Genomic DNA, 69,335 nt, shown 5'->3' with positions numbered 1-69,335 from the left:
CGTACCGGGAAGCCCGGGCCTCACCTAGGCGGCGGGAGGCCAGAGGCCGAGCCCTCGGCGCCCCTCATCCTGCGGAGGCCGCGCCCGCTAGCTTCCCTCGAGGAGCCAGATTGGAATGGCTGCTTTTGATCCCATTTGTTACTAACCCCGGCATTTGTTTTCCATTTTATAAACGCTTCCCTTTAAGTAATTGTCCCTGTTAACAGCGTATACCTTTCAGCAGCCCTCACTGCGCTATAAATAATCTCGATGAAGATGCAAGGATATGACTTTCACAAGATTGGACAATTGATTCAATCTGTGACCCGCGATCGCGAATAATATTGGAAGGCTATTTAAACAGATGAAGGCCTAAATTGTCTTGCTTGTATCTGAATTAATTTCTCATTCATCATCATTATGAAGTGATTGGTCTATTCAAGCTCTTCAGCCTGCTGGAACGGAGAGGGATTTAAATGAGATTGTAACACAATTTAAATGCTTGCCGACTTTAACGAGGCCAATTGAGCAGCTGCAATAAATACAAATATTTTTCTAAACAGCCTTGTTTTAAATAATTACTTAATGCTTTCATGTTATTTTTAAGTGGCAATCTCTCTCCTGCTCCTGCTCAGAATATCACACACTTATTTGCTGAGAAAGCGATTTTGGAAAGGACTTTGTGTTTCTATTTGCTTTGTAGCCGGTGGCTTTTTCCCTCCTCAGGCTTAACATTTCGGGGTCCACAAACCAGCACAAATGGTGAGTTGGGGCTTGGTTTCACCCTAATACACTGATGTGTCTGCCCCCACAGAGCCAGGGAGGAGCTGAGCGATGGGAGAATTTTTCCGTTTGGATTAAGTCACTTATCCAGTTTTAGCTGGGTCTTGCAAACGAATCCATGCGACTGCACTGACAAATGACACCCCAAAGGGTGGCATCGTTTCTGACTTATCCTGATAACCATCATCATCTTGAACAAATCAGAATTCCAGCATACCTGAAAGGTGTCCCTTAGGAAGTTCAGTCTGCCAACAGTTTGGCTCCCGTGCAAGTCGACTGGAGTGAGTGGAGGCCGGCTGAGGATTTCTTTGTTAGGGAGCAGGCCCAGAAAGAGAACCTAGCCACAAGGACTGGGGTGGGGGGCAGAGTAACTAGAAGGAAATCGCCATTGTGGGGCTCAAACTCCTTTTCCTGCCCCCACTCACCGACACTACTCCCTCTCTCACTCCGGGTGAGGGTGCTTAGAGAGGACTCTAGGAAGGAAAAGCTCTTTCCACTAGGAGAATGCCATCCGCTGGCCATCCCCAACAACTGTCCGCCCGTGACACCCACGCCCTTCGGCCGACATATGGCTGCGAGTGTTTTCTCGATTGGGGAATAATGGAAGCAACCGAGCGGGAAAAGCCTGGGGAACAAAAGAATCTTTTAAACTTTCAGGAACGTGCTAGGCTGGGGGTGGGGAGACACGCGACTTGGGCGGGGACCTAAGCTCCCGCTAGCCACGACCGTCTAGGGCCATATCCCCCTGGGAGGCCTAGGCTGAGAGGGCGCATCCTGAATCACCTCTCACTATGCCCGGAATGGGGGCAGAAGGACTCGATGTGTGGAATGTGCAGCTGCGGGTTTCCCGGTTGGGAAAGCAGGGCCGACATAGTCACTAGAAAAATCATTGGTAGGGCAGACAACACTGGGGGGATACAATCAAACTGCAGGCCAAGGGGGGAAACATGCGGACAAGGGTGGAGAAACCAAGTGATTTGCTATGTAACCGGGCAATTTAATGCCAGAGTTAGGGAGCTGCTGGCCGGAATCATTTCCTCTTCGGAGGCTCTGCCGAGCTCATCCTCTTTATCCTGTTGTTTAAAATGAGCATTATCCCAAACATATGCAATGCAATCAGTTTGGTCACACTTACAAGAACACGCTTTAATAAGGCAATCAATCACTCGCTAACTAGACGGCGACGGCCTGCGCTGAGCGCGCACTCGGGCTGCGGGGTGGCTATTCTTCCCGGGCCAAAAGGACCGCGGCTGAGCGCACGTCTGCGCTCCCAGGCCCCGCTGGGTCCCCGACTATGCTGAGGAGCCTAGGAAAAGTGTGAGTCGAATGTGAGGTGTCAGACTAAACGACGGTAACCGTGGACTCTGGGGCCCAAAGAGGCCTAAGGCATGGGAGGGGAAGCCACCGGAGCTGGGAGCCTCTAGCTACATAAGTCACTAACATCTGTGTGAGGCCAGAGCCTCCGTTTTCCCACCTGCAAAATGGGACTGAGACGGAGGGAAACTAAGAGACGGTCGGAAAATTGAAAAATGAAAACAATAATACCATGTCAGCCCTCTTGCTTGGACTAGCCTTCTCATTTTACAGATGAAGAGACAGAGGCTGCGGAGGACGCAGTGCCTTTAAGATCATCTCCGCCCCAGCCCCCACTACAACGATCACCACCTAATTGGGCCAGATGCTGCTTACGGTGCAGGTGGGAAAAGTCTATTTTTAGGTGCGGGGGTCTGCAAGGGAGTGTGAGTAGTGCGTGCCTAGCGCCAAACCGCAAACCTTGGCAAAAGGGAAATTTCATTATGAAGTAATGAGTAATTCCTCCTGGCAAGATGTATTGTTATATCTTCCACTTCAATTTGGAGGAAGAGAGGCTCAATTACCCAGAAAATACAGTCAATTAAAGGCTGCTGATTGGACACGAGGCCGGATCATCGATCTTGTACTTTCCAATATCGCTGCAGACACCTCATTTTCCCTCCCTATTAACTGAAAATACGCCTGGCATTACGGCAGCCCGCAGCCCATTTACCTGTCGCAAGCAATCTTGGCCCGACACGAAGTAACCCAGAAATTTGCCAGGTTTGGCACCGGGAGCTTCCCAACTGCAGAGGGAGCTGCGCAGGGCTAGGGGGATGGGATGAGTGGCAGATAGGATGCTGGAAACCTCAGCACAACGATTTGCTTGGGAGGGTAGGGAGTACTGTGTTGGAGAGGGTTTGTTTTAAAGCCCCAGGAGGGATGAAGGCTGATTAAGGAGACCCATGGGTACACGGGCAGAGGACCCTTGAACCCATACAGTCCTGAGCTCCCAGCCTGCTGACACCCATCTCGCTCCTGCTTGAGCACGACTTGACTTCAGAGGCAGCCACAGTGGCTCTCCTAAAGGGACAGAGAACGACAATGAGGTGGCCATTCAGGATTGTCTGTCCTTTTGCCCTGACCAGCCCAGAATTCCATCCTTGGAGATAACTTCCAGTGTGAAAAGGATTCAAACCCTCTCTTCCCAACTCAGGAGTCCTCCCTCCTTTCCCTTCACCATAAGATGCAGACTCAGCTTGACCAACAAACTCCGCTCTCTGCAGTGCTCCACCTCCACTCCCACCACCCCATTTGTCTCCACCTTGGGTTGGGGTAGAGATAGGATTACAGAGACCGGAGTCCAGAATCCCCTTTCCTCAAAGCATTGGAGCAGATGGAGAGGACTCATGAGGGTGAGTTCCTGATGGGCTCAGCGCTCTGCTGGACCAGTTGAGCCAAGTCTCCTAGTTTGCACAAAATTAAGGAAATATGCACCTCACAGCAGCTCCTCCTTCTCCACCTCTGTGAAATGTCCATTTGGAGACTGCCAATGCCAAATGGAGGCTTGGGAGACTGTGTGTCCCTCTTTTGACTCCTCCCCTACCCAAGGCTATAGTTAACTAATAATTCAAAAGGAGTTAACAAACTGCCTGCTACCAAAAAATTTAAAATGCTAAAGTGAGAATCATATCCAGCTTTATTGCAATATGGTCAACAAATTGTAACAGCAAATTCTTTGGGCTTCAAAGGAAAACCAAATCAAACTCAGTCCCTACAGGAAGAACCACTCCCTCCCAGTCAGGGTGAAACTTGCCTTTGTGGGGGTATAAGTTCTCCTATCCCTCAAAAACTGGCTGCAAGAATGACTACAGATGTGAGAGTTTGGGAGTGGTTCCCAAACAAGCCTTGGAGGAGGGGAGAGACAAAGTCCCCAGAAGCAGCAGAAGGCTCCTGCTAGTATTCTGAAAGTCAAGCCCCATGGCAGCTTGGGAGGCAGATGGGTGTGAAATGCCAAATGCAAAGAGAAGGGCCAGAAAGCTCCTAGTGAATGAAAGAAAAAGGCTGGAAATAGCCTCTAATTTGCCACCAGATATGGAGGGAGGGAGATGAGGTTCCTGCTCCCTAAGCTCTTCCCTGGGCGCCTTGTTAACAGCTCCGCTCTGGGCTCCATGGCCAGCCAGAGGCATGGTAATCATTATTATACATTCAACATTCAAAAACCCTCCTCACACACATCACTTGCTAATCTGGGTGTGTGCTGGGCCCAAGGAGAAGAGGCTTGGGAGAAGTTGCCAGGGGACCCAAGGGTATCTGCAGCTTCCCTGCCCACAGTACACAAAAAGTGAGGGTGGAGATGAAGTTACAGTGGAGAAGAAGCCAGGAGAGAGGAAAGAGATCAGGTGCTGGTAGATGCCAAAATCAGAAAATATCCTGTAACTGAGGCTCCAGGGGGGCCAGAGAGCCCCCTGCTTCTTTGGGAGGGTAGTAAATCATCTCCCTCTCTCCCCTAGATGGCTGGTGCATTGTCATCCACAAGCCCCTTGCCATGCCTTGGAAAAGCTGGCAAAGATTAATCTCTACCTGCTCTGCATACACAGCATTTTGTTCAGAGAGACAGCAATTTCCCTTTTCATCGCATGGGCTTGGCCTTTGCAAGGGGGAGGGGTCCGGGTGAGAAAAGGGTTGGGGGTTGGGGGCTAAGGGGCTTGATATTGGTTGCTGTTACTGCTAAGTTTGTTAAGCTTTGGAGCCACGGCCTCAAGCCCAGGTCAGGGCAGTGGGTCGGGTGAAGAATGGCAAAGAGGGGCCGACCCAGAGGAAGGTTTTTCAGGCTCGGCCTCCCCAACCCCACTCCTGCTCCCCAGACGCGCCAACCAGGACCCCTTCCCAGGCATTTCGATGCTCGATGCTCGAAACCAAGTCCCGCTGGTCCTCGGCGGCCCTCTTCTTTCCCCTCGGTGCCCCTGGGGCGGGGAGGGATGCTGTCTGAGTCCCCGAGGGGTCCCCACAGGCGTCCTGGAGCCGGCTGCCCGCGGGTGGCCCCTTATCTGGTGAGGGGCACCTCCTCCCTCTGGTCCAGCGCCACCGAGGAGGCCTTGCTGAGCACCGACGGCGCGAAGGAGAGGAAGGAGTCCGAGCGGGAGGTGGAGGCACAGGTGAAGTCCGAGGCGGCGGCGGCGCGGGGCGCCAGCCCGTTGGCTGGGCCGCCGTGGCAGGCGAGGCAGGAGCAGGGGCCGCCGGCCGCGGTGCCCAGTCCATGCGCCGGGCCCGGGTAGAGCGGCGGGTGGCGGAAGGCGCACAGCAGTTCGGGCCGCGGGTAGGGCTGCGAGAGCACACGGAAGGTGTCGAGCGGGCGCAGCGGGCCGCTGAAAGGCGAGGCGGCGGCGGATGCGGCGGACGCGGCGCCCAGACCCACAGGCGAGTAGTAGGGCAAGGGCAGGTGCGACGGGAAGGGGTAGGGCAGGCCGCCCGCGGCCGCGGCGTGGCTCATCATGTACGTGTAGAAGGCGGGGTCGGCCGGGTGCGGCCACGTCATGGCTAACCGCTGCCGCTTGTCCTTCATGCGCCTGTTCTGGAACCACACCTGGCGGGCAGGGAGGAGAGGAGCGGGTTCGGCGGCGCCCGGCCCGGTGCGCAGAACCCACAAGTCCCGTCCCACCGCGGGCGACGGTGAGGGTAGCATAGGGAAGAGCCGAAGAGGAGCTCCTCTGGGCGCGGGCAGATCCCCCCACCACCCCCTTGGATCTGGAATCCCTCCCAGACAGGCTCTCTCCCTCCTCCCCTCAGCCCTCGCTGCCAGGACGCCCAAACGCAGTGTGGGTGGGAAAGTAGTGGGGCAACTAAGACCTCCACCGGTCTGAGGCAGCAGGCAGCGATCCCCTCAAAATACGTCCCATTCCTGAGGCTCTCCCTGGAAGCACTTCCTTGTCACCTGCCCAAGCACTTCATCCCCGCTGTTTATTTGGCCACGAAAGAGTGTCTCCCCTAGGGGCAAATCTGCATGCACCTGGCTCCTGCACCAGGCTTAGGCATTCCCGGCCTAGCTGCCCTGTAAAGAGACTCCAGGCCCTACTTCCTGGTTCATGATTTAAGAAGGTGGTATTTACTTCCTCCTGACGGAGTGCATCCTCCCTCCTCCCTGTGGCTCATACCTTGATTGTGGTTTCCGGCAGGTTTAGGGCAGCCGCCAGCTCACATCTCCGAGGCCTGGATACATAGTTCTCCCTGTAGAATTCCTTCTCCAGTCGTGCAATCTGCTCCCGGGTGAAGGCAGTCCGGTACCGTCGCATCTGGTCACTAGCACTGCAGGCCAGGGTGCCCTGGGAGCCACCGCTGCCATTGCTTTTGGAGGTCTCGCTGCTGCCGTTGGGACTGCTGGCCAGTGCCTCAGAGCCAGGCCCTGTTCAGGGAGCCCAGAGTATAGGCACACACAGAACACACAACAGATACAGACACTGTTGATGTGGGGCTGTAGGCCTTGGTTGATGGGTGTGGAGGAGGTGATGGAAAGGGACATCCCCCCTCTTCCCAGTGGCCCCAGACTCTACCTCTGCTAGGGTGGCAAGGACTTTGAGAACCCAGGAATGGAGGACAGAGGCTCACCATTCAGATGAGCACATAGCAGCCATTAGGCCTGGCCGGGCTGCTGTGTTAGGCCTGCTGGGTACGAAAGCCCCAGGCGCCCTGGCCACCTGCCTTGGGGCACAGGACAGATGCAGCCACTCTGAACTTTCTGCCCACGGTTGACAGGAGTGGGCAAGGATACGCATATCTGACAGTCAAGTGAGTTGAGATGCCCCCTTTGTGCTGGAGTGTTGTAAACTTGGGTCCTGGTGCATTGTTGGATGTTGGGCAGGGACTGAGTTTCCTTGCTTTGTGTGCCAGATGGCTGGTGCAGGTGTGAGAATGTACACTAGGCTGCGTGTGCTGTGGGAATGGCCCAGGAGTGTGTGTATGAGTGTCCTATTGCCTGACTATATATGAATGGAGTATGGGTTACTCTGAGGGTATGCTGTGGTTAGTCTGGATTGAGTGGATTAGATGGCAATGGGTGGATGCGGGTTCTCAGCAAGGTGTTGGCTGCCAAGGCCAGGGGGTGGGTTTTCTTCCACACCAGGGTCTTCTCACCCACCAGCACAGCTTTGTGGAGGAGTGTCCGCTGGTGGGCTCTTCCTCCTAGCTTTCCACCCCTCTCAGGGAGACTCCCTTCCTGATCATTCACCTAGCCCCAGGTCAGGGAGGGGTTCTCCAGTTATAGCAGTGACACACAACTCACCCCCCCCACCCCCCCACCCCCAATTTGAGCTGAAACCCAGGGAAGGGTGGGGCTCCTGCCCCCTGCCGCTCTTTTCCTTTGGGTGGAGGAGTGGGACTAGGAAGGAAAGGTGAATGGGGGGAGGGCCAGAGCACTGCCTTTTCAAATGCAACCGGAGACCAAAGGCAATTAGACCATTGGGACCATTTCCGACCTGGCGCCACCGAGCCCGGGAAGTGACAAGGTAATTTGGACCTCTGACCGACGTGCAAACTGGTCGGAGGGCCGCAGCAGCCTGTCGGCCCTAGTCGCTCGCGATTTTACGGTCCTTTATGGACTCCCGCTTCCGCGCCTGGATGCGCCGTACACCCTGCTAGCCACAAACTGCCTGGACCCTCGTTTGATTTCGCCCACGCCGGGAGATAGTGTCTTCCCCGCGCAGCTGAAGCAGTGCCACAAAGCTCTGGGGGGTTGGGGTGCACTCTGAATCCCCCTCAAGCCCAGGGCTTGCGTCTCCCTCCTTCCCCCAAAGCACAGCTGTCACCCTCAGTCCCGCCAATGCCAGAGCAGAGAAAGAGACCCCCGCCAGGGCGCAGATAGCGGGGGATGAGTTGTTCAGGTGGGTTCCCCCAGCCACCCCGCCCTGGGGTAAAGGAGTGTCTTCCTCTCCTCTAGAGCTGAAGTGGAAGGTGGGCGCGGTGGGAGGCCGGGGGAGAGAAGGGGCGCGGTGGCTACCTTTGCTGTGCTGGTATTCGGCGTTCCCCGTGGCGCAGTCCGGGGTGCAGCTCACCTCGATTTCTTCATAGAAATCCGACTCGGTGTCTGAGCTGCTGGGTTGTCCCTGGCCAGAGAGACTGTCGGCGGAGGCAGCCGGAGGTCCGGGGCCGAGCACCGCGGCCCCGGCTGCCCGCGACTCGGCGCCCGGCCCCGCAGCGCTGCCTGCTAGTCCGTCCACCGGCTCCTCCTCCAGGCCTCCCCCGCCGCGCTCCCGGGCGGCCGGAGGACCGGCCCGCGGGCTCAGGCAACCACGGGGCACCATCTTCTCGGGCGGCTCGGGCAGCGGGCTGCCCACGGCTTCGGACAAATTGGAGACCCTCTTGCCAACCAGAGTGCCAAGCTGACCCCCATCCAGAAACATAACCATGTCCTTTCGGCTCTCCATCCTGGACTTTCGGAGGGGGGAGGGGGAAAGCCCCAAGTGAGCTCCTAGCCCCCCGGCTCCCTGGGTCCCCAGCGGTCCGACAGATCTTGGCTGAGGGAGGGAGAAAAAGGCCAGGCGGGCGCGGAGCGGCCGGAACGCGGTGTCGACGGTGACGGCGGCGGTGGCAGTGGGGAGCTGGGGTCACCTTGTGATGCGAGCGCTCCTCTGTGCCGCACCGCCTCTGGGAGGAAGCCCCATTGCCCTCTTCTTTCTAAGCTGTCATCCTCCTGCTGCAGTCGTCATTACAGTACCGCTGGTGACGCCACTCGGTGAGCGCAAGTGGATAAATAGAAACGTCTGCCACAGCGAAGATGAAAGGAGACCCGCAGCTAATGGCTCGGCAGTGATGCGCCAGGTGTGGGCCTCGCTCGAATGGGGAGGAGAGTGTGAAAACAGAGAGACACACACACTGAGAGAGGGAGACACCCAGGCACAGGGGATGCAAATGGAATTCCGCAGGAAGAAAAGGGAGCTTAACGCGGCGAGTTCCGCAGGGGTTGCGGGACTCGGTAATTTAATACGCTTTTGATATATATAAATTTTTTTTATTGTTTGGGCTTTTGTTTTCTTAACTTGGTGCCTTGTTCTAACACTGATGAGAGAATCCATAACTGCATTTTAAAAGTGTGAAGGCCGATTGACAAGCCTCGCTTCTCTTATTATTACAACTGTCTGTCCCTGGTGAGCTAACCGAGCCGCGGCTCCTAAGTCTTTTTTTTTTTTTTTTTTTCATTACAAGCTACCGAAAAGCGTATTCCCTCCCCCGCAAGTTGTCTGGACAGCTTGAGCCTGAGATCTCCTTTCCTCCCACCTCCTCCCAGCCCCTACCCCCAGCTGTTTCCTTCCTCCTAGGAACCAAAAGAGAACTTTGCCATTTTTCTTCCCCAAGGGGCAAGAGATAAATGTCTTAATATTTTTCTTTAAAGACGGCTTTGGCTGCTGACTCCAAATGTTCGTGTTTTTTTTTTTTCTCCCATTGCCCCTCTCCCCATCTAGGTGACCTTAAGCTTTCCACAGCCTGGCTTGACCTCCAGATGGCTATTCAAGGAAGAAATCTCCCATTTGCTGGGGCCTCGCCTGCACTTCAGGTATGTAGAGTGGGGAAGAGGTTCTAAGGGTGGCCTTGTTTCTTTTCTTGCCCGTATTTTAATGTATTCGTTCAGAGTCAACGAATTACCCGGAAACAGGTTTTTGGGAGTTAAGAAGCTCTGGCAAATGCGCCCCGCACAGCGGCAGCGGCAAAGGCTCCTAGCTGGGAGAAGGTGCTGTTCTTACCCAGAGATTTGGGGCAGGGGTCGAGAAAGACCAGCACGTGGCATTGGGGTTCATAGAGGGTTGTCTAATGGGGCTCTCTGTCCCTAGTGCCCTGCCCCAGGGTTTTGGTCCCCTGCTCCAAAAGTGGGTGGCATTGGGATTGAAGAGAGAGAAGGCATCGAAAATGCCATGAAAGTACAAGTGACTGGAGTTCTCATCAGTTGTCGAAGACAGAGGGGGACCTCCAGGGCAGGGCTGGGGGTGTGTGAGTAGTGCCGAATGTCTTTGGGAATAGCCACAGGCTCCCTCTCAGGTCTGCTTCCAGGGGAGGTGGAACCCATTAGGAAACTGACCCCTTGCCAGTTTTGAGTGTGTTGGGGCTAGGTAGGCAGGCTGGGTCTCTCATTTTGCTGAGGCTAGAAGGCAGGCCCCTTCTTTGCGCTGCAACCGCTCCCACTAGACTTTCTCTGCCCCTTTCTAGGAGCTTCTAGCGCTAAGCTGATGGCTGCAAAAGGCTGCTTTGCCCCTCCTCCTTCTGTACGTTCCAAGACAAAGCCCCAACTTCTGAAATTCGAAAGAAAAGTCCCTCTATCACTCAGTATTTTTAACTTTATCTTTTTTCTCTTCTCCTCCTTTTTCTTTTTCTCAACTCTTCCCCCCTGTCTCAATCTTCCTATCTGTGGGCTTCCAGAGGTGATGAAGGAAACGAGGAAAGACAGAAGTTCCCTTCTCAAGTTCTGCCTTCCACATGTCCCCCCCGCCCCCACTTGATAAGAACTGTTCACTGACCTCCCCTTGGGGTCGGGTGTGCAGAGGGAACTGGAAGGGAAGGTTCTCATAAACATTTCCAATCCCCGGGACTCCCAGAGTCACCAGGTGCTGAGCACTGCCGGCCCCAAAGTCCTGGAGAATATTTCAGAGGTGAGAGGAGTGATCCGGATCAGAGTCCAGAGCCTTTTGCCCTGGCGGAGAGTTATCCTAGGATTCCATGGTGCCCTGTCCTCTCTAGCTGGTAGGCAGAGCCTGAGAGAACACCTGGCTTGCTCCTTCCTTCCTGTCAAAGTAGAGCCACCAGCGTCTGCGTTTAGATCTGCCACTATCCTTCACCTTCTTCTGGGCCCTTCCAGCCCTGGGCCTGGGGCGCTCCCCCCTTTCCCTTCCTCTATGCTCCGCAGCCTTCGGCCAACTCACAGCAGCCCCCCCGCCCCCGCTGCGCTCACCTCGGCGAGGCCGGGTCCTCAGAGGGACCCCTGGCTGCCCGCCCCGCCCCCAGCTTTGCATTCAATGGGAGTGCTCTGTGTTTGATCCTCTTTTCCTCCGGGTTTTCCGTGTGAGATGAAAGAGGAGTAGGATTGAGAGATCAAGAGGTGCCACTTGCGTCTCTTTCCTGGGCCCGGCCCATCCGAGCCGGACTTCCCCTGGTGTCCCGGGAGGAAGGAGGCTCGAGCCCCGGGCTCAGCCTCTCCCAGAGGGGGCTGCCTCTTCTGGGCTTCGGATCTGAAGCTTCAGGGACGCCTTCATCCCTCTCCTGACTCCTGACTCCACTCTTTGAAAATGTCTCAATTCCCCCTTCTTTAGACGCCTAACGTACCTCGATGGCAGGAGAAAATTTTTTTTTTCCTTTTTAAACCAAATATCACTTCTTCCAAAAGCATCTTTCATTAATATCAGATGAAGAGGGGTCTAATTTTTAACAGGAAGAAGAAGAAAACAGGAGGCTCGATAAAAGCACTGTTTCTAGTTGGGGTTTTCTGGGGGGGTGTTGGGAGGGAGTGTTTGTTTTTGGTTTACGGGGAGGCACTGTAATAGCGTGGTTATCACTGTATCATGGAGGTTAGTCCCTATGCGGCAGAAGAAAGGTAAATTCACAGAGGGAGTAAAACCCGCGCGTCGCCGAGGCCTGGGCGACCCCATAAAAGAGAGGGGGTGATAGCAGCCTAGTGGGGTCCGGCCGGGGCCCCCACCGCTTCTCACCTCCCGCGGCGGGAGGGACAACCCTCCTGTCTGCGGGCCTGCTGTCCCCTCCCCCGCTGGGGCGGGGGTTTAGGTCCAGCCGGCTCCTCTGGGATTGAAATTCTCCGGACTTCAAAAGCTCGCGGCCCCGCTTCCGCCTGGCTGGGCTGGGCTGGGCTGGGCTGGGCTGGGCAGGGGGTGGGTGGGAACCCCGGGGAGGCGACGCGGAGATAAGATGCGCGGGTTGTGTTAAATGGAATCGGAAGCTGGGCCAGGGCCACCAGACGCGCCGATCCTCAGGAGCCTCTTCGCTTCCCGAGAAAACCCCGGCTCCGGAGAGCTGAGGCAGGGGGTAGGGAACGCCTCAGTGGCCAGCGGACCCGCTCGGAGCGATAGTCTGAGGCCCTGAGTACCTTCTCCAGCTGGATGCTGGGTCTCCCGGCAGCAGGCACGCGTTCCGGGCGAAAGGAAGGGACGCGGAGACGTGGGAAGAGGAGTAGGGTTCGGGAGGTGATTTGGCTACCTCAGTGTGGGCAGAATTTTAATCAAGAAAATGTTTTTGCTTCTCACTTTGGTGAAATGTCAGAGCAAAGGGAGCTTCCCTTTAAACAGTAAGCGTCGCCGGGCTGCCGCGGCAGTGATCTGGGGCCCTCAGTCACCTTCCAAGCCGAGGCGCGGGCTGTGGCCATCGAAGTTTCCCCGCGCGGTGGTCTCCACCGCGGTAATAGTGGGAGGTGAGGAGACTTCTGGTGGTTGGTTCCCATCTCCTCCCTGGCAGCTGCCGAACCCAGAGCACAGAGGCACTGCAAGATGTGCTCCTCAGGGAGCAAGGTCAACTGGATCTCAGAAGCCCAGCGGTCGGCCTTTCTGGGGAATGAGGAGACAGATCATGCCCTGCCCACTTCTCCCCACCATTGCCCGCCCTGCAGAGGGCGCCACAAAACAGTTTTTCCTTCAGGCAGGCAGAACCTGTGGCTTCCGGAACTCTGAGCAAGCACCCCCTTCTCTCTGTACTCTTGGAGCCAATGGCCAGGCACCCAGTACAGGAAACTGGATGTTTTCAGATGTTTTCGCCGGCCCATGACACCTGCTCCTCATGTTCTCGGAGCCAGGCAGTCGCACAGTCACTCTTGCTTCCACACCTGTCAACCTTTGGCTCCTATAGGCTTGAGCCCAGTGGCAGCAAGCCCTGGACAGCCTACAACCTATACCCACCACCTAACCATCGAGGAGCCGGAGGATCTCCCCAAGCCCAAGGCTTGCTTCTTCCTGAAGCTACCAGCTGGAAGGGCCCATGTTTTGGTCACAGTTCTCCAACACCCAAGCACCCAAAGGCCCCCTCCCCTATCCTAGCAGAGATGGTATGTGGGGCGGGGGAGTTCACCATTACTGTCCTGAAATTTGCTTTCATTACAAAGTGCTTTGATGCCCATTCCTCCTTGACTCTTAAACCTTTAAAAGCAAGCAGCAGTGCCTTTTCTCCCACACAGATAGGGTGACCAGTGGTCTTGACTCATGGCCAGGGCCTGGCTGAACACTGGGCCCTGGACTAGTGCTCCTTCCAAGTCCTTGTCCCTCCCTGGCAAGCAGGGATAACTTAACATCTGACAGTGCCTTAACACTCCATAAGGCAGCCTCCACAACCTCCCACCCTTTTCTGGGGTCAAGCTGTGTTCAGAGGCCTCACAGAGAGGTTATCCACCTGCCCTCAGAATCAGGAGGCTCAAAGACCCACATATCTAAACTGTCCTCACCCTGCTTCTCCATAATTTCCCAGGAGGGCAAAGAGAAACTGCATCTGGAAGTCTAGGAACCCCACATGATAAAAGCAGTCACTGTTGTAGCATTTCACTTGTATTAGCTCTTTTCATTGTCACAACAAAGCTAAGGAAGATCTTGTGAATCACTCCTACTTTCTGAAGCACAGAGAGGAGGCTCATATATAAATGACTCATCTCCCATCCCTCTAACTTCAGGACCACACTCACAACAATTTGAGCTATTAGAAAGTGCTAGGGACTATCATATTCTGAGCCTTTCCTTCCAAAACCTCCACTTGTGGACTTTTGCCAAGATGAATTCACAGGGGCTAGGAAAAACGTGTGTTGGGGTAGGGTAGGTGTGGGAGCAGGGAGAGGTGTAGGCGACTAACCTCTAACCACTCATCTTAGGCATGAAGAAGAAAAGTAAGGAATAAAATGGCCCAAAGTCATTTGGAAACTTGTTCTAGAGAAGGCCACTTCTTCTTTTAAGAAAAGAAGAAAAAAGAAGAAATTCCTTTCTTCTTTTAAGAAAGGAATCAGAGGCTGAGTGGGGATTATGCATGACCTACAGAGAGGCTGGAGCCACCCTTCATGGTATGGGGTAAGAGAGACTAAACTGCAGGTGGAAAGAGTCTTCAGGGCCTGAATTCCAAGTAAGAATGTCATTGCAGCAGGTGATTCTGGAGACCCTGAGAGACAAAGTCTGGTTTCTCTAACCATCACAATCCACTGAGGCCCTGAGCAACTATCTGAAAAGCAGCAAAACTCATCAGGCTTACCTAGCCAGTTTTAACATCTAGGGCATTATGGCCTCCACGTATCTGGCAAACCTCTCTCCAGAAAAATGCGCAGAGACACTGAAGTTAGCCTTCAGTTTCCCATGCCCTCTACAACCCAAATAGAGCCACCAAACTTCAGACACAACTGCCTAATCCCTCTGATAAGGAGGTATGGCTTTACCAGATGTTTTCCCTTAAATGGCAGCTACCTCTGTCAAACTGTCTTCCAGCATTGACTGGCCCAAGGGCCAAAACCTTAGGGACTGGCTCAGCCTGCCCACGCGTCCTCCAGGCTCTGCATAGGCCTCCATTCAAAACCAGACCTGGGAGGTGACATCTGGGTGGAGAGAATGGTGGATCTAATGCTTCTGTTGTTAAAGGCAGGACTTCATTTGGGCTGACCTTCCCTTGGGATAAGGGTGACCCACAGGGAAAGGAACTGGACGGTTATTATGGAGTCCATTATGGGTTGTTTTCCCTTCTAGGGAGGAGGAGGGAGGGGATAGTAGTCCTTCAGTTTTGTTTTTAATAAATTTTGACTGGGCACAAACCATTTCCAAACTTTCTGGACGGTCCAAAGGCCAGAAGAGCCTGATAGCTCCCCTCCTCCCCGCAGTGGAACATACCCACCCCTCACCCTGGTGCTGGTAGAGGGAGCCTGCCTACTGAGGCACCCATCTGGGTGGTCCAGCCGGAGGACCCCTATCTTGGTGGCGTCACTACCCAGTGGGATCTGTCTTCTACGATTTAACTAGCCTTAAATGCCCTAAACGCTCTCTCCCGTTGTGGGTCTCCCTGTGAGTCTCTGTTTCTGTATGCTCACTGACTGCCTGTCTCTGCCCGTTCCCGGGACAAGGAGGAGGCCGCAGCCCCTTCCTCTCCGCTTTCTCGGGTTCGCCAGGCCAGGAGACGCGGTGGCGCCGGAATGCGAACAGAGGAGCCGGTCTCCCGGGTGAGGGGTGGGGAACCGCCGGCACGCGAGGAAGTCCAACCAGTTGGGTCGGCTAAGCCGCTCCCTCCGAAATGGAAAAACCTTTGTGTGAGAAGTTAAGGGGACTGAGTTTTATAGAGCCCCTCCCGACCCAAGCTAGCCCCTTCCTCCAACTGAGCTTTAGGGAGTCCCGATGGGGTACAGTTCCTCCGGATGTGCAGAGGGAAAACTGAATCTCAGAGAGGTTGAGGAACTCGCCCAGGGTTACTCAGCTGGGAAGTGGCCGGAGCTGGGATTTTAACCCAAGTCGTCCAGCCAAACGTAAGATTCTGTTTGTGAGGTTAACACTGAACCCCCAGGGCCGAGGACTACGTCCCCTGACACCGCAGATAAACCAACTGCAGTGCCTCGGCTAAGACTGAAAGACCCGGCAGTGGCCACCCTCCTCAGGCTGGATGGATGGATGCTGCTTCCGCCACTGCAGAGGGTGAGCAAGGAGCTTGAGCCAGCTTCAGCTGTTACCGTAAGTCTCAGAGGAGCGGCGCATAGTGAAAAGGTTGGCTAAGAACCCGGAGGGCCGGAGGGCGCCGCGACGTGGAGGGACTGTGCGTTCCCGGCTCAGAAACCTTTCAGCGAGCCAGTGAGGGTGCCCACTTCCTGCAGCGCTGAGTTTCGTGGGTGGGGTACAGGCTATCAAGGGTTTGTTGTAGTGGAGGAAGAGCAGGAGGAATGTCGCCGCGGAGAACAGGGTGTCAAAGGCCCAGCATAGGAGTGCCCGCGCAGTCTGGGCCTAGGCCTGGAATCTCAGTCCTTTCCTTTCCCCCGCAGGGCCGTGCGAAGTGTGGCCCGCAGTCCTTTGAACGTCCCAGTCTGGCCGGAGAGCCGGTCAACCGCCCCGTCCTGTCCTCTTGACCCTTTTCTGAGCCCTCCTCCGCTCCCTCCCCTGGCCGCCGCGGTGACAAAGCGCAGCTCCTGAACTGCTGTCTTGGTGCGCCCCCCACTGCCGACCGCCAGAGGAGGAAGTCGCGACTCGTTTCAGCATCTCCGCTGGCTCCGATCCCACGACTCTGCGGTGGGCGGCAGCCCAAATCCCATCCCTGAAGCCCACCTTCACTCGGTAGGGAGTCTCCCCTCTCCCTAAGCGCCCACCTTCCGAGCTGGACCCCAGGAGGAATGGGTGGCAGGTCGCGGCCCCTTAGTCTTGTCTTCTAGGGACCGGTTATTACCGTGAGAGGCTGGAAAGAGCAAACAGCTCTGAGATGCTACCCTCCCCACTCCTTTGAGAGCCGGCAGAGAACATTTACCTTCAACCAGTCGAAGCTTGCCTAAAGGAGGGTCACATAGGTGAGAGTGTCTTATCGATTCCCCTGGTCAGCCAGTATGAGCAAATCACACCCCAAAAGCAAGAATCCACCCAATTTGTTGTGGTGCAGAAAGCCCAGGGGGTCCCCTTGGACACCCCTGTCTCCGCAGACCTCAAGGGGTTCTTTGAACCTCACTTGATTCTGAGCAGTAACTCTCCCGGCAGCAAGTCTTTTCAGATTTCCTTCGAGGTGCTTCTCAAAGTGTGCTCTCTGCATCACCTGGGAACTTGTTAGAAATGTAAATTATCCGTCCCACTCCAGACTTAATGAACCAGAAACTCTGGTGGGGGTGGGTGGGCAGCAATCTGCATTTTGACAAGCCCTCCAAGTGATTTTGGTACGCACTCCAGTTTAAGAACTGCTGCCCTATGGATTCCATTACCCTGGTTTCTAAGTTCCCATGATTCTTCACTCTGCCTGGAACAGCTTTTTGTAAGTTGACTTGTTTTTCAGCCTCTGGTGCAGAGCTTTATGCCTCATTTACTCATGTTTATTCACCCTTGTTCTTTACACGTTATCACCTCCATGTGTCTCTTTGTGCACTAACTTACTACCTAACGATATCATTATTTAATTTAGCTCCTCACTCATCTCATTCATCTATTGCCTAAGGACATTCCTTACTCACTGGTGTATTAGAAACTACCCTGCAAGTACAACAGTTGGAGCAGAGTGAAAATCTTGCCCTACCCAGACATTTCCTTCACAGAAAGGAATCAAAGGCCTTGAGATGTGATTGGTTTGCTGGCTTTAGAGTGGAGAAGAGTAGATCTTCCATGCCCCCAAGGACTATGGACAGGGACTCAGTGATTTAGGCAGCTGTGGTAGCTGGTTAAAAGCAAGCAGCTTTAGTAGGAATCAAAAGGCCTAGCCATTTAACTATAGATACAAACACTTGTTCATTCAGGTTTTTCTAATATCAGACATACTCTGGGATATTATTTGATAAATTAAATATACAACTAATGTTATAAATTAGGCATCATGAGGCCAGAGTGCCACCAAGAATAAAGATAGCCATAAATATCTTTGTTTACTGGGTACTACTATAAATGCTTTACATGTATTATATTGTTTAGTCCTCGTAACTCCATGAGGTAAGATAGAGAAACCAAGTTTCTCTTGTGGTTAAGAAGGGTTAAATGCTTACTCAAAATCACACATCCTGTTAGTGACAGAGGTGAGATCTAAATCCAACAGTGTGATGCTAGAGGCCAGTCTCCTACTCATGGGATTCAACCCCTGCCTGTGGAAGCCAACAGATCATGCCCTAGGATCTAAACGGATAGATTTCATTTCCAAAGAAGACTAAACTAGTTGGATGACTGTGAAGAATACTGCAACTTCACCAGGCATTACTACTTCTAATATTAATAACAATTAACAGGTGGTCGGCCTTTTCTTATCTAGATAACATTTTTACACCCACAGTCCCATTTGACAATAATTCTGTATAATAGGAAGAACAGCTCTTGCTATAATTCCTATCTTATAGATGAGGAAACTGAGACCCATGGAAGTTAAGTGCCTCCCCTCAAATCACTCAGTTAGTGAATGTCAAAGCAAGAGATACGGTTGCTCCTTTTGACTTCTTCGGTTTTGCTTCTGATTTTTTTCTTTCATTCTCACTTTAGACACACATACATGTATCATCATATTAATCCTTGACACTAATCTATTCGTTTAGGTTGCTTTGAAAGACTTCTGTGTCCAGCATTTTGTTTGCACCTCCCCAGCTCTCTAATGACATCAAAGAGGCCAGAGTTGTTCTTTTCAGTTTCCATTTGAAGAAGCAAAGATCCAGAGAGTTCAGAGGACTTGACCAAGGGCACAGAGCCTCAATAAGCATGTGAAGTCTCAGGCACTTCACAGACAAGCACATCAATTTTGCAGAGAATTCTACAGAATGAATGAATTATTCTTAGTCCCTGCCCATCCTTAAAGCCTGGCAATACAGACAGACACTCAAAAGAAAGCCAGACAATTGTAAAGTACTACTGACAATTTATAAGTATTCAAAATATAATGTGCTGTTAGTGCATGGTTTTGTTATAATGGACTTAAAGTTCTTTCATAACTTCCATTATTGGCATTATGTCAACTTTGGAATGTTTTCCTAATTATTCTGGAGTCAGCCTTACTGTTCTTGGAAAGAATTAGGAGAGGAAAGAAAGGTCAGTTTTAAAAATAGGCATGGAAAGGGCCAAAGAAACCCATACTCAGGATGTAACTCTGCCCTGATCTTAGGCCTGAGGCAGGGGTTTATGCTTTCCCAAGTGCCAACACTCAGACTATACTTTTAATCCTGAATATGGCCCATCCGCAACTGAAGAGCCAGACTACCTCCAAAAATTGACCAGTTTTCCTTTTATTAGAATCTTACTTTCATCACAATCCTAATCTTTTCCCAATACAATGAAAAGAACAAAAGCCTGTGTACTTAGCCTCTAAGCTAAGGACATGATGCATGCTCTCATCCAAGCCTCACAACAAGTCTCAGAGGAACATATAGGTCTCCCCATTTTACAGAAGAGGAAACTGAGGCATAAAGAGGTTAAGCAACTGGCCTGAGGTCACACAGATAGCAAAGGGAGAGCCAGGGAGGAAACCCAGATTTGCAGATACCAAATTTTATTTCCAATAGCTATAAATTCACTCTCACTATGGATGTAGATTTTGAAGTCTGATCCAGCAGGAGAGGAGCAAGAAGGAGTGTAGTGAGGCCTGAAGTTTGAGTCTAGGAGGAAGAGAGATCCCAGAGACCTTTGGGAAGATAGAAGATGACCTGTAACTTCTATGAGAACAGAATCAGTAGTCGAGGAGTGCTCTCAAACTCACCCAGCCAAGACTTCTGGTGCTGCAAAGACACTTGGTTTCAAGGTAAGAGCATGCACTTGGAGCCAGATGAACCTGAGCTTGAACCTCAGTTCTGGCACTTACTCCAATGACCCTGTGCAGACCAAAGTTGCAGGACATTAGATCTAAGGGATGACATGAGGTCTGCCTCATGGAGCTGTCCTGAAGATTTAATGAGATGCCAAGTGGAAAGGGCCTAGCACAGTGTCTGGCCTATGGTGGATACTCACTTCAGTGTCCCTGCGATGTAATGCTTAGTCATTCAGTCATATCAGACTCTTTATGACTCCATGGACTGTAGCCTGCCAGGCTCCTCTGTCCATGGGGATTCTCAAGGCAAGAATACTGGAGTGAGATGCTATGCCCTCTTCCAGGGGATCTTCCCAACCCGGGGATCGAACCCAGGTCTCCCGAATTGTGGGTGGATTCCTTACCAGCTGAGCTACCAGGGAAGTGCCCTTATTTCACCCTATGTTTCTGATTCTCCTTACTCAACATTATACTCCTGGTGAATGAGAACCAGCAGTGAATGTGAAGTAAAGGGGAATGGTGCCCAGAGAACCACTGTATGATACGCCCTTCTCCTCGCATGATGGCTAACACTTCCCAGAAAAAATTACACAGCAAAACTAAGGTGCATTCATGCACTTGTTGGAGTTCAAACAAATATGGAGATGGTAAATGTGTAACTGAAGTAAAGAAACTGTTTGGTTGGTACCATCTTTGCAGTAACATGGCATCCAGGTTCCTGAGTCCTTTCTATAACTCCATTCACTGGGAACTTGGATAGGGAGAAGAAAAATCAAGACATGCCTAGTGTGATGATGGAATTTCCCCTTTATGGTAGTTTAAAGGTATAGGCAGATAATACATAAATAAAAACAGGGAACCACTATTGCCCTCTTAACTATAGTGGTAATTTAGCCTAAAACTTAAGTGCCCAAACTCAGGTTAGACAGCTTGGGTTCTGATTCCAGTTCTGACATTCACTATAGCATTGAGTAATGTTGGGCAAGTTACTTAACTTCTTAGAGCCTCGGTTTCTTCATATATAAAATGGAGTCATATGAAGATAAAATGAGTTATTTTTATTTATATAGAACTTAGAAGAGTATTTAGCTTGTAGTAAGTTTCAATTTAGCTGTTACTACTGTGATGTGTTACTTCCCTGACTATAAGCCCAAGGGAGTTTTGTAAGTTTGTGCAATGAAAGAAAGATGAGTGAAGCAAGTGCTCCACGCCTGGGGCAGATATACCAGTGGGCAGCCACTTACAATCAGAGCTAGAGAGACATAGGGTTCAGTTCTGGCTCCACCACTAGTGGGCTAGGACAAATTGCTTAACCTTCAGGAGCTTCCCTATAAAATGGGGATAAACAGTAGCTGCCTGGTCATCTTCCTGCAGTTACTAGCCCAGATAGAGTCCTATTGCCTGCCATTTTAGCTCTTAATCTTTGGACTCATAAAGATTTTCTTCTGCTTATTAAGGAGCACACCCTCTGGGAGGAGTCCCATTTTAAGCCGTCACCTCTCAGTCCTTAGAGACCCAACAACACTTTACCAGTGTTCTGAGAGTAGGTGAGAGGAAGGCTGGGGCAGGGGAGGGGCAGGCTTAGAAGCAGGATTGAGGAAATGAGAGCAGGACATAAGTGGATTTCCAAGACCTTTCACTTCCTTCACATTGTCTCCTTGAGAAGTTCTGCACCCAGTGCCTTACAGTAATGTCACTAGCTTAATGCTGCAAATATAATAAATTGCTAAATGAGGGGCTCCCCTAGTAGTCCAGTGGCTAAAACTCTGATCTCTCAATGCTGGGGCCTGGGTTTGATCCCTGGTTGGGGTAGATCCCACATGCCACAACTAAGACCCTGTGCGGCCAAATAAATAAATAAAAATACATATTAAAAAAATAAATTGCTAAATGAGAACTACTCCTGACAGTCTCTCTTCTATTTTGAGGGAAGAGATAGAGTTTTGGTGGCATGGGACTTTCTTTGATATCTGTGGGAGGTGGATAGTATAAGAAATGCAAGGAGGCTGCCATGTTGGGCAATGTTTTCAGTGGATGTTGGAAGGTGGGGGAAGTACATTACAAAGATTTCTCCTTTCTCCAGCTGGCTGGCTTAAGGGCGGCCAATTTGTTAAGCAAAACTATTTAAGTCCCCTTCATCAGCTTCCACTCCCAATTTTTTGTCCCTATGCCCAGCAGAAGGTTCCAGTGTTATTAGTCTTCCTGGTGAATGTCTCCGAAATCCTCAAAAGATAAACTCAATCTAAAAAATATTTGCTGGGGTCCTACTGTGCACCCTGGGGGTTCCCAGGTGGTACTAGTGGTAAAGTACCTGCCTGCCAAAGCAGGAGACATGAAAGACGCAGGTTTGACCCCTGGGTCTGGAGGATTCCTTGGAAGAGGGAATGGCAACCCACTCCAGTACTCTTAACTGGAGAATCCCATGGACAGAGGAGCCTGGTGGGCTATAGTTCATAGGGTCGCAGAGTCGGAGACAACTGAAGTGACTTAGCACACATGGACGTGCTGTGTGCCATATCCTCTTACAGAGGATAACACTCAGTTACAGAGTGACTGTGACAGAGACTGCTAACTTTCTCCCCTTCTTTCATCATGAAAGAGTTCCATAATTCAGCAATGCACATAGCTTTCACATCTACAGACCACATTGCCCTGCCTCCATTGCAAGTAGGGATATCACTGGAAGTAAATTCTGACCCAGTGATGTCAGCAGAATGTTATGTGGCAACTTCCAGGCACTATCGCTAAAAGACAGAAGTGTATAAACCCTTACACAGTCATGTTTACTGTTTCTTTGTCCTGCCTGGAGCTTGTCTACGGAGATCCCAGACCTTCACATGGCAGAGCAACGAGGTGGAAGAAGCCTGGATCTCTGACATCATGGAGCACCACACCAGGAGAATGGGAAATGAAGGAATTCTGTTTTCCAAATTAAAAAGAGAGAGTAAGAAAGGGGAGGGAGGGAGGTGGAGAGAGAGAAAGAAAGGAGAGACCTATAAGAAAATGTAAATTTCCCAAGGTTTCAGAGTTGTGATAAAGGGTGTGGATGTATGCATGTGTGTGAGAGATTTTCCACTGAAAAATTATAAAACATCTTCAGAGAGCTTCAGGCTACCCTAAACCTTTTTCCAGGCAAGCAGCTGAACCAAAGAAAAAATTGCTAGAGTATTACAGAGGCCTAATTATTTTTACATGTACAATATGCCACTTAAAAAAAAATAATTTTACCCACACCGTGATAACTAAGTGAGATATTATAGAGGGATTGTGAAGATGGCAAATGAGAAGTTTCTCTGGAGACAGAATGAAAATGAACAAGCCATTCTCAGGAGACCAATTGAGAAAAATAGCCAATCCTTCTATTTCTATTTCTGTTCTCAATTTGCTGTGAAACCTTAAGTGAGCTATTAAACATCTTGGACCTTATTAAAATGGGGTGGTAATTTCATATAGAGTGAGTGATTTCAAATCCAAACTGAGACTCTCACATGCAAAAATGTAGGTTTTGTAAAAAGCTGTTCACTTTCTGCTAAGGAGGTAAGAGGATATGTTTGAAGAGCTAACATAGTTACCGATAGATACTCCATATGCTAACTTAACATAAATGCCTCAAATTTTTATATCCTTGATGGAGGGACATCAGGGTCTCTGGCTTATTTTATGTGCTTTAGTCTTGGGTGGGAAGTGCTTTTAAGTAAAATAAGAAACCATTTCAGAAGTCTTTCTCCTTTTCCACATCAGTTATTTATTAACTGTAACAATTCCCTTTTCACCCACCATGTTTCCCTATGTTCGTTTTATGATAGGGAGCCTCACCACTGTGAGACCAATTCTTCCTGGCTCCCTGGTGAAAAATGGGGGACAGAACGCAGAATCGTGACAGGGCTGGCCATATAACGTGGCTCTTGCTTTTGCTGTTTTCATCCACTCTGTAGGTGGCGAGTTTAAAGGTCTGGGAAAATCCCCCTGATGGCTAGACAGTGGATTTCTAGTGGGATCAGATTAGCACATTCAAGTAGAATCGCTGTAGTACCGGCCAGGTCTGTTTTCAGACCTGTGCACCAGGATGAGGAAAAGCTGCCCATGGGTCTGTGATGTTTCTTAGACAAGAATCCAGCCCCTGAAAGGTGGAAATAAGACACATGCCAGCCATTAGGGATTGTCTCCATTCTATAGGCGTAGATGGTAGCAAGGGAAACTTTGTTTCCATCTATGCCTATAGGATAGAATCTAACCAATGACAAGGTCAAAAGCCAAGAGCCCAGGTCAGGGTCATGTGCAGCGTCTTTGATCAATGACTATGTGGTACTGACGTCAAGAGAATGGGCCAGTGGTCAGGGAAATGGACTCTAGTACTGCCCCTGCCATAGCCTGGCTGGGTGACCTTGGACAGGTCACTTCACTCTTCTGGACCTTTGTCAGTAAATAGAGCACAGTCCCAACTCTGCCACACACTGGTGACCTTGACAAATTCACAGCACTGTGTATCAGAGGAAGCTGAAGGGATTTGTATTTAGAGTGTCCCAACCACAACATTCTGTAACCCCAGCAGGAGTCACACACCATGCCTGGTAGTAGCAGTGAGAGAGCTGGCTTGGTCATATTAAGAAATTGAGGATGTCAGAGACTGGGATGCCAGATTAGCATCAGCTAATAGTGTTGCCAAATATTTCATTTGCAAATGTTTTTACATGTTGGCAGCTAATTCGAATTGTTATAAAAGTCTGTACTAGCTGATGACTCTAGGGCAGAAGTTCCCTACTAGTCCAGTTGGGGGGACTTCTGCATTCCACTGACTGGAGAAAGAAACTGATTAGGTGGGGACCTGGCTGGTAGCCCAGTTGATGGAGGGTCCCCCATGTGGAGAACGTGGCCGTGTTGGCCAAGACTGAGCCGGCTAGTCTGGCCTGAGCTCCTACCTTAGCCTGGTTCCCTGGTGCACCTGCAGTGATCTGGGTCAGCCTGGGCCTGTTTGCTTCCAACCCCGGTGGTCTGCCAGTAGTGGTTGGAAAGAGGATGTAGGGGGCAAGAAATGACCCTTGGCCTGCAGGTACCAGGCCTCCAGGGTCCGGTCACCGCGGAGACGCACGGCTTGGTGCCAGCAATGCCTGGGGCAGGTGCTGGGCTCGCGCAGCCCACCACTCAGCGACTCGCGGCTAGGGGCAGGTTGGCACGGGGTGGGCACCGCAGCTCCCACCGAGAACCCCCGGGAAGCAGCATCCTGGCGCCGGCGGGCTGCAGATGGTGGGGAAGGGGCCAAGCGGCCAAGGAACCCCCAAATCGACGCCACGTATTTGTCGGAAGGAAATTCGACCCTGGAGCAACAGTGGGCTGGGCAAGCACATTCCTGCCGGTTTCAACAGGGATTCTCCATCTGCCAGAAAGCCTCGGCTCCAAGCAGCCGGGTCCCACCCCTCTAGTTGTGGGGAGCAGAACTCCCCAGAACACGGTTCCCCAGGCAGAACCATGACTCCCGGGGCCCCTCCTCTGGATACACCCCAGTGCACCCAGAGGTGATGTTCTTTCCAGGCTCCTCACCTACTCCAGCCTGCCCTTTACAGAGGCGGAGCTCTGTCAAGTTCAAACACAAAAACCTATTTTTCTACTGATTCAGTTTGTGCAAAAGAACTTTGAAGACTGACAACAGCGTACAAGGACACTCACCCTCACACTACTGGCGAAACATAAAAATAAATATACAAACATTTAAAACCTCTTTCGAGGTAATTTTGATAGCTGTGAGTGTAGTTATTACTCCTTTTGTCTCCACAGTCTCACTTCCTGAAAATTTTCCTACACAATGCACTCAAAAATATTTATTGCATCACTTTAGTGATAATGAAAAAGTGGAAACAACCTAACCATCCAACTACATATAAACTGATTCAACAAGTAATGGAAAAACTCTATATATAAAAGTGTGAGTTCACAGGCAAATGGGTCTAAATTTACATTAAATGAAAAAATAATAAGTTGTTAAAAAATGACATGGTATGATTACTCCTTTGTTAAGGTGCAGAAAGAAATTTTAAGTAAATTCTGCAACTCAATCAGATGTGATTATTGGTTTCTTATAGATGATTATATAGGAAGCATATGTATATTTTATATGCACATACATCTAGACATTGTTTAGCTTTGAGGTATGATGAGTGGAGGCATTAACTTACCACATTACATATTTCTTCAAATTTTGATTTCTTTTTACATAAGCATGCATTAGTTTTGCATTTCCCATGCTCAAAAAATAACAAAGGTATTTTTAAAAATCATAGACTTTCCTCATTTCCAGACCGCCAGATTGTTATCACTTTTCATTACTGATTGTTTCATTAGTGTTATTTTTCCCTTCAGCCTCTTCTCTTCCCTGTAGAGTATCCAAGAAAATTGCATTCCTTTCATTATAACTTATAAACTGCTTGTTTCATATGTGCAAATAATTTTTAACCCCTTTCAACTGCAAGAATAAAAGAAATGAGAATATTATTTCCACTTAATCTATTCAAATGAAAATATTAGGTATAGTATTTTTTGACCCTTGAAAGCAATGAAGTTTTTAATCCTCCTTACTTCTCAAGTTCTGTGTAATTTTGTCTTCTAGCAGCACATATTCTCTCTCAATACAGTAAACCATAAAAGTAGATCTTTAAGTGGTTTAAAAAAAATTTTTTTTTAATCCATAAAGCCTTCATAATTTCTAGAGGAAATAATCTTAGAAAGTTGAATAGGATTTCCAGGGACAAGATTTGGAGCAGGCAGGGCACTCTTGGCTGAAGGAAGGATACTGTGAAAGAGCTGGGAGAGGGGTATTTGACTCTGGGATTGTTTAAATCAATCTGAACATTGTCCCAGAAACATGAGCTCCATTCATATTATGGGAAATAAGCATGGCCACACTTAAAACATGCAGAAATGCAGGGATTGTCTGGCCTTTTAAAAGATTCATATAGAAAAATGGCACTCAGCAACAACAAGCCAAGAGCATCCACCCCTATCAAGATGTCTGTTGTGATTCGTAGTTACACACAAAACAACATCATATTTCCTGAGGCAAAAATCTCAGAATATACCAAAATCATACACTCACACACATAAGTCAAGATTTTTGCTCAGACCCCTGTTATCTTTCTCCTCCTTTTCATATGCATTAATAGCATCAGTATAAAAGGCAGGTGTTCTGGAACAAACTACCCCGGTTCTAATCCTGACTCTGCCATATATTAACTTATGACTTTGGTCAAGTTATTTAACTTCTCTGGGTTTCAAGTTCATCACCTCAAAAATGGACATAATAACATTACCCATTTTACGGTGTTATGCAGCTTAAACAAGGTTATATATATATGTGTGTGTGTGTGTGTGTGTGTGTGTGTGTATACATATATATAAAGATTTTAGAACACTAAGCTCTTTAGAATACTGAGAATATAGCTTTAGAATATAATGCTTGCTAGAATACTGAGTTTAATAAAAGTTACCCACAACTGTTGCCTATTCTTATATCCCCTAGGAAAGCTTATGCTTCATTCTCCCCTCCTTAAGACACTGCCATCTCCACATTCTTTTAATTGTCTTGGTTAGCTCCATCCCTGATTTCATGGAGATTCTAACAATAGCTTCTCCTTCTCTTTTCCTTCTCTCTCCTACTCAATGGGAGGCAAATACCAAATCTGCCTGCAATGCAGGAAACCCTGGTTTGATTCCTGGTTTAGGAAGATCCACTAGAGAAGGGAATAGCTACCCACTCCAGTATTCTGGCCTGGAGAATTCCATGGATTGTATAGTTTGTGGGGTCACAAAGAGTTGGACATGACTAAGCTTCTTTCACTTTCACAGAACACCTAATTGGAAACCTGTATTCTGTTCTTCCTCTCTGTGATAGTCTCTGAGTTTTTAAGAAAACTTTTCTGACGTGTATTTTATATGTTATTAAACTCATCCATTTCAGGTGTATGATTCCATGATTTTTAGTAACTCTACTGTGTGGTGCGACCATCACAATAAATCATTTTTCGAACATTTTCATCCCCCTGGCCCTGCCAGGATCCCTCATGACCTACAGTTAATCTTACTTCCCTCCAGCTTGAGGCACCCACTAATCCACCTTCTGTCACTAAAAATTTACCTTTTCAAGGTTCATCCATGATGTAGCATATGTTAGTGGCTCAATATTTCCTATTTTATTGCTTATAAAATTAGAATGATTTCTACCATGTCTATGAGAATTACATTATATAGCAATATTGATATTATATAACTAAAATTACTATTACACCTATATTATTCTAGGCACTGAGCTAACTGCTTTATCTGCATCACAAAACTTAAACCTTACAACAGCCTTATGGGTTATCTGGGTAACATCATATTCATTTTTGAGTTGATGAAACTATTTTAGAATTGTGAGCAGGTTAATCTAAGGTCACAAATCAAGTAGGCAGTAGGGTGGGGACTTAAACCTAAATCTATCTGACACCAGAATGAAAGCCAGAGTCACCTTCAAAATTAACAATTTTGAAATTGCATACCTTTCTATCATCACAAAAACAAAATTCAAGGAAATATTCATATAAACCCCACCAAAGAGAGAAATGGCCAGGGCTTCCTCAGTTGTAAATCTCCATTCATATATAAGGAGTTTGTTCTCCATCATATTCTCCATCCCTGATGTGGCCCTGTTTGGAGAATGTTTAGCTCCCTTGGGAAAAAGCTGGTAGCATAAAGGACTCAGTTTGGCTGGATCAAGATTTCTGATATCTAAAGACGTTGCTCCTGGCACTGTCCTAGTGCATCCTCAGGCAGCCTGGAGAGGGAAACTAAACCTTTACCCATCACCCTGTCTAACAGGAAAGGAACATGGTGGGGCGGGCTTAGAGACCCCGTGACTCCTACTGTTAACAATATTTAGACTGGAACTCATAGCAGCATACTCTAACACTCAAGACGGACTATTTCAATACTGGTCCATCCACTACCCAGTGGTACTGGAGAAAACTCTTTAATAGGAAATTTCTGCTGCCACACTTGTCTAAACACCCTTGTCTAAAGATTTCTAAAGACATCTCCAGTTGTTTAAGGCAGTAAAACCTAGTTGACATTCTGTGATGAGCCTCAGGCTGGTGACATTCACCTTCAAAAATGTGTTGTTATTATGAATACACTAATAATATTTGCTGTGTTAATAAATACTACAACAAGCCATGCTCCAAATCTGTCCTATCGTTTCTGAGATAAACCCACGCCACCCTCATTAGCTGCAGAAGGAAGGGCCGTCAGAATGGAAACCAAGCCCCTTATTGCATGAAAGAATCCCAGAGACCACAAGAGGGTGCCTAGGTGTTCTGGGGATGAGAAAACAAGTCTTCCAGCCCATTGGAAAGATCCAGGAGAGACAGGTGCTCAGAAAAATGCCACTTCAGCTCAATAGCACCTAACTTTGGCGATGATAGCATTTTACTGCCTGTGTGCAGTGTCCTTTAACAGTATCATTTATTCGTCAAATGAAAATAACTATTTGTTAGTGTTAGATGTCAGGATAGTGACGGGGCGGGGAGGGTAGTAAGGTACTACATCTGTTTCTTGATCTCTTGCAGGTTACACAGGTACTTTGTGATACTATGCACTTTTTTGTACGTAGTATTTCAATATAACTTATCCGAAAAGGTACAGACGAAAAATAGTTTAGAATGAAAGGAGCCCAGCATAGTGCCTGTTACATAGTAGGTGGACATCGCGTTTGTGTTCATTGAATAAAGGATCGCGTTCGATCCCATCACGTGGGGTAAGCAGACTCGTAGGATACTGTTGATACTGTCGTCATTATTAACCTTTCTTCACAGGTTGGAAGACGTTCCATGATCTTGGCCAGGTCACACGGTTAAGTCGCGGGGCCGGGAGCCTCGGTTCCTGACGCCGAGCCGGAAGAGGGTGGATCACCGCCCCATTTCGATTTCGCCGCCGCACGGGCGGGGTCCCGCCACAGTCCCGAGCGAGGCTGGCCGGAAGAAGCCGGGCGGCCGGAGGCGGCTCTCCAGCCCGCAGCAGCGAGCGAGCTCCCAGGACGCGACCGGAGCGGACGGAAGGAGGCATCGCTGCGCTCGGCCCGGCCCGCGGGGGCTCCCCCGGCTCCGCGTTCCCGCGGTCGCTCGCCGGGCCCGCGGTCCTGCAGGCCGCGCCGGTCCGTCCGCCCACACCTTCGCGCTCTCCGCACCCTGGTCCCCTTCTCTGAACTACTGTGACCAGCCTCGGGAAAAAAAGCCCCAGCTTCCCAGAACTATTGGATATCATCCATTGGATGTGATGGCAGCAGTAGGAAAATACAGAAATGTAAGAACAACACAGCTTTTTCTTAGACCTCAAACAAAAACCTCCCACTTGGGCTCCCCTTGACCACGACTTAACTACACAAGCCTATGGACCTGGCTCAGGGTGGCTGAGACAGGGTCTCCTGGGTCACACAGATCCTGGCCTTGGCCATCCAGCCCTGGGACCTAGCACGAGTCATGGACCTTCTGCCTCACTTTTCTCATCTGTAAGATTGGACCCCCTGTCCAATTCATGGGGGTTGGGCATGCGAGTGAAATGAGATACCCCTGCAAATCACGGCATTTAGCAGGTAGTGGGTACTGGACAATACTTCCTTAGCCTCCCCAACCTGAGCCAAACTGCCCTTTGTGCTTGTTCCCAAAAACCTCTCTCTCTGCCTGTCCTGGATCAGAGACACTCTCTAGGCCTGGCACAAGTATTCAGCCTCCTTGCTGCCTGCCCCAGCCTTCACTCCCCCATACCTCTCAGCACACTAGGCATGCTGTCCCTGGGTCTTTATCTCAACCTTCAGTGTGAACATTTATGTAGCTGTGTCACCCCACCTTTCTCTCACAAACTCACACATGCACACACTTACAGATTATTAAGGCTGTTGGAGGATGAGTATCAAAATGCCAAGTTGGTGCCTAGCACGGAGACTTGCCAGCCCAATAAATGTCTGTTGTGGGGCAGGGCAGTAGGTAGAGAAGGCCTGCACCACCTCTAGCCTCTTCCTCCCAACCCCCACCTCACAGCGCCCTCCCCGCTTTCTCTGCAGCTGGTGGTGCTAAAGACTAAGCCTCCACCCCCTCCCCTCAACTCAGAAGCCATATTCACCCTAGCCGTGGTGACAGGTTGATGACTCCTATAACAGGCCCCTTTCCTCCTCTGGGGGGTTCCTGCCTCTATGGAGCCTGGTGGAGGGGCCACCAGCAGGGCCGGAAACCTGGGGAGAACGTCTCTGGCTGCCACTGATTTCTGTTCCTAGAATTGATGTTTTTCTACAATTACAACCTTCCCTCCTTCATTATGTCTCCTGTGTTCCTGAAGCAGTAAATACCAGGGTTATGCATTATATTTCCCATAACTTACTTTCAATGATCAGAAAAGCTTCTATTAATAGACATGTTATTGACAGGGAACCTGGTTTTGAAGCTGAGAGTAAGATTTCTAGAGCAGTGGTTACCTGCTTAGCACAGAGATGCCCACCTCTCCAGCTTCTGTCCCCTGGGCCCCTGTCTGCACACAGTACAGTAACAAGAGACAGCAGATTAGCAGTTGAAAACACGGCCCCCAGATCCAGTGCTTGAGTTCAGTCCTGGCATTGCCCCTTAACCTGGCTGTGTTTCTGTCTCTCCATCTGTGATATGAGGATGATGACAATAATAATTCCTAGAGTTGTTAGGCAGATTAATGAGTTCATATCTGTACAGTGATTAGCACTCTGTAAGCCCTCAGTAATTTTTGTCACATACCTAAAGCTTAATACAGCTGGAGACCTTGACTCCTAAAGGTGTCTAGCTAGCCCTAAATGCTTGTAAACTGTTCTGAAAAAGAGACCTAGGATACCTGTGGTAAAAATATGCACAAGGATCACCTAGTTTAACCCTGGTCTTATTGATATTTAAGCTTGATAGAACTGTACTTGGGAATAAACTAATCTCTCTCAACCTTTACTTTCCTTCATTTGTGTTATGTGTGCATGGCCACATTCTGAAAGGAAAACAAGAAAGGAAAGAAGGGGAGAGGTAGAGAGAAGGAGGGAGGGAAAGAGGAAGGGGGAAGAAGAGAGGAAGGATCAGATTGAGAAGGCCGAATTGTGATAAAAATTCTTATTTTTAAAATTATTTTCCATCAGAATTAGAATAATAATGCCAAATGTTCAATAAATAATGCCAAACTCATAATTTCCTGGATCTTACAGTTTCTAGAAAATCTAGGTCAGAAGACATTGCTGGGCCAGGTCAGCTAGGTCTCAGACCTGGAGGGAAGCAATGGCTGCAGCCACCGGATAAGCATCTGCCCACCAGCATCACAGAGACCGACTCCCACTTCCACACTTGAAATAGGCCCTCCACTCCCTGATAGCATCAACGGCACAGGTTGCACAAAACTCAGCCATTTCCCACTTCAAGACCAGGTATGACAAGGAAAGGAGCTTTCTTTCACTTGGTGCTCAGTCGTGTCCGACTTTTTCAACCCCACAGACTGTAGCCTGCCAAGCTCCTCTGTCCATGGAATTTTCCAGGCAAGAATACTGGAGTGGGTTGCCATTTCTTCCTCTAGGGATCTTCCCCACCCAGAACCCAAGTCTCCTGCACTGCAGGTGGTTTCTTTACCACTAGCGCCACCTAGGAAGCCCTTCTTTCACTCAAGCCTGCCTGAAAAGGTGTGGCCTGGATCCCCTTCCTCCAGCATCTAAACACACACACATCTGTCCTGGATTCAGCATGTCTAATGGTTTGGATTATATGCTGTAGAAACTATAGGCTTCCAAAAGGCTTCATGAAGGTATTCCAAGTGGAGGTTCAAGGCAGCCCTGAGAAGGTGCTCATGACCCAGCTGGCCAGAAGGCCAAAAAAGAAGAGACTGGCTCCCATCCTGCTTCCCCAGCTCTCTGGAACCCTACAAAGATCATTTCAAGCCGAGCACTCCGGTTTTGTTTTGTTTTGTTTTTTGAGAAAGAAAGTGTGATTTTCTTTGCTACTCAAAAGGGGAATACAGTAGGTTCCTAACCTACTGTGTTAGCACTTTAAGAACTGAGCCCCTCCTCTGAGCACTCCACTTTTCCCCCCAGAAATGCCTGCTTCACCTAGGCCTAAATCAGTAATTCTCCACAGGGGGATGATTATGGCCCTCAGGGAACATTTGGCAAAGTCTGCAGACATTTTAGATTGTCACAACTGGGGTAGGGTCTACTGGCATCTAGTGGGTAGGAGCCGGAGATGATGCTAAACACTCTGCAGTGCACAAGACACCCTCCACAGCAAAAACCATTCCAGGCCAAAATGTCAATAGTGCCTAGACTGAGAGATCCTGACCTAAACCAAAAGCCAACTGCCTTGGAGGAAGTAATCCCTCAGAATTCTCCAGCAACCTAGGCAGAGAGCAAACTGGAGCATGGGGCTGGTGGGGAGGAGCCCAAGAGAAGGCTTTCTCGGGCCCCAGGCTAAGAATGGGGAGGTCCCAACATACTCCTTCCTCCTGCTTTGCCTGCAGAACACAAAATCCTGGCATCTGAAAAGATTAAACAAAACCCATGATTCCCAGCCCCTCAGGCTGCATAAGCCTGCCCCTCATCTCCTATTTCCCTCCTGCACCCCCTACTCTTGGAGCACAGTTGGAAATTCAAATTGCAATCTTTTACTGTCCAGCCCTCAAAGGCTCAGCCTGCTTCCTCTCCCAGGGACAAAGTCTCCTCAACGTCCTGCCTCCCTTTGAGATGAACCCCCCAACCCTGCCTCTCTCACCAACTGTAAGTTTGTCTTCCCCACCTCCCTCTACCCCGCCTTCTCTCTCTAATTAAACCACATCCAGGGTGTTGGGAGGAAAGGGGAAAGGATTCTGAAGACTTCCGTGCTGCAGGTTCTGGGGGCCTACAGCCTCATGTTTTTTTTGTGAGGTGCCAGCCACGCTGTGATCATTAAACCCCACCATGGTCGGGGGATTTTCTTGCTGCTGTTAACCTGGGAGCCAGCTCCATTCTTGTTTATCAGACTTGATTTAATTCAGCTTGGTCAGGTTCCAAGTGTTGAGGTGGAGATTAAAGGCAACTGAAGAATCCAATTAGCTGCCCAGTCTTCTTTAAGCCAAAAAATCAGGTCACAAACTAGATCAAAGTGAAATTATTTCTCGACAGCTCTGTTCATTAAGGGGAGGGTGGGAGCTCATACTGGTAAGCTGGGCTCATTATGGGGATTGGCATTTTAAATACAGTATCTCCCCCAAATTATATGTTTCAGAGGTCACAGGGAGAAACCGAGATTATCTCATGTGAACTCTCTATTTGCTTAATAGAAAACAGCCGAAGAACGAGCAAATATATAACTTCTAGGAAAAGACTTAAACAAGGCCCCAATTTTCCTGGGCCGGAAAACCAAATCTGGAAACTGGAATTGGCAACAATCACTCCCAGCCAGAGAATTCCTCCTCTGGGTGATCTAGAGAGCTGAGAAAGCTAATTTTTCCAGGTGGCCCTATATTCACCCATTTTCATGAGAGCCCACCCCTTTTCCTGGCTGGGTGCAGTGGCAAGGGAGGCCCCCTGGCTGCCCAGCCCAACCTCCCCCCAGTCCCAGGACCTAGGCAGCTTTGAAGAGAAACCACTCACCATCTCTGGACTCTGAGTCCCACGCAGTGTCATTTCCAGCAGCAAGAGATTCCCCTTGGGCCTTCCCGTGTTTCTATGGGCTCTTCTGAGGAGGCTGAAGAACATAGGAGGAGAGCAAGGAAGGCCATGATCAGATTCATTTCCCATAGGAAGGATCAAATATCAAATTGCTGTGAAGGCATTTAAAAACCCTCAGTTTCAAAAAAAAAAAAAAAGAAAGAAAGAAACCCTCAGTTTCATGTGAGAGAAAGAAAAATTACATTCAAGAGAGCAGAACAGGACATGTGCCCTCCTTCTTCTGTAAGCACTGATTTTGGACTAAGGAAATCAGCAGAAACCATGGCTTTTCCCCTCCCTGTTCCCTTCTGCTTGCAAAATTCCTGCTTAGCTTCTCAGGCAACCAGGAACCTCTGGGTTAGAAGATGGCATTTTTAGGCTCTCCAGGTCACAACCTTGTGGGACACTGAACGTGGTTAAGTTTGTAGGGTTTTTTTTTCGAGGGTGGGGGAATAGGTTGTGACCACTTCTGGAGTCTCTGAGGTCTGAACCACCAGTGAGAGACCCCTCCTCAAACTTCCCAGTCTCTCCATCTCATCCAAGTAGGGTCTGGGAGCAAAGTCACTTGTACCTGGAGGTCTGACCCTCTTGAGTGGAGTAAAGATAGGAGAGAGCAAGGGAGACACAGGAAGAACAAGGAGAGTCTGAAAGCTTCTGTGAAAGCGTCTATCTGCACCTCCTGCCAGGTTCTTGCTGTCCCCAAATTTCTAGCTGTTGCATCACTAACCAAGTCTGGGAGTCTTGACGACTTTATTATGTGGAGGCATCCAAGTCATGGAGTTTATTTTAGGGTTGCAGCCACTCAGGACCCCCACTAGGCTTTTCTTCTCCCTTCCATCTCCCTTAGCAAGAGCCTGTACCCTCAAGGGAGAGGTGGGAAGCTCACACCCTGCCCAATATTGGGAGATCTAAGGACCCAGACCCCTGAGCTCAAGTAAGTGCAGCCCAAAGGGATTCCTCTTGGATGATGCATTTGAAGCAAAAGGAAATCATGTATGTCTCCTGGGTTTTGTTTTTCTTCTCTGTGTATTTCCCCCCATGGGATTACATCATTCTTCCAGATCCTTCCACACCCGCCTATTCTCCATGCCCCGGGGCTGCGGGGCAGCAGCGCTGCCAGGTCTTAGAAAATACACGCTGGATCCTACACGGATTTTCTAACGTGTCCCATAAGATGGACTGAACGCCCAATATTTTCGTTTTGTTTTAAATCAGCGGCCAAAAATGAGTTTCAAAATCTGGTTTCCGAAGGAGAAATGAGAGGACACAAGCCCGAGGTTGAATGTTGCACTAACCGAGCCGGGACCCAGTGATTCCCATAGGGTGTCTGCCGGCCTCCAGCAAAAGAGGAGCCTCCTGCAGCCGCCCCCGCCCGCCTCCCAAAAGGCCGCGCTTCAGGGGTTTCCGGGGATCGCGCTGCCAGAGGTGCACCCAAGCCCTGGCACTCTGGCCAGAGCCGCTCCTGTTGCTCCACACGGCGGCCTTGTTTTTGTCCTAAAAGCCTGAGCTGAAATAGAAAGCTGGGGAGTCGAGGCTGTGGTTGCCTTGCACATGTGCGCCTTGGTCCCTCAGGGGGCCGGTCCCCGTCCTGGACTGCAGTCCCTTGTGCTGGTCACTCACACTCGGCTGGCGGAGCCGCCTACTGGATATGGGGACCGAGATGTACGTGTCGCGCGGTGGGAGGTGCCAGCACAAGCCCTGTACCAATTTCCCGGAGAGCCCTGGCGCCACCGGGCCGGGTGGGGATGGGGGCGCGGACGTGCCGGCCCGGGAGGGGGGTCCCCCATCCCAGCTGTTCTCTTGGCCCCGCAGCACCCGGGACCCAAAATAGCCAGTTCACGCCGGGTCAGCCCGATGAGAGCCGAACCCGCACCGCTCCCCAGCAAGGGATCACGGGCCCAGGGCCTCTGCCCAGCGGTCACATTTCCACACGGAGCAGTCTCGCAGGGGTGTTGCGGGTGCGCGGATCGCGGCCTGATGGGAAGATGCGGAGAGTGCGGATGAGACCCGAACGGCCGGGAAGAGAGGCAGCGCTCGCTCCTGCCCAAGCTGGGGGCTGTCCGCGGCCGCCAGGGTTCCAGGCCACCAGCCCAGCCCCCTCCGGCTGCTAGGCCCGCGCGCCAGGCCCGGCCTCCAAGGGCCCCGGGCTCCGTACACCCGCGCTGGCCGCTCCGGGCGCTCCTCGGCCGGCGCCTTCTCTCTGGCGCGCCCCTGAACTTGGCACAGAAGCCGCCGCCCAATAGACACTTCGAACAATACGGGAGAAAAAGAAAGAACGAAAGAAAGAAACCACTTTGCCGGCATAAACGCTACGAGGCACTCTCCAAGTTTTCCTGGCTTCTCGTAAAGGTGGCTGAGGCCGTTTACAGTAAGAGCAGAATAATGTTTGCGACTGTACGACATAATTATCTCCAGACTTGCCTCTCCCCCGCTCCCAGCTAGGGTTTTCACCAGCGAAAGCGGCTAATGCATTTGCACACATTAAACATCTTGAACGCATAATTACAGGCTGCAGACAGCCTGAACAATAAAATATCTCGGCTCGATATTTTTGGAAGCCTTTTGCGACTATGCCTGGAATAAATAACGACCGCTTTCTATGTCCTCAGCCATCTAAACTGCAGCCACCGTAATTTTAGAGCACCCCCACCCCATCCCTTCTGGTGCTTTTGAGAAAAGGTGCCTGAGGTGAGTGGGGGTCTATGTATGGGAAGGAGGGTGCAGCCTCCTGGAGAGGTGTCCCGCAATGAGGGAGGGCTCCCAGGGCTCTGTGCCTGGACAGGGGTGACTGGAATAGGGAGAAGAAAATAGGTTCCCAGCCGGAGGCCACCTTCCTCATTTGAGGGATGTAAGTGGGGCCCTCTAGGCCTTACAGCCTCTGGACACTGCTCTCCCCATCCTTTTCCTCTTCAGAGGCTAAACATTTTGGAGAAGGAGCTGATTATCACCTCCCCCACCTCGCAACCATCCTGAGAAGGGTGTCTTTAGATGGGACTGGTTACTGTTACCTGAGAAATCTGCTGGAAAAGAGCTCCCTATTGAAGCAGCAAGATTGGGAGGAGGAAGCTGGGAGTGGTTATTTTCTCCCACCGAGGCCAGGGACGCTCTAGCTTCCCTTGAGTCTTACTTGCTGTGTCTGTAAAATGGAGATGATTATAATAACCACGGGACCTACTTCACAGGTTGTTATGAGGAAGCACTTAAAATTTTTTTATTGCCATATAACTTACATATATAGTGAAGCATAAAAATCTTAAGCACCCAGCTCACTGAATTTTTATATGTGTATATAGTTGTATAACTACTACCCAGATCAAGATACAGAGAATTACTAACCCCCAAAAGGCTCCATGAAGAAGCACTTTTAAAACTAACTTTAATCAGCGATAACATTATTGTCTCTAACTCAAGAAGTCAACACCCTGGTCAAGTATGTGGAGCCTGTTGACCCTCAGCAACAAAAATTGACAAACCAAATATACACAGAAAGGATATTTACTATTCACACCATGGTTAAGGGCTGTGAGAATCTCTGAACTGAAGGAGCATGGATGGGTTTTTGTCTACAAACCCCCAGGCACACGGAGATTTGGGGGAAAATTGAAGATAAGACTTCAGTCCGTTTTGAGACCATGGGGTTCTCCTGTTGCTATGTGCAGCTGGGACTTTATATCCTGGGCTGGTATGCTCAATTCCAGGTTAGGGCAAGCCCAGCAGAGAAAGGCCTGAGAATCCCTCCCAAGGGATAGGAATCTGATTCCTATAGGGGTAAGGTCTAAGTTTTGGGGTGTCTTATTTCAGTGTCTCCTCTGAGTACAAATCTAGGTTGATATGTGGAGGGAATTTCCTACAGACATGTTTGGCCGTGAGATGAACAGGGCACCCTGTTTCCTGACAAGTGCTATCCCACTGGCTAACACATGAAATTGGTACAAATTGCAAACAATACAAGAGAATTTACAGCAAAAAATGAATTCACCATCTGACCCTCTGACCCCCAGTTTACTCCATAGGAAGCTGCTGTTATTGGTGGCTTGACTATCCTTCCAGCTCTTATTACATACACACCTCCTTTTTTAAACCACACTGGTAGCCCTCAATATGCATGCTGCCCTGGCCTTGGATTTTTTTCCCTAAGTAACTGTCCAAGACAATTCTCGATGACACATGTATTGGTTCAGAAAGTTATGTTCAGCCCTGGTGACTCAACCCAGCTGACATTCATGCTAACCTTGTGTGGCCTGGCACGGGGGAAGGGTCATTATAGCCTGGATTCTAGATCCTGACATACCTCTAAAGGACTTGGCAACCTGCAAAACAGTCAGCTAACTTGGCTCACCACCCATCATTAGCAGCAACCCCAATCACTCCTTGAGTGACCAGAACCATGCTGGGGGAAATAGTTAAGGCACTGACCATGACTTTTGATCTACAACTATTCTCTGGAGTCAGGGGAAATTGGAAGTGCCTCTTGGAATTTTTAACTATTTTGTCTAATAGCTATAAAAACTGTGCTCCCGTCATTAGCCCACCCTGGGTGTCTGCCTCAATCGATCCTATTTCCTCAGTCCTCCTTGGGGCCCAGTAGGATGGCTCTCATCCTGGCCCTCACCCAGGCCTGAGCAGAGGGAGGAGGGCACAGTGGGACCTCAGCCCCAAACCTTGGACCCCACAATGTCTGCCAGAAGACATCGGAGGAAACGCATTTACCACCTGGGCGACCTTGACGGCGGCCGATTAAACTTTAATCCGGGGTGTGTCCTCAACCTTGCCGTGTCATTTAAACACATCAAAGGTCATAAAAGGATTCCAATGCCATGAGCGGGTCCAACGCGGGCCTGCAGGGAGTCAGCGTTTAATTCTGATGGATTTCCACAGCCAGGATTGGGAGCACGGGGCATGGCAGGGGGCCATAAGAAAGAAAGAAAAAGGTTTGCTTTCCCAGCGGAACTCCAGACTTCAAAAAGCGGCGGGGGAAACCGAGTCTCGGGCTGGGGAACAGACAGAGCCCTACAATTCCGATTAACTGGGAAGACATCTAGTGGGAAGAGGTCGCAACTGCAGCGACGTCTCTCGAGCATCCTTGGCCTCTGCCTGCCGCGATCCTGACTACTGTTTAATTGTGAGGGTGGGAGGACGGAAAAGAGAAGACCCTTTCTCCCTGGCCGTGCCTTCGAAGCAGGCGACTATCTCAAAGTTTTCCAGTCAGGGCAGAAATCCCACTCAGTGCCGAGACACTATTTCTACCTCGGAGAGGACAGGTCCAGCTCTCACTGGCTTTCCAGTCTCCAGGTTCTGGTCCTAATCAGCCAACTGAGGCCACTTGGACCCAGGTTCCTCTGATTTTCATTCAACCCTTACTAGGGATCCTGAACCCAGAGCCAATAGAGTGGTGAACTGCACGTGTGGGTTCTCCTCCAGTGTACTGAGTGACTCTGGGAACCACAGACAGCGGCAGAATTCATGGGAGGCAGATCCCCTGAAGGCCATCCCACCCAGTTACCTGTTTTGAGCTCTCATCACCCTCAACACCTGCTGGTGGTGGCCAGGCACACTGCAAAACTGAGGAGCCGGGCTGCCCAGGTGCACAGCCAGATACAGTGTGTTCTCACCACATCTGTGTGGTGGAGCCATTGCACCTTGCTCCATCTTCTTCTTCTTGCCCAGACTGTCTCATTTCTATGGAGGACCTGGTGCCTTTAAGGACCCTGGGAGAATGAACCACACTATGAGTGCCATCTCTTATATTAGCTCTCCCAGCTGCACCAGTGCCTCTCCCTAACGTGGATGTGGGCAGAAAGACAGGCAGATCCTGGGCAGGCCTCCTCCTCAGAGATGCCAATTACAGCTTCTCTGTTGGCAGCTTCACCTGTTTAAATCAGGGTCTTCTCCTCGGGCCCTCATGGCTGACCACTTTAGCTGGATCTAAGTTTCCCTTTTGTTCCACTGATTGTGGCACACATCATCTAAGAATCACTAGGGAGGAGGAGCCTCAGGATACTTTCCAATGATACAGAAGGACAAAGCATGTGTATGTGTCACATTTCTATGTGTGAATCCTGGGACTTCATGGATCCACTGATAGACTTTCCAGGCCCTCTAGGGTGGGGCCTGAGAGGACAGTGATGATGCTCAGAGTTGCCCTCAATAGGAAGACCACATCTTATGCTCATTCCAGGGCTGTTAGAAATGGCCTCCTCCCTCCTTTTGCCCATCAAGTTGCCTTCTCCAAACTCAGTCATGTCCAACTCTTTGTGACCCCAGGGACTATACAGTCCATGGAATTCTCCAGGCCAGAATACTGGAGGGGGTAGCCTTTTCCCTTCTCCAGAGGATCTTCTCAACCCAGGGATCGAAGCCAGGTCTCCCATATTGCAGGTGGATTCTTTACCAGCTGAGCCACAAGGGAAGCCCAAGAATACTGGAGTGGGTAGCCTATCCCTTCTCCAGCCAATCCTCCAGACCCAGGGATCGAACCAGAGTCTCCTGCATTGCAGGCAGATTTTTTTTTTTATCAACTGAGCTATCAGGGAAGCCCAGCTTACTATACTCCAGGGCTTAACCACTCCCTGATTCTCACAGGAGGGCTTAGGGAACCCTGTTCTTTTTTGTGTTACCCTACACCCCCCACCAAATGAAAGTAACTAGAAACAGTGGATGATACCATCATAGGCAAATGCTTTGAAGCCCTTTACCAAGGTGTTAGCCAGCCCTGTCACACACTGAAGTGCATCTTCTTCCCTGAAGTGCATCCCCAAAGTAGTATAAGAGGTATGGTTCTTTCTGCCTTCTCCTCTTCATACCTCTTAGCTGGGTGAATCTTATTCCTCAGTAGAGAATCCCTTAGGTTTTATTGAAACTGATACAGACCATTAGAGCAGTGGTGAGTGGAGTGAGGTTTAGGGGGAAGGACTGCTGATATAACCAGCCTTAACTTTAGGGAATGAAAAACTGAGACTTGGATCCTGTAGAAAATGAACTTAGGATCCAAGGGCCTGAAATAATCTGGGTTCCATGCAAGCTCTACCAGCTAATGTGTGTGTTTGGAACAGAGCTGACCCTTTACTCCCTGCACCTACATGAACAATTCAGGCAGCCCCCCTCCCAGCCCACCTGGCTAAGTCAGCACTAGACCCATGGCTGGATCCCACAGCCCCAGCTAGCCCGCTTTGCTCTGCTCCCAGCTCAGACCCGCAGGGATGTCTATTCCTCTGGGTGACAAACGAGTCTGTTTGCTCTCAGTGACATCAAATTACTTTGCACCAGCCAAGGGTCCCATGACCCGACATAACCCCACATTAGGTCCTAGAAATGTAAAGAAATATGGCCTTTTTAAAAGTAACTGAGAGCACGTAATTGCTAGCAGGCTCCGGAGGTTGTCCCAAGTATGGCTCAAGTCCTATGACGGGGCAGCGGAGACCAGCCAGAATTCCTTGCTTGGGCTCCCTATGGTCAGAAGGTTATGCCCACATTTAACTCTGGACTCTAATCAGTTTTAGAAAGCTCAGATTATTTCTGTGAAGTTAAAGAAATTGCAGGGAGACTTGCAACCTAAGCATCTTTTCCACACCAGTGGCTATCGAGGTGGGGTGTGTGTGGGGGGGGAGTGGGTGTCGGGGGAAGTCAGGCTTCCACAGAGAACCGGTTTCTGTGGAGCTTTAAAAACACGGGCCTGACTTGGGCGGCCATGGCTTGACTTTTTGATGAGAATTATGGTTTCCTTGGAGAAGGAAATGGTGATCTACTCCAGTATTCTTGCCTGGGGAATCCCATGGACAGAGTCTGAGCCTGGTGGACTACAGTCCGTGGGGTCGCAAAGAGTCGGACATGACTTAGCGACTGAGCACACAAACACACATGGTTTCCCTACTTTTTATTTTGCACCCTCCTATCTCCCCTTTCCTCTGTCTCCTGGCTTTGCTGCAGTAGCTTTCTTCCCTTCTCCCCCTTCCTCTGAATCTTCCCATTTCTGCAGTCTCCACCCTGACCCTGGCCGGAACGTTAACCCCCATGTTGAACTCCATCCTAGAATCAGGAGATCAGGGAGCCCTGAAGAAGCTGCCCAGTAGACCTGGCAGGGATTGGTCTTGCTAATGACCTTCAGGCTGCAGGAAAGGGACTCGATGTCAGTGTCCCCAGGGGCTTCTGCTAGCTGTAGTTGGGGTTGTCAGAAAGTTATATAAAAATCTGTGCACATAATTTCTTCTCTTGTTTAATTTACACATCCCTGATGAGTTTACCCAAATAGTTCTTTTCTAATGTAATGAGGAGTTGTTTTAGCATACATTAACATTTTAGCATCTATTATTAGCATAAAAATATCCCCGAGTAAAAGTGTCCCAGATATTTAACAACTCCTCAAAAAACATTAAGGAGCCATAAACACTCCAAATGCAAAATAACCCAATACTCTGCCACAGAAAGGGTGACTGATATCCACTGAGAAAAGTAGGATTAGAATTTATTAAGTAACTGGTTGGTGCAGGATTTTCAGATTCAACGGTTTGCTGGTTTCCATTTTTACCTTCTTGCTTTCTAAAATTGCCAACTCTTTAAGTTAAATCATGTTTCAGAGGAGGATCACGTGCATTGTCAATTAGACCACCAAATTAAAACAAAGCAAGCTACGACACCACTAGTACTTCTTTTTAAAAAATATTTTACTGTTGAGATTTTTATAAAATACACAGAATTGAATTTCTTCTTGAAAACTGTGGTTACTGCGATGATGTATCAACCCAGAAAACCTTTCCCTTAATCATTAGAAATCGTTCTTTGCTTTCTAAAAGGGGAGGAGGTGTGTTGAAATGAGAAATGGTTATTTGCCCAATAAGAAGGAAATATATGTCAATTGAGGACATAGAAAGGACGGAGGCATGGTTTTTATCTCTCCCCCAAATCCTGATGCAGCAGTAGAAATCTTCAATTAAAAGATGACATGCTTATGGAAAAGGGTAACAAGTGTCTACATACGCATTTTTGATGAAGAGACATAAAAATTCAGGCAAGATGCCACACTCCTTCTTTATCTAGATTTCTCTCTGGTGGACCCTCAAGTTCTTTCTAGATTGTAATCAGAACAATTCAAGTTCAAACACACTGACCCCTTACCCTCAGACATAGGAAGGATTCCTTTTGTTAAGTAATTTTGTTCAACTTGAAATTTATTTTCAAAATCCTATGTTGGGAGTGGAATGATGTGATGTCAGGGATTTACTTTAAAATACTCCAGGAGAAAGAAAAGAGTGGAAGTGAACAGTGAAACATGAAAGACAAAATGATAATAGGGGTTGAAACTTAGAGTTGGGTATATAGGGGTTCATCGTACTTTTCTGTGTGTTTGGAAAATTCCATAATAAAAGTTTTTTTTTAATGTGTTAGGCAAAGGTGGAAAAATTATCCCTGCCAGGGGGCTCAAATAAAAACGTAGTCCATCGGGTAGCACCTGGAGTTACCCTTTTAATCTTCGTTTTTCAAGAATGGTAAACGACCTTGCTCCCTTTTTCATTTCTCGGGAATCAGCCCGCCATCCCCACGCTTTCTTTCCGGCAATCTTCCTTTCTCAACCCATAAACTGAGCATCCAAACCCGAGGTTGGGGGCTGATTAATGGAGCTTCCGTACTCAGCTCCTCTGAACAGAGTGTAAATACCCATAAAAACTAATATCAAAAGTTTTTATTGAGCTGCTTCGTTTCCCTGAGCGTTGGGCCGAGCGGGGCCAGAGCAGCGGGACAAAGGAGCAGCAGCTGAGCCACAAGAAATGTCGGCGTTTTTGGTTGGCTTGGCGCGGCCCCCAGAGCCAGCCGGAGTTTCTGGGGAGAACATCCAAACCAGGTAAATGCCAATCGGGGGCTTGCCTTCCCCTGGGGACAGGTGTATTTGGAAAACGGCGGCGGGTAAAGGAATGGTGAGTGGATGGAAAAATCAGCAAAGGTAGGGAGACGCCAGCCACCCCGAAATATGTCACCAGACTGGTCTGACAGGGTGAACTATTCTTCCTCAGGACTTGGTAGGATGCCTGTGTTTCACCCACAGGACATTGGATGTCCGTGTTCACTGATGGCGTGAATCTGTGAGTGCCTTATGAGGCACACGCATCCTTATGATTACCGCATATCACTTGCCTGTAAAAGTCTGATCACACCTCTCTGTTCTAAGTTCCCCTTTCTCTTGGCCGCGCTAGTGAGTTTCATCCCTTCCTTAGTTGACTGCGTTAAGAATTTGCATCCCGGGTCAGGGACCTGGGAGTCTTTGGGGAGGAACGAACTCCCGCGGGCCCAGGCCGCGTGGCCGCTGGTCGTCTGCACCGGTTTCTCGGCGAGAAAGCTGGGGGCTCCGCGGGGCCAGGTTTACTGTCCAAGCCCCTGTTTCCTTCAAAAGTTCGAATGTCTTCAGTGTATTTGTTGACATAATGAATCCACAGCCCCCCCACCCCCCCGCAAGAGCCGATTTCCTGTTTTGTTGTGGGGCCTGAGTGAGCATCGAGCGAGGAAGGGGGTGGGGGCCGGCGGGTGGGACTTCTCTTGGGCTGTGGCAGGGCCGTACGGACAGCGTCGGGACGGAGATCTCTCGCCTCTTTCACGCCCGCCGCAACCTCCCGGGATTCCTCGGCCGTTCTGCGCTCTCCCAGCGGCCCGGCAGGGTGACGGCGAGCTCACTCCCCTGGTGGCGTGAGTCCCGGAGTCCGCCAGCCAGCTGAGGACAGCGCGAAGGCGCTTCCTCCCTGCGAGGAGCGCTTCTCCGGGTTCCCTCTGCTTCTAGCGCAGGCTTCGGTCCTTTAAGCCGAGGCTGAGTTTCCAGGTCCAGTCAAGAGCCGGGCAGCGGCGGCAGCGTCGGGGGCAGGCAGCACTCAACCTCATCGTCACCCAGGCCACCGCCACTGGCGGAATCACCCACCCATCCTGAGCCCGAAGGCGGCGGGTCTCAGAGGCGAGAACTCCACCTTCACTCCCAAGTTTGCACCAATCTTGCGGAGTCTGGGCGCCGCTGGCTGGCTGGCGCTGTGCAGAGGGTCCTCAAGGGAGCTTGGGAGACTTGGGACTAATTGTTCTAAAACGGGGATGGCGCCCCTCTCCCTGCTCAGGGACTTTCTGTGAGAACTAGGAAAGGGCAGTGCGGGAAGTGGGGTCCTTCCTGACGCTCTGGTCACTGGTGGCCTTGAAGGTCTGGTACCAGAAAGAACCCACCAGGCAGAGCTGCTGCCTCCAAAACCTTACTCTCCTCAAAATTCACAGGATGAGGGCATTTTCAAGACAAAGTAGGGGTCTTTGTGGATTTTCTTAGACCTTGCACACCCTCCCATTTTCACCATGTTAGCGTTTGGTCACCATAATGCCAAGTGACTTCCCACAGCCAGACACTGTTCCTATCACCTTGGGCCTTGTGCTGCCTTATTCATGTGTCAAATACAAAAAACAAACAAAATACACAAACAAAAAAACCCTAAAGCTTGAGCAAGTGACTCAGGACATGCTATTTCTTTGCCTAGTGGCCAGCATTGGCCCAAATTTCTTGAAAACCTACCCTTTCTCCTTAAGTAAGAGTTCAGCTTCCACAAAACCCACCATGAACAAAGTTGTCCCTCACCTGCATCCCAAAATGTCCAGTTGACTACAGTATTGAAAGTGCTGTCCTGTTCAAGTGTTTTTCCTTTTCTCTCTTTCTGTCTTAGCTAGCCTCAGCTCCTCAGCCCTTTCCCATTCTCTAGGTCTTTCTTCCTTTGCCATTATCTCTGAGCCCCATATCCCTCGTGCCCTGGGAGAGAGAGGGTTAAGATATTCTGCAAATGCAGCTCGTAAAGCTGCTTGGATACATTAGAAACACATGAATATCCTGAAATACAAAGTGTCTTTAAAACCAACCCAGGAATGTTTATCCTAATGCTGGATGGATGCAGAGAAATAGTGCCAGAGAGCAGTGCTGACAGCCTCCTCCAAGTTAAAGTGAGAGCAGGTAAATTTCATTTGCTAGTGAAAATCAAACTCGATTAAAACCTGGGTTTCCCTTTGTCCTCTTCTCTTCCAACCCTGGGAACCCAGGGCTTCATGGCCAGGCTGGCAGTGAGTCCCCCCCATCACACCTCCCCCAAAATAACACCCAGCCAGGGTATTTTTCTTCGGCTCCAGAGCAACCAAAACCCCTCAGGGCACCCCAGCCTGCCCTAGAAGGTCTGAAGCCATGTCTGCCAAGGGGCTGGTAAGAGAAAGGATCTGGCAACTTCTGGAACAAAAGCTGCTGGCCTCTGATCTTGCCATTGCTGCCCGCTGAGGGCCCCTCTAAAGGAAAGCAGGGAACACGGGGCAAAACCCACCTCCACTCTGCCACCCTCTTGCTCAATGGGCCATGAATCTGCTGTTTACAGAACCCAATGGGTGCCATGGCTTCCCAGCCTATCCTACAAAGGGTCTGAAGATAAAAACTGTCATTGCCATGATTCAAGTTGAGGCATCTCCCCGCAATCCCACAGGAATTTCTGAGCCTGGTAGATGCCCCCCCCCCAAAAAAAAGCAGAGGGACAGTTCAGAGGGTCTGGCCCAAGAGCTGGGCAGGCAAGGGAGTCTTGACCTTGCCATTGGAAAGAGTCTGTGCTTGCTTCCCAGAAGGCTCTCCAGTTCTTCACTGCCCTCCGACCTTTCCTTTTCCAGCAAGCTGGTTTAGTGGCTGCCTGGAGGACTAAGAGGCTAAGAAACAATACTGGGAACTTATAATGCATCTCTTAGGTCCCTCAGCAATGGACAAGAAGAGGGAGAGAAAGAGGTTTTCTTCAAAGTAAGAAGAAATTCTGGAAAACCAAAATTATTCACAGAGTTAATCCAAATTCTGTAAACCATCTCCACTAGATATAACTCAATATCTAACGGGACCTGCAGACTTTTAAAAACAGTGAAGGCATGCCAGGACATCACTAAGTTGTCTGGTAGAAAAATCACTTCATGTAGATTGAGATCTAAGACAAGAAGGAAACAGGCAGGCTGCCTCCCTGTAAGTAATCACATCTCAAGAGTTTTCAAAAGTTGATACAGATATTTAGAAAAAAAAAATATCCCCATAACCTGATCACTAAAGATCCACCTCAAAGCGCAATAAATAATTCAGGCCTGCCTGAAGCCCTTCCTTAGCGGGGTCACCAAGCTTGGGTAGCAAAACCTAATTCGAGATGCAACCCAAAGTCTTCCCCTCGGTGCCGTCCCTCCCAGACAAACCTGCTTGGGGCTCCTCAGCAGACAAAATGAAATCTTATCTCACCATTTTTGGTGAGGAGGGACCCAGTTGGCTTTGGCAGTCTGTGGAGCTGGGGCCCTTCCTCTGCATTCAGGGCTTGGTCTCCGGCGAATTGGGGAGAGTGAGGGAAGAATGTGGAGCTGGCCTTGGCCGCGGTGTGCACCAGCAGGCAGCTGCGCCATGCCATGACCAGAGGTGAGCTGGCACAGGCGCCAGCTGGTGGGGGCTCTCGGAGCAGTGTTTTCGTTTTTCCGGGTCTGGCTAGAAAACAGAAGAGGCACGAAGCTCGGGCCAAGAGCAGGGCGGAGGCAGAGAAGAAGAGTCTGTAAACACTGCCCCCAAAACTCCGAGAAGGCAGTAAAACAAAAACAAAAACAAACCTGGGTAACCAAACGGAACCAGAAACAGGAGGAATTCTAAAGGAAAAAGGAATCAGGAGTGAGGGGAGGTGGGCGGTATTCCTTGAGAAGCGTACGGAGTCTCCAGGCTTGCAGGGCAGTTCTCACCATGGCTAGACTGCAACTTTCAACTTGACCTTGGCCTCCAGCCGTGTCTGACCTGTATGTAAAACAGCCCTCAAGTCCTTGGGAACTGGGGCCTCAAACCCTACCCTGTCTCTTTGTCATCATGAGTTTTACAATGCCACTTGGAGGAAGGAAGGGGGGTGAACGGGCCGGAAAGTAACACAAAAATCAAGTCCCTACAGGGGCTGGTTCTTTAGGCTGCAAATGGCCAAGTCAGGGAAGAGGTAAACTGGGGGCAAATCAATATTTACCCGGAGCTACTAAAAAGGCAGGAGGGAAAGGGCACACTGGCTATGTGTATGGTAGGGAGTGGGGGTCATAGAAGGTTTTATTGGGCAACACTTACATTGGTCCGGACAAACCGGGGATCAGGGTGGATAAAAGCCGGAGCTCAGCCTCCTTGGTTCGGACACTTCAGGAAGACCAGAAACTTTAGAGAGCGCACTGGGGTGGGGATGTTCACAGTGCCTTGAGCTTAGGACTGAGTCTGCAAGCTGAAACAGGAGGCAGGTCCAAGCCTGGCTGCTCACCAGTCTGCCTGGGATGGGAGTCCAGCACTCTTCCCAACCCTCATGTCCCGATACAATGCACCCACTTTCACTTTGAACGCAAGTCCCCTTTCTGGGTATCTGAGCAACTCACAACATTCACAATCGGAGATGGAAGTATATGATCCCAAAGGCACAGGACCCCAGAATTTCTCACCGAAATGTGGCAGCCGCTTGGCTCTTCCAGCATCAACACCCCACTGTGCTCTCAGGAAAGGGCTGCATTTCCCAGGCACAGAGGGCAAAAGGCTTCTTCAGCTGGTTCATGTACAGAGGAGGGCCAGGCATCCTCTCTGCCGGCTGGAGTCTGTGCTCTTCCCCAGTACTACCTGGGGAAGCTGGGGAGGGAGATGTGAAATGGCCCCAAAGAGTCTCTTTCTCTTGTCCCAAAACAGAGTGTGATAGAGAATGCCCAGGTGCCTGGAGAATCAGCTCCGGCCCAGGCTCTGTGAAGCCTCATTAAACCCCAGGAGAGAGTCCCAACTCAGCACCCAGCTGGGGCCTGTTCCTCTTAAACTCCTTCCAAGACAGGCCAGACTGGTTGGAGACAAGGGAGCACTGAAAAACGATGCTCAGAAATCGGTCTCTCCATCTCAAAGCTTCTGGAGGAAGAAGAGTTGCTACTGGGACAAAGTGAGGAACAAAGTCTGCATATAAACGTGTGAGTGTGGCACCAAAGTACACTTGGCTGTGTATGCGCTTATGTCCGTGTGTGATTGTGATGGGTCGTCCTGAGCCTATGGGCCTAAGGGCGAGTCTAGGAGATTGCCCACCAACACTGTGGACAGAGAAGGGGAGAAAGCTTCTACATGCAGTCCGAGCTTTCCAGTGTAATGTCCTGGGACTCATGAGCCAGGCGCATCCGCAAATGCCCCACCACGGCTCCCCGGAAAGAGCCAAATCGCGAAGCTGTCGAAGCCGACAGCCGAAAGCGCAAGTGTCGGTGCAGGCGTCTCGCCGCAGAAAGGGGTGCGGATACCTGTAAAGAAAACGGCGCCAGAGGCCCCAGGAAACACCCAGCCTGGTCTACGGCGCGATACTTTACCGTCCCCAGATGCCCGCAGATTTACCTGACCTGTCCCCACCGCCTCAGGTCGTCACCCAACATCTCGCCCTGTCCCCTCCCCGCCGTACGCCGCTCCGAGCCCCACTGGGAGACGGGAAGGGAAAGCGAACTGCGAGGAGGTCGCCGTTGCCTCCCCTCCCCGCCCGCCATGTCCTTCGCCCCCACCCTACCGCACCCCCCGCCTCTCCCCTGGGTGAATGGTGCGCGGCCGCGCTGCGGGCGCTGGCGCTGAGGACGGCGCGGGCGGCGGTGGGGACGGCGAGTGTACAGGGCAGAGCCGGGCTTGGAGCCGCCCGCTTTGCATACGCCGTGGGCGGAGCGGGAGGAAGGGGGGGCCGGGCCAATGGGCGGCCGCCTGGCGCGACCCCGCGGGGCGCGATCCGCCCCCCTCGCTCGGGCCCCGGCCCCGCGCCGCGCGCTCTTCACTTCTTGGGGGCTTTTTAAAACAGCGCCACTGGGGTCTTCTCCATGCGGCTCATGCTATGACAGCCTCCGTGCTCCTCCACCCCCGCTGGATCGAGCCCACCGTCATGTTTCTCTACGACAACGGCGGCGGCCTGGTGGCCGACGAGCTCAACAAGAACATGGAAGGGGCGGCGGCGGCGGCGGCGGCGGCGGCAGCGGCGGCGGCTGCTGGGGCCGGGGGCGGGGGCTTCCCCCACCCGGCGGCTGCGGCCGCGGGGGGCAACTTCTCGGTGGCGGCGGCGGCCGCGGCGGCGGCGGCGGCCGCGGCCAACCAGTGCCGCAACCTGATGGCGCACCCGGCGCCCCTGGCGCCCGGCGCCGCGGCCGCCTACAGCAGCGCGCCCGGGGAGGCGCCCCCGTCGGCCGCCGCCGCCGCTGCCGCCGCCGCCGCCGCTGCAGCAGCTGCGGCGGCGGCGTCGTCCTCAGGAGGACCGGGCCCCGCGGGCCCAGCAGGCGCCGAGGCCGCCAAGCAGTGCAGTCCCTGCTCGGCGGCGGCGCAGAGCTCGTCGGGGCCCGCAGCGCTGCCCTACGGCTATTTCGGCAGCGGCTACTATCCTTGCGCGCGCATGGGCCCGCACCCCAACGCCATCAAGTCGTGCGCGCAGCCCGCCTCGGCCGCCGCCGCCGCTGCCTTCGCGGACAAGTACATGGACACCGCCGGCCCCGCGGCCGAGGAGTTCAGCTCCCGCGCTAAGGAGTTCGCCTTCTACCACCAGGGCTACGCACCCGGGCCTTACCACCACCACCAGCCCGTGCCTGGCTACCTGGATATGCCGGTGGTGCCGGGCCTCGGGGGCCCCGGCGAGTCGCGCCACGAGCCCCTGGGTCTTCCCATGGAAAGCTACCAGCCCTGGGCGCTGCCCAACGGCTGGAACGGCCAAATGTACTGCCCCAAAGAGCAGGCGCAGCCTCCCCACCTCTGGAAGTCCACTCTGCCCGGTAAATGGCGCCCCCTTCTCAGCCCCGGTCCTCCGGTTCCGCCCCAGCTTCTCCTCCGCTCGCTCCTGGGTCACCCTCGTGCCCCTCTGCTCTCTCCCTGGCCTGTCCTAGTGGTGCTGCACCCCTGGGAGCCCGACCCTGGCAGGCTGGCTCTACCCTCACTGCCCTGGAGTTGGGCTGGTCCTGGCTCTCCCTGGGTGAGGGATGGCTGGGAAGAAGCTCGTGCGGACCCTCGCTGGCTTCCTTCGCCCTCTGCGCTCCGCCCTCGCCAGCCCCTGACATGGACTTTAAGGATGGGAAATTGACCTGGAAATGGTTTATCAAATTGCCCGTATTCATTCTCTCAAAAATGTCTTCAGTGTAGAAGCATCAAGTGTTGGGGCTTTGGCGACATAGAAAGGAATCAGGAATGGAAGTGTTGTCCCCTGAGCCTGGAGGCTAAGATTTGAGCCGCTGGGCCAGGAGATCAAGCGAAGCCCCGCCGCTGTGCGGGCAGAGTGGCCCAGGCTGGGGTAGTAATTGGATTTCGGCGATTTCATTTCAGTGCAGAACTTCCCATCCTCCCCACTGACCCTCCAGGTTTTGGCAGAAGGGCTGGATTGTACAGCGGTGGCAAAAGGCAGCCAGGCACTGCAAGGCGGTGGCTCAGAGAAAGCTGTCGCCTGTGTCCTGGCCTGGATCCGATCCCTCTTTAACTTGCCTTCTTCCCTATCTTCCAGACGTGGTCTCGCATCCTTCAGACGCCAGCTCCTACAGGCGGGGGAGAAAGAAGCGTGTCCCTTACACCAAAGTCCAATTAAAAGAACTCGAACGGGAATACGCTACAAACAAATTCATTACCAAGGACAAACGGAGGCGGATATCAGCCACGACGAATCTCTCGGAGCGACAGGTTACAATCTGGTTCCAGAACAGGAGGGTCAAAGAGAAAAAAGTTATCAACAAACTCAAGACCACTAGTTAATGGATTAAAAGTGGAGCTAAAGGGCAACTTGAAGAAATGCTTCAGAACTCGTTGCTTTGCTCAGATAATGGTTATAATGCTAATAATAATTGAAGAATGGGAAAGAGAAAGAGAGACACTGGCATTTTGCTTTTCTAAGGGGGATCTCTTTCTCCTGTGGAATCTACAACTCTTTTAAAACTTAAAGAAATGGTAAAGACTGCCAGTTCTCCCGCCAACTCCGACAGACCATTAAATGACAAACTCTAGAGTCAAACATCAGCCCCCCAAATACGCAATTTCAGATAAGTTTACCCTTTTACTGAAATCTTGTAAGTATTTATGTGACCGTTGTATTTTAGGACACTATGTTATGTGATAATGATCAATGATCGGAAAGTTGGTTACAAATGCAAGAGGCTGTTGTAAACATCTGCTTGTCTTCTGGGTCACCATTACCATCCCCTTTGCATGTTAAGTGACTGCTCAGGTAAATCTTAGTGAAATTCCTACCATTGTTGTATATTCTGCAAAACACGTCATGTATAGATTTAGAAAGGAAAGGAGAAGAAGGTACTGAAATAATGATCTTGGACTATTTACTATGAAGGGGCAAAGGGAGAGAAAGTTCTTCTGAGGATCGAGGATCGTTTGTCTTGGGAGTAAATACAACCATCGGAGTGAGCCTTTGAGGCCATAGGAGAACCCCGGGTTGGGAATGTCCTTCTGATAATAATTTTTAATTGCTTATGACAAGTTCTTTTTTGTGACATTTGGACAATATTTTCTGCTCCAATATAATCTACTTTTCAAAGGATTTGATACATTTAAAAATATTTAAAGCATCAGATAATTCACAGAATTCACTTTATGTCAGATCTTCTGAGAGGTCCCACCCTAACATGGTGGCCTTTGGTTTGAATACAATTAATGTTTCACGTAAATTGATATTTCCCAATATTTACAAACATTGGCTAGAGAAATAATTTTTTTTTTATTTTTAGAAAACTCAAAATGGAAATCCATTCCCCTAAAACATTTAGATGTTTACATTCTATATGTTTGATCTGTTAAGTATTTTTTCCTTGTTTGTTTGTGTTATGAGACTGCATTAGAAAGTTTAGGGGTTCATCTTCACAGCACATTTTTAATCAAGCAGTTATTTCAACCAGCACATTCATTTTGTTCATATTCACTATAAAATGCTATCTTGTAAATAAAGACATTCAGCACACTGTGAAAATGTATTTGTGCACCTGCTTTTCAAATATTTCTACTAAAAATAATAGTTTAAAAAAGCCTTAGACCTGTAGATAGTTGATATAGTGGTATTAATTATGTTAATAAAATAGACACTGTCATTAAAATCTGAAGGAAATAGTCATTATTTTCCTATGCTAAACATGCACTTCACAGAAAGAAAAGGAGCCGGTGGTTTGTCCTATACAAACCAAGGACCATTCTTTTCTATTATTATTCAGCTTTTTTTTTGCTACAAATTTTTTAAGCAAAGGGAGAAATCCCTCACAACTAAAATCCTAAAAATTTAGATAAGTGCTTTAAGAAGGTTAAAGTTTCAGGTATTCTGAAAAGAAGAGAAAAGAAAGGAGGAGGAGATAGTATAAATTCCCAGGCTCCCTGTGGAAAATGAAAACCAGTTGTTTAGTATCAGTGATGCCCAGGCTGTCGTATTTTAAAATCTGCTGTTGGGTCTGCATGTATCTGAAAGGGCAGGTTTTGATATTTGTTGAAATGACAGGACTAGGAAAGGCCTTAAACCTTGACCTTGATGAAAAAAGACAATTTGTGACCTTGACTTTTGACAGCTCATGAATTGGCCTCAGCTGGATTAGTAGATCAAGGGCGCCACCTCGCGTTGACAAGCTTCCTTGTAATTCTTCAGCTTCAAGGGAATCAAAAGGTCTTACCTCCTTGACTCCTTGTTTTAGAGATTTGGTACTCATTTCTTTGGCACCAGATGGAGCAAATTTGAATATATGTAAGTTATACATGTGCCTGTATATATGTGAATATATATCATATGTGTATACATGTATACATTTGCATATTACTGCTTGTGTGTGCTTGTATATATATTTGTAGAATCTGTACAGATAGAGTATCGTTAATTACTGATGACCCAAGATGGTGTAATTTAAGGTGATTTGAGTGTTGAGGTCCAAAATGTACCTTATATGATGAAGTTTTGCTCCTTTTCTTTAATGGCCGAGTTTGATTTGTATTCATAGCAGCTTCCCCTGCATCAGATTTCTGCAGATCTGCTTTAAAGCTGTACATTTTTGTTACAGTCTAAGAGGTGTTCTTAAATAACCTTTCTTTCTTGGCCCTCACCCTCCAAGGTGGTCTACCATCCTAACTAGAGCTGTAAGGGATCTATACGGTAAATAAAAAGTTTTAGATGCCTTGCTAACTCTAGAGCTCTAGAGTTACATTTCAGAAATTCAAAGAAACTCACCTCTTAAGAGGTCAGTATGGAGAGCTTAAAGATCTCATATCTATAAAATGACCATAATATGGATGCAGAAGGAGAGTTATCCTGGATAGCTCCGCGTCGAGTGCTGTGCCTGGGTGGTGTGCAATCTTATACTGATGTTTTCTAAGCTGCCATTTGATTTATGGAAGAAATATATACATTTAATATTAACAACCACCATCAAAACTATACTGACAATAACAATCATATTTACTACTTATTGACCCCTAATGACACATTGGATGCTGTATGTAGACTCATAACTAATACATATGTATGTTTCTATATTTAATATACACATAAGGTGATGTTTTTGTCAAAAACATGCTATGCTGCGCATATATGCATTGAAATGTTGGTGGAACCAAGATCTTTAGGATGCAAAATTTTGAGATGAGGTGAATTTTATCTTTATGTTAAGACAAAAGTAATTGTGAACTGAGTAATCTTATTCATCATTTTATGGAAAATAATATCAGTTGATAACAAAGTTGGCTGACGCCGACAGAAACCTCTCCAACCTGAAGACTTAGAACTCCTTTATAGATGGAGAATTATAGAAAGAATCTCTAAAGCTGTCTAAAAACAGCATGGTCTTGAAACGTACACATGGAATGGTCTTGTGAAGTGCAATCTAGTTTTGCTGCCCTGAGGATTTTCACTCCACTTGTGGAAACAAATGAAAATGGTGCTTCAAATCAACCTCCCCACATCTTGTTCTACAGCACTCCGTTTCTAAACGAGCTGCCACCAAGCCAAAGTAACAACTTTCTCCCAAAATGTTTAAAGTGGTGGAAAATCCCCTCAAAGCTGGATCAAACTGTGTGTTTACGAACAGCTCCAAAGGGGACTCTTCTGTTGATGGGGGATATTTTTCTTTAGATGTAAGAAATATTCTGAGCCTCAGGCCTAGGAAGAAGGCCAACAGCAGCTCTGCAGCAGGAATACCACCCTTTTCACAAGCCATCGCCACTGCAGGAACTCTGGGTAAAGTAGTTTTCTTTTTTTTCTCCCTTCAGTTTTTGAAATTAATGACAGAAGATATTTCAGAGGTTGTTTTTCTCTTTCTCTCTTTTCTGAAACAGTTATTGATAATGTTGATTTTACCTTTTACTTAAAATTATCATGGATCTACCAGATAACCTGAAGTAAGCATGGAGTGTGATGGTTCCCTAATACCCAAAGAGCAATTAATCTAAACCTTTAGAAAATAGACATCCAGGAGGATGCCAGCCACCATATAGGAATAATAATGCCAGACACTGGGATAGTGTTGTTGAATCCGTGATTCAAGTATATTTCTTTTCCCCAAAAGGGATACCCTTTCAGAGTAAGAAATTATAATATGGAAACAGCTACACACCATTTCCATCTATCAAATTAACAATGATTTTTAATCCTGTAATGGACTGTCATGTTACCATTTTTTAAAATTGTAAATATGGGACTTAAAAAAAACTACTCTTTCCATCTGCTCTTAATACTGTCAAATTTATTAAGGTATTTTAAGTGGATGATTGTAAAGTGCCACTTTGCTTTTCACTACTATTTATGCCTGATACAGAGCTTAAGCCATCTATTTAAACTGGTTTTCTTTTTTTAACAGAAAACTAAAATTTTCAAGAAAGGGTGAGAATTATTCTTTTTAAAAATTCAACCTATTTGAGATATTTTCTTGAAACTTCGCGAGGCAGCGAAATTCAGCTGAGGATGATAACATATGTGTGCGGGTAGCTAATGACAGATTTCACCGTATAATATATGTGCGGATTACATCCTGCTGAGTGTGTTTGGAGGGTTTGGTGAGGGTGCGGGTTCTCGCTCCCGTCTGCGAATTCCCGAGTTTCTTTTGTAGCGGAGACGGAGCCTGCCCGGGACTGCTAAGCCCCAGACCGGGTGGGTTCAGAGGCGCCCTTCCGGATTTGCGAACTTCTATGGAGGAGACGCTAGGGGCTCGCTGATTTATGCGCATTCTTTTAAAGTTGATCGAATGCGTGTCAGCAGCCCAAGACCTGGAGAATCAGAGAAATGTGCAGCAAGTTGCTCACATCCCATTTTTCATAAGCAGAGATGTAGCGTTATCCAAGAGGCCTGGGGAGATTTATGCTTCGGTTTAGGACACGCACAAAATAATTAAGTTTTCATCCGCCAGGCCGCCGTGTAAATAACAGCCGGCTTCATTCTTTATGAAAATACCCACTTACTGATCGGCTGCTTCAATCCTAGCGCATCTACCTAGCGCCCGACCAATGTCTGAAAGGTGTTTGCTATTTTTAATTTGATTTTCAAGGGAAGGGGAAAAAAAAAAAAGGCTGGCACAGAAAAACTCCGTGGAAGCAGCCAAGGCCTCGCCACAGTTGATTTCATTTCTGCCTGGCTCCGTCGCGCCGCCGAAGAGCTGGATCTACCGGGAAGCGGTCATCACGGCGAGGCCTTGGGGATGTGCGAACCTTGGCGAGCAGTCGCGCAGTGGCGCGGGGGCCGCCCCCTACCCCTCAGGGACCGAGGACGCGCGGGAGAGGCGCCGCAGCGGACCCGGGAAGCCACCCGATGCCGCGCCCCTCGTGGGCCGAGAAGGCTCAGAATTCTCCGCGCGTCGCTAGGAACACTCTCCTCAAAATGGAGGCGCAAAGCTTTAGAGAGCCTGCCTCTCCCAGACGGCCAGTGGCCGGAGGGGGCGTGCATGGGGACGCTAGCCGAGGTCAAGGCCCAGGCCCCCCAGTCCCGCGCGGCGCCCCGCAGCTGCAGGCTGACGTCACCGCCGCCCGCGCGGGCCTTCGCGGGTCTCGCTGGGCGTTATTTGATGCGGACAAACCGAGTCCAACGAAAGTCTTGGTGCGGGTCCCTCTTCTCCGCTCCCGCCCCTAACTCCCCACGAGAATAATCGGGTATTTAATCTCTCCCGGTCTTAATTCTTGGCAGCGTGGAAGGTGGTTTGCAACGGGAAATAAAACTTGACAGGAGCATTTGCTCTAAAAGGGGTTCTGAGACGGGCTTAAAAGAAACCGTGTTTTTCTCCACCAAATACTTCCGCTTTCTGAGCCCCGGCCTGATGGGTGGGGTGGGATCCGAGGGAACCCAGAGCGGGCCGGGCAGGTTGCGGACCCAGGCGGCCTAATTCGGGTCTCCCGCCCCGGGGCCGGAAAGCAGGCTCGGCCTCACTGCGCCGGGTGCCTCGGCCGCGCTGGACTCGGCTGTAGGTCCGGGGCCGCCCGCAGTCCGAGGCCAGGACGGGGCGCATGGGAGGTTGGCACGGGCAGGGGTCCGACTGGCATGCAGAGTAGTACCCTGGCTCTGGCTGAGGGCGGCTGGGGCTAAGGGAGAGAAGAGGGCGCTGGGGTGGGAGGCGGTGGAGGGGGTTGGACTTAGACCGCTCGACTTAAGCTCCGAGCCTTTTGGCTCACGGGAGATAGGGACAAGAGCTCGCGAAGGCGATGGAGAGACCACTGCTGGGGGCTTTGTTCTGGCTGCGGATCTGAGGACAATGCACAAAATGGAGGGGGAAACCGGGTTGAGGGGCATGCGTGGGTGTCTGGGCTGCTATTGGGTGGGAGAGGTTGGAAACCTCAGAACCCCCCTCCTGTCAGCTTAGAGAGCGCTCTCCTCTCGCGCCATCGCCGTCTCCACGGCCAGGGCCGGTCGCCGCGAGAAGGCACAGGACACGCAACCGGCCGGCTGCAAGCGGGTTCTGATAACCGGAGATCGCGGACTGGAGGTAGCACTTTCCTGGTGATCAACTCCTTCGCCTCCAGCCATATTGAAGCGGAGTTCGCACAGCCAGAGGTGGCCCAGGCTCTGTTCCCGTCGAGTCCCGAAGAACTGAGCCCGCGGAGGCCTAGCCGGGGTGAGAGGCAAAACCTGCAAGCTCAGTAGAGTGGATGCGGCTGGATCTGAGTTCTGACCTCTGCGAGAGACAGGGAACCTGGCAGGGGCCACCAGGCCCGGTGGGCGGAGAATAGGATGGGGTAGCAAGGAGCCTGCTGGGAGCCTCTCCTGAGGCCCCTGAGGCCAGGTCTGCCCCCTCAGTACATGGCAGGCCTTTGGTGAGAACTTGCATGTGCTTCTTCTCCTGCCTAAAATATGGGCCACGAAGTGAGGTGCACTCTGCCAAAGGTAAAACTCTCTGACTCCCAGCCCGACCCCCCACAATCCCTTCACTGTGCTGAGGAGGGTGGGGGTCCCTTCCCTCTGTCCATTGCCTGCTTGCAGCAGGTCATGACTTCAGGCCTAGTGGTCAGTCACTTAAATCTGGTCCTCCTCTGAGCTTATTGCTCCAGATGAATCAAAGAGGCCTTGTAAATGACTGATTTTGTCTTTTTTTCACAGCATATAGAAAAGCAGGGCTTTATCCCTAGGGCTGCATGTGTGGAGCAGGGTCTTCAGGGGACAGTAGGCAGAAGGATTGTCTGTGAATAGGTACCATCACAGAACTGAGTATTAGGGCCCTTGGGGGAGACTCCTAGGGCAGAGTTTGAGGAGGCAGGGGCTAGCTCTTCTCCAGCCTGGAATATGAGCCATGGATTCAGGCTGAGTAGAACCAGAAGAGCCTGGGGGAACTTCCCTCAGTGGTAGCTGAAGCTTGGGGTATAGGAGCTTCCTGTGAGCCACAGCGATCAAGACTAAGACACGCTCCCACCCCCACCCCAGGACCAGAGCTGGCCTTTGGGTTGGGCTGCCCTCTGCCTTTTGTCCTCTTTATTACAGATACACTTGGCTGGGGAAACCCCGTTTGGGGCGAAGTTGCAGGGAGAATGGAAGGCCGACACTGAGAACCAGGGCTTTGCCCTTCAGCCCCCACCCCCTCATCTGTTCCCACTCAGTAGGGGAAAAAAATCTTTAATGAGTGCACAACAATAAAAATAAAAATAGTTCTTCTCAAAGGAAGTAACCCTCTTTCTCCCATCACTTTGGGACACACTAAACTAAATAGTAACCAGATTGCTTGGTTGTCTGAGACCCTCTGCTAAACCTGATGCCTCAGTAGCCACGGGAAGGATGTGGACTTCTTCAGATGTTTAAGGACCTTGGAGATTTAAACTGTGAGTCAGAAAAGAGTCAACTGTAAGTTCAAGTTCAAGGCATTACCTGTTCCTGTGCTTTAGGGAAGGGACGAAGAGCTTGGGGGAGGGGGGAACAGGTGCCTCTCCCAGCCAAGGAGATAAATTAACCCCCGCATCCATAGTGATAGAAGGAGGTCTCTTGATATTTTATTGAAGCCTCAGTGTCTCCTCTAGAGGGTGTCTTGAAATGTGATAAGTTGGCCATGATCTGCCAATAGACCATTTCTGAAGAACAAATTCTAGGAGATCTCCTGGGTTTTACCAAGGAAGACAGATGTGCCTCCAGGGTATTTCCCACTTGGACACAGAAAGCCCTCAAATGGGGACCTGGCCTCCAACCCTGTGAAGGGCTTGATAGCCATTTTCATCCTGGGTCCTCCAGCTGGCTCTTGCACCTGTGTGCAGTGTGCAAGGGTTGCCACAGTCATTGCTATGGTTTTCTAGAAACAGGTGTGACATTTGGGAACAGAGGACAGTAGGGGCTCAGGTCAGAACTAAAAAAAAAAAAAAGGTACCTTATGTGATCCACAAACAACCAGAGATCTCTGGGCGTGAATTGTGGTCTGTCAGGTGGGCCTTGCCCCCTCCCTGGCCAGCTGCCATCCAAGATTGCCAGGCCTAGAAAATCAGGAGCTGAGTTCCAAGAAGAGAAGAAGGGACTGTTGATGAGAGAGGAAGGGAGAGAAAAAGAGCCTGGTAGGGCCTTGGAATAGAATGTTCAGAAGAAGGAGGTGAGAGGTCCAATTCAGACCGCTGGTGGAGGCCTTAACTGGGAGAAGAGTCAGGAACCTAACCAGCTTCCAGAGAACCTGTGTTTTCTGAACCGAGTGCCCTCCAGTGGCACCTCAGCTCTGGCTCAGCATAGGGGAAGTATCAGAAGAGGCTAGAGGCCACAGAAAGGGAGACTTGGCTGGAAAGGGGCAGGGCAGGTGACTGGCAAGCAGGAGCCGCAGAGAGATAGAAACAGACGATGGTTAGAGAGGAAATGGAGTGAGCGGGCAGTCTGCTGTCGGCATTCATTTTAAGGGTTATGCACTGAGCAGTCTGAGGGGCTGCCAGTGCAGGTGCTGAGACTTTGCATTCTCAGATTCAGGGACAATGAGCCACTGCCAGAGTCCAAATCAGCCCCAAAGAGAGAAGGCAACGTAGGAGCATGATCAGTTAGGGATGAGAGGCCCAGAGTCTGGAGGCACTCCCTGCCCCCCAGTTCTATCCTCCCTTGGAGTGAACAGTTAGGCTGCCTATCAAGTGATGGTCCTTTCTGCTCATCTCCCTTGAATGACTATGCTGGAAATGATTCTCTGCCCACCCCCCCAACACACATGCACACACAGGATAACTCCGGTGAAAAGGCTCACTTTGCCCTGGTGCGCACTGACCATGCCAAGGCTACCCAGCTGCTTCCCAGGCCCCTTGGCTGCAAGAAGAAGGGGAGGCGGCAGTGCTGGGTAGATGCACCTGGACACACTTTATTCCCATATCCCGCCTGGGAAGAGGCGTGGAGTGGAGTGCAGAGCTCAAGAATCCCCAGCAAGGCACGCACTCAGCCCGCCTGCCGAGGAAGGTCTGGGAGGCGTTGCAGAATCCCCCAATCCCTGACTTTTAGGGCCAAATCAAATGAAGTTTGGAAAGACTTGGTCTGCTCTGCTGAGCAAAGTGCCTCGTTAGCTGTTTCCGCCTGACGAGGCTGGCTCGGGCGCCAGCCTTCTCCTGTCCGGGTGGCCATCTCCAAATGCTGCACTGGGAGTGACGGGCCGGCCCTGCTAGGGCTGCCTAGACCTTGAAGTTTGGAAAAACAAGAAGAGATTGAAATGGCTCCCTCCCTTCTCCGCAGACACACACGCACCGTCAGGCTGCCGCCACTTCCTGCCTTTGTTTTTCTTCCTCCAAAACATTTTCGGCCTCTCACATTAGCTGCCGTGGGGCTCCGGGTTGACGATAAAAGGAAATACACGCTGAAGAGTGTCCTGCACTGTGGAGCTTCTGAGAAAGAACAGCTCGTGGGAAATCAGTCTCCAGGGCCAATGTCACAGCCGTGCCCATCTTGGACTCCTCAAAAAAAAAAAAACAACTCGCACTTGGCCTTCCAGGGCGGACTTATACCCCATCGGGTGTTCTCTCGAGCCGGGTGGGCTCAACTTGGCTGTTGGGCCTCCTGCAAAGTGGAAGAGTCAATTAGGCTCAGAGCAAAGTTAAAACCAAGGACCCAAAGCTCTGCCTCCCCAAGGTTTGGTCTGATCCTCAGAGCTGCGCCCACCTCCGAACACCTCCCCCCAAAAAAACATTCACAGCATGAGTATATTCCAGGCCAGAGGGGCAGAAGCAGGCAAAGCTGGGAACCGTGGACAGCATTGGGGTTCTGAGCACCCTCTCCTGTCCCTGCTGCAGAACTAAAAAGCATTCACCGCTCCAGGCAGTTTCCCTTCTTCTGGCATCAAAAGCTTTAATTCTCAACTATCTTCACAGCAGCGCCCCCACTTGCCCCCTTCCAGGCTGCAAGACCCTACCTGCACCCCGTTTCAGTTCTGCCAGCGGCTCCCAGAGCACCTTCCCTACCCCCTGCCTGTCCTCGGGAATTCGCCATTGTCTCCTGCAGACACCCATGGGATCCAGACTGACCAGCACCCTCTCAGCTCGGCTCTCAAGAAAGTGGGAGGCACTGGTTCTGTGGAAGAGAAAGTCCCTATACCGACTTTTCTGCGATGACCCCCCCCCCCCCGCCCTCCCTGGCATCAAGGGGAAAACTGATCTAATTGGGAGAGGGGCTTGCAGCCAGGGTTGATAGCCTGGCGTCCCCCGCTGGCGGGCCACCGCAGCCGGTCTGCTCAGGCACAAGCTGAAGTTGACTGCCAACACTGCTATAAAACCCCAGGTCTGTCTAGAACTGTTTTCGGTTCTCCTAGACGCCCCCGGGCTCAATTATAGTCTTAAAAGCCCTAATACAAGTGCAAGAATTTGTTTGCCTTCACCCAGGGGCGGGGCAAGCCCCGCAGTGGTGGCGCCTTTGTTATGGCAAAGTCACTGAAACCCCTCAAGCATTCCTTTTGTTCGAGGGTCGGGGTGGCGGGGACTGGGTGGGCTGCTGGGAGAGAGTTGGAAAGAGCCAAAATCAGCCTGGGAATGACTTAAACACTGCTGTTTGAAAACCTCTCCTTCTCCCTTTTATATTCAGTCTTCAAGAAAGAAATGCTGTAGAGAAATAAATATTTTGCCTTGTTGGTCACCGATGGAAATAGAAGTTTTTTTTTTTTTTTTTTGCTGCAGGGCAATCCTGCAACTGTGATTCCCGGCTTTAGGAGGTCTCAAGCTACCCTTCCCAAACAACCTTCTTTCCCACCAGAGCTTCTCACTCACACCGATACTGCCCTCTGCACAAGCCACTGTGGACAAATATGTCAAGCTGAAGATGCACAAATAATTTTAAGTTCAGCTCTCAGGGATTCAAGGGGCATGGAAGTTCTTGCAGCAAATCCTGAATAAAGAGTTCATTAAACCAATGTGTCCCAGTAGTTTGATTTGTGATACGCAACCCCTGTAAAGGAGAGGGGTAGGAGCCACATAAACATGAATGCTAATAAATTAGTTTACTCCACTACAGAGTAATTACCTGATATTATTGATATTTACAGCGGGTATTCAAATGCAATGGTGGCCATCATTTGGAGAAAATACATAATGAGAAATTTCTTTTCCAGTGCAATACATGATTAGATTTGTTATTGAGTCAGTTACAGTCAGCTCAGCAATAAATAAATAAATCGATGTTGACACTTAAATACCAAAGATCTTAGAATTTATACTCTAAATCTCCCCAAGATATATAAATACCTTCAGCTATTTCCTGGATGGGGAAAGGGAAAAGGTTATCCTTTTTCATTTTTCAACTTTCCTTCAGCGGCATCCAGTTCCTTCCAAGAAGATAGATGTGGGGAGGCCTCAGAGCTGGGCCCCTCCCAGCTCTTGGCCCTGCCTGGCTGCTCTATGCCCTCCTCTTCTGCTTCTCCCGAATATTGTTCATTCAGTCCTGAAGGATGGCAAGCAGTTTTCACCATCTCAAGTTTCTGTCTTTCCTCTTCCCAAGAAACCTAGACTCATCCTAGCCGCCATGACCTCTGTATCTTTAGTTCAGACCTAGCCTTTTCAAAGCGTTCTTTTCATCCAAGGTGCTGGGAGTTTCGGAAGGACATCTCTTTTCTTTGGCATTGTGTCCCTTCCGTGGGATGAGTTGCAGGAAAGGCCTCGGTCCTTTTGAGTTTCTGCCCTGCACATCCCTGGCCCTCAAGCTTTGCAGAGGAAAGGAGGCGCGTTACCTCTTTCTCAGCCACGGCTCCCGGGCCCTCGCCCCCTGCTCATTGCCCCCAACTCTCCCTGCAGCTCTGGAGCTCAGATGTGGGCTCCGGAAAGGTGCAGCATACCCAGGAGTAGTCTCCTCGGATGTCAGCGCCTGTGAAGCCGCCCAAGGCTCGCCTCAACCGCATGGTTTCCCGAGTCCTCAGCTCCGGAAGACCCGGAGGGCGGATCAGTGCGCAGCGGCGCAGACCCCGCGTCTCTGGCTCTGTTGAGTCCCTCCGAACCCCGGCAGACAGCGAGAAGGAGCGGGTTTCTTCAAGGGCAGGGCGTGGGGGTGAGGAGGCCGGCAGGGAGAATGAAAGGGAGGTGGATCCCGGGTGAGACGAAGGCCCTTCCGGGACCTGCGGATCCCTGACAAACCGCGGGGGAAGCCGCCCTGGTTGTTGGCGGTTTAGGGACGGAAGGCACTAAAGCGCTTCGGAAGTGACCATGAATGCGAGCGTGTAATCAAGTCACCGTGCAAATCGGGCAAGCCACGAGGCAGTCACATCCACGGCTGCGAACCCTGGCCCCGAAGGGGGTCCAGCCAGGATCGGAGGCAGAGGTGGTTTCCAGAGCAAGCCTGTGGGAGGGGGACAGCGCAGAAGGAGGTGCGAACGCGAGCCTCCTGGCGGATAGATTCCAAGACCACGCACGGGCCACGCAGCGACGAGCTCCCACCCGGCCACCCCCAGCCTGTGGCATCCCTCACCCAGGGAGAGGTGGGTGGCAGTTGAGCTCTCTCACCGCCCTCGGCGCACTCAAGGGCCAGCACCGTGCAGCTGAGCTCAAGCAATTGGCACGGGGTAGCACCCAGCCTCGCCGCGCGCCGGGAGGCCCCCCAGCCAACATGAGTTACACCGGCGATTACGTGCTTTCGGTGAGAACACCGAGTGACGATCTGTTGCTTCCCCTGAGGTGGCTACAAAGAAAGGAAGCCGGGGAGGGAGGGGGGGAAAAAAGGAAAGGGGAAAAAAAAAAAAAGACCGGACTCGCTCGCAGCTTGTCAATTTCAACATCGGGTCACATGACCAGCACCTCCCTGCTAAGGATGGGGATAGATTTCCACGTCAGCTTACGTCTCCAAATTTCTACTTCACGGATCCGCTTCAAAGAGGCAGCTGCAGTGGAGAATCATGTTAAGCTCGGCTACTGCGGAGAGCCCAAGGTAGCCCAATGATGGATTTTGATGAGCGTGGTCCCTGCTCCTCTAACATGTATTTGCCAAGTTGTACTTACTACGTCTCGGGTCCAGATTTCTCCAGCCTCCCTTCTTTTCTACCCCAGACCCCGTCTTCGCGCCCAATGACATACTCCTACTCTTCCAACCTGCCCCAGGTCCAACCCGTGCGCGAAGTGACCTTCAGAGAATACGCCATTGAGCCCGCCACTAAATGGCACCCCCGCGGCAATCTGGCCCACTGCTACTCCGCGGAGGAGCTCGTGCACAGAGACTGCCTGCAGGCGCCCAGCGCGGCCGGCGTGCCTGGCGACGTTCTGGCCAAGAGCTCGGCCAACGTCTACCACCACCCCACCCCCGCCGTCTCGTCCAATTTCTATAGCACCGTGGGCAGGAACGGCGTCCTGCCGCAGGCTTTCGACCAGTTTTTCGAGACGGCCTACGGCACCCCGGAAAACCTCGCCTCCTCCGACTACCCCGGGGACAAGAGCGCCGAGAAGGGGCCCCCGGCGGCCGCGGCGACCTCCGCGGCGGCGGCGGCGGCGGCGGCAGCGGCCACGGGCACGCCGGCAACTTCAAGTTCGGACAGCGGCGCCGGCGGCTGCCGGGAGGCGGCGGCGGCGGCGGAGGAAAAGGAGCGGCGGCGGCGCCCCGAGAGCAGCAGCAGCCCCGAGTCGTCTTCCGGCCACACTGAGGACAAGGCCGGCGGCTCCAGTACGTATAAAAGGCAGCGCGCCCTGCGCTTTATGAAAGGGGGAGTTGGAAATCTAGCGCAGCACCGCTGTTAAATTTTTATATGCTGTTTTATAAGCATATAAGGTTTATGAAGGGCCTTTAGGTTTCCCCCCAACAAAACTTTGTTATAAAAGGCGGGATCACGTGGCGAGTGCTGAAATTGGCCGTGAAATACCCACCGGCCAAGGCATGCCTACAAAAAAAAACCCCAAAAAAACAAAAAACCTCCCTTTTCCCCTTTTTTTCCCTTCTCGGCTCCCAAGCCCAGCAGCTCGACCCCGCTCGGGGCCAGCTTGGGGCTGGGGAGCCGGAGGTGGGCGCCTGTAAATTCTCCCTGCAAGGGTTCGGGAGCCTTTGATAGCGAGGTAATCCGGAGATTTTTATAAAAGCCATGTGTTGCGCCGGGACTCCAGTCCCGGCCGGGATTCAAAGGCATTGCTGTTTAACGATGGCTCTAGGAGCGTGTTTAACAGATAAAATAGCCCGCTTAGCTCGAGCAATATATTAAAAGAAACAAATTAACCCAAAGTTGGCCTTTTTGTCCAAAGGAAGCCATTTTCCTTGGGCGCAGTGGCAATTACGTGTGCTGCCTTCTGTCCGACTGCATGTTACAATTGTTATTCAATCTGTCAAAAGCGGGTTTTTTCTTTACTTCTGGTGGCGTTTTATTGAAAGGGGTGCAAATCGAGCCTGCCCGCAGCTCTGGGAAACCCCTCTGTCCTCCAGCCTATCGGGGACAGCACCCCAGCCCTGCCAGAGCACCAGGATGGCTGGGTGGCCTTGGTCCTTAGGGAAGGCCCGGGGTAGGGGGCTTCCGCCACCCGCTCCCCACCCCGCGGAAGCCAGGGGGCTGGCCGGGGAGGCAGGAGCTGATGACCAGGACTTAGGCTGACAAAGACCCGGCAGCTGCCCCCAGATGTTAACGAGGGCCGAGTCCCGCCGAAGCCGGTAAAGTCTGGGGCTGGGGCCGCCTTTACTGCCTCGGGACTCGGCCGCCCAGGTGCTGGAAGGTGAAATGGTCGCGGGCGGCTGTTTGTTTAGTCTGGCCGGGCTGGAGGCAGCCAGCAACCCCCACTCGCTGCTTTGAAAGCGGTTTCCGCGGCACTAACTCGCCTGTTGCAGTGAGGAACCCTCCTTTCTGCTCCGGAGCAGAGTAAGCAGCTTCCCTGGGGGCCTATCTAGGGAGCTGGCTTTTATCCGGAGCTGAGCCTCCTCCCGCAGCCTCTCCCCCAGCCGGCAGTAAGAGCCTGAAGGCAGGGACCTAGTCGGGGGACCTTGCTTGGGCTTGAGGCAGGGCTTCCATTCCCTGAGGCCAGCCCTTTCCCTTCACTTGGGGCTCTGGGATGGATTGCAACCGTCACACCTGGCTCACTCCCTGCCTCTTTCGGCCTTCACAGGTGGCCAACGAACCCGAAAGAAGCGCTGCCCCTACACCAAGTACCAGATCCGGGAGCTAGAGCGCGAGTTCTTCTTCAGTGTGTACATCAACAAAGAGAAACGCCTGCAACTATCCCGCATGCTCAACCTCACCGACCGTCAGGTCAAAATCTGGTTTCAGAACAGAAGAATGAAGGAAAAAAAAATTAACAGAGACCGTTTACAGTACTACTCGGCCAATCCGCTTCTCTAAAGGCTCCAGCCAGCAGGACCTGGGTGGGGGGCTTCATACACAGGAGATTATATGCAGATTTTGCCCTTGACAAGGTCAAGGCACATGGTGACTTTTCAAGAAAGGAGATGTGCAAGAGAGGAAAGGCAATACATGGAGACAGCCTGGAAGGAGGCTGCCCGGTGGTGGTTAAGATTTCTAATGATTCAGAGAGTTGTGCATCAACGAGAATGAATGGTTTAGGGCCTCTGGTGGTTCACCTTTGAAGACTGCTAGAGCTATGGGCTGGGTGTGGTCTCCATCAGGGACTGGGCCCCCTTCCTGGCCCCCCAGGGAAAATGATCCCAACCCAGGACCCTCCACATGAAGCCTGGTCACCTCTAGGACCCCTGTGTCAAGATCGCCATACCCAATTCAGTTTGGGAAAAGGAGCAGAAGGAAAGGGGAGGATTCCTAGATGTCTGGATCGGGGCTGCTTTCCAAAGCTAATGTGAAAAATGACTGGATTAAGAGGTCGATGCAAGGTGGGAGAGAGCTGTTGATCCTTGAGGGGAAAACTAATCTACCATCCCAGGTGGCATCACTGGCTCTCCACTCTTCCTAGCCACTCACCGAACTGTCCTAGTCCCGAGCTTCTAGCAGTCGACTGCCTTCTGCAACCCACCTAGTTTTTCCTACCGACGAGGGTCTTCGTCTGGCCTGCCACTTTGGGCCTAAAGCCTGGTGGCAGAGCAGACCATTCCCTGAGGTGGAAGACATCAAAAAGCCCAGAGGCTGCACCCAGGCCGCTGGCCCCCGGATCCCTGCAGGAAATGCCTGTGGAGTGCGGCAATTTGGCAAAGTCTATGCCACACTTAATTCAAGCTTGGATTTGCTCAGTGAAGCGGTGGGCCTGGCCAGCAGTCCCCAGCTATGAGGGGCTTGAGTCCCCCAAACACCCAGTTTCCACGCCGCACTCTGCCCTTCGCCACCCCAGAACTGAGCTTGGAAGCTTTCGGTGACCTTCCAAGAGCTCAAGAGTGATTTGGAATTATTTTAAAAGATAAATATTATATTATATATATATATTTCCCTGCAAGAACCAAAGTGAATTTTAAAAGATGCAATGTAGAGGGGGGAAAAAGATGATGAAGAGAATATTTAAAGGCTCTATCTGTTTACAGTGTTCCACGGTTAAACTCACTCACTGCTAAAAATATTTGAATGTACGCTTCATACAGGGATGGTGTTCAAAAGACTTGTAAATAAAGGAACCATAACCTATTTTGTTTGATTTTTTTTTTTTTTTTTTGCCATTAGTTGATTGCCTTTGGGGTATTGGAGGGGATGGGACAGGTGTTGGGAATGGTCTTTTTAATTTTTTTGCAATATTTGAAAAGCATTAGGGAGATACTCTGAGGTAGTTCAGCCAGTCAGGGTCTGGGGACCTCAGCTGAGAAAGGTAGACACCCTCCCATTAAATCTCCTCTGCCTCCCCGTGTGAAGAAGTGTCTGGTGGCTCTGCGTGTAAAGGGAGTAATGAATGCCCTGTCCTCCGTTTTAGCCCACCGCGTAAGTTGCAGCATGTATATAGGCAACAGGGCACAAGGAAAATAAAGACTGTGGAAACTTGAGTATTGGGTCCTGGTGTGACATTCCTCTCCCTACTCGCCTTTTACTGCCAAATGTCACCCCCACCCCCAACACCACTACCCCCCTTAGGAAAGAGGCAAGTTACTAGGCCCCTGAGGAGGTGGGGAGGTGGCTTATTCAGGGTTTAACTCCATTAGAAGCCAGGCTTAGGAAGTCAAGGTGAATGGCCAGGTCCTTTGGGGAAGTGGGGTCTCAGGAATGGGGTATCCCAGGGCCTGGAATATGGGGCTTCATCCCCTCAGACTGACCCAGCCCTGGGAGAAAGTCTTGGGACTTGAGGTGGCCAATGGGTCTGATCCCAGGCTGGCCTCACTCATCTCCAGACTAGAAGGCCTGAAGTGGAAACACTCTAGGGTGCCCTGGGGAGCCCTTCAGCAAGGGGGGGACTGGTCTGGGTACAAAGAGCAGACTCACAGGAGTATCTAAGGGCACTTTCTCCCCAGCTCCCAGCTGA

At 50.6% G+C, this 69,335-nt stretch overlaps 3 protein-coding genes and 2 long non-coding RNA genes across 8 annotated transcripts; 3 read left to right on the top strand and 2 right to left on the bottom strand.

Moving 5' to 3' along the window:
• Positions 1-3,754: 3,754 nt before the first annotated feature.
• Positions 3,755-8,543, bottom strand: EVX1 (even-skipped homeobox 1). Its single transcript, XM_027540336.1, has 3 exons — positions 8,048-8,543; positions 6,210-6,457; positions 3,755-5,641 (listed from the first exon to the last, which is right to left on the bottom strand). The coding sequence occupies exons 1-3, from the start codon at positions 8,472-8,474 to the stop codon at positions 5,102-5,104; spliced, it is 1,215 nt and encodes a 404-aa protein (XP_027396137.1). The 5' UTR covers positions 8,475-8,543; the 3' UTR covers positions 3,755-5,101.
• Positions 8,544-49,898: 41,355 nt separating this feature from the next.
• HOXA13 (homeobox A13) lies at positions 49,899-53,209 on the top strand. Its single transcript, XM_027539401.1, has 2 exons — positions 49,899-50,899; positions 51,619-53,209. The coding sequence occupies exons 1-2, from the start codon at positions 49,978-49,980 to the stop codon at positions 51,861-51,863; spliced, it is 1,167 nt and encodes a 388-aa protein (XP_027395202.1). The 5' UTR covers positions 49,899-49,977; the 3' UTR covers positions 51,864-53,209.
• A 4,507-nt stretch (positions 53,210-57,716) lies between these two features.
• On the top strand, positions 57,717-61,464 carry LOC113891406. The gene is made up of 2 exons (XR_003510757.1): positions 57,717-58,449; positions 59,041-61,464. It is a non-coding gene; the product is annotated as an uncharacterized LOC113891406 (long non-coding RNA).
• Positions 60,846-64,526, bottom strand: LOC113891405. 3 transcript variants are annotated; one of them, XR_003510754.1, is made up of 2 exons: positions 64,438-64,526; positions 60,846-61,551 (listed from the first exon to the last, which is right to left on the bottom strand). It is a non-coding gene; the product is annotated as an uncharacterized LOC113891405 (long non-coding RNA). The 3 variants fall into 3 exon arrangements; XR_003510756.1 differs by lacking the exon at positions 64,438-64,526 and adding an exon at positions 63,812-63,899; XR_003510755.1 differs by lacking the exon at positions 64,438-64,526 and adding an exon at positions 63,225-63,805.
• HOXA11 (homeobox A11) lies at positions 63,842-68,862 on the top strand. 2 transcript variants are annotated; one of them, XM_027539399.1, is made up of 3 exons: positions 63,842-64,893; positions 65,064-65,619; positions 67,038-68,862. In XM_027539399.1, the coding sequence occupies exons 1-3, from the start codon at positions 64,180-64,182 to the stop codon at positions 67,268-67,270; spliced, it is 1,503 nt and encodes a 500-aa protein (XP_027395200.1). In that variant the 5' UTR covers positions 63,842-64,179; the 3' UTR covers positions 67,271-68,862. The 2 variants fall into 2 exon arrangements, with proteins under 2 accessions (XP_027395200.1, XP_027395201.1); XM_027539400.1 differs by having other exon boundaries at positions 64,801-65,619; positions 67,038-68,512.
• Positions 68,863-69,335: the final 473 nt, after the last annotated feature.

This window comes from Bos indicus x Bos taurus, chromosome 4 (assembly GCF_003369695.1).
Source record: "Bos indicus x Bos taurus breed Angus x Brahman F1 hybrid chromosome 4, Bos_hybrid_MaternalHap_v2.0, whole genome shotgun sequence".
In the NCBI taxonomy this organism is placed as follows: domain Eukaryota; kingdom Metazoa; phylum Chordata; class Mammalia; order Artiodactyla; family Bovidae; genus Bos; species Bos indicus x Bos taurus.
This window is presented reverse-complemented; position numbering and strand designations above follow the sequence as displayed.

Coding starts and splice junctions, on each gene's coding strand:
- HOXA11 (XM_027539399.1), top strand. CDS start 64,180: ATGCGAGCGTGTAATCAAGTCACCGTGCAAATCGGGCAAGCCACGAGG. Junction 64,894..65,063: donor GCTACTGCGGAGAGCCCAAG/GTAGCCCAATGA, acceptor AACCTGCCCCAG/GTCCAACCCGTGCGCGAAGT. Junction 65,620..67,037: donor GGACAAGGCCGGCGGCTCCA/GTACGTATAAAA, acceptor CGGCCTTCACAG/GTGGCCAACGAACCCGAAAG.
- HOXA13 (XM_027539401.1), top strand. CDS start 49,978: ATGACAGCCTCCGTGCTCCTCCACCCCCGCTGGATCGAGCCCACCGTC. Junction 50,900..51,618: donor CTGGAAGTCCACTCTGCCCG/GTAAATGGCGCC, acceptor CCTATCTTCCAG/ACGTGGTCTCGCATCCTTCA.
- EVX1 (XM_027540336.1), bottom strand. CDS start 8,474: ATGGAGAGCCGAAAGGACATGGTTATGTTTCTGGATGGGGGTCAGCTT. Junction 6,458..8,047: donor CGAATACCAGCACAGCAAAG/GTAGCCACCGCG, acceptor CTCCCTGAACAG/GGCCTGGCTCTGAGGCACTG. Junction 5,642..6,209: donor TGCCGGAAACCACAATCAAG/GTATGAGCCACA, acceptor CCTGCCCGCCAG/GTGTGGTTCCAGAACAGGCG.